This window comes from Humulus lupulus, chromosome 3 (genome assembly GCF_963169125.1).
Source record: "Humulus lupulus chromosome 3, drHumLupu1.1, whole genome shotgun sequence".
NCBI lineage: Eukaryota > Viridiplantae > Streptophyta > Magnoliopsida > Rosales > Cannabaceae > Humulus > Humulus lupulus.
Window position 1 is genome coordinate 109,157,136 of NC_084795.1, and position 72,089 is coordinate 109,229,224.

Genomic DNA, 72,089 nt, shown 5'->3' on the forward strand with positions numbered 1-72,089 from the left:
CATCACCCGCTCTTTTGCTAACTGAGATACGCCATAATTGATTCAGTCCACTCATCACGTATCTCGTTGATTTCGTGAGCCGAATATGGTGTCGTATTCGTAAACTAATTAGAAAATATTTAAAATAATAAGTTAGAAATCATCCAAATAAATCATTAATGATAGTTTAAATTAAAATTAAAAGGTAAAACAATACCTCATTTTTCAAGTAGGTCTTTAGTCTAGGCTGTGAAATCCACTCTCTAGCAAACTTTATAATGTAAAAGCCACACTCGGTTGGCCCAGTTTGGTTTCGACACTATTACAACATAGTTATCCAAATTTAAGTATTATATTTAGCAAGTTATTATAATAAAAATATGTCAAAAACTTTAATATGATAAGTAATATATTTTACTTACCTTAGGAACACAAACTTTTAGATTGATTGACTCTTTTTGTCTTCGGTGTGTATCATATTGATCAAATGCCCTGCACAAAATATTAATATTTACCCAGATATGAGTTTGAAATGAAATCATAAATTAATTAAGTAATATGTATAACTTACATGACAATTATCTCCTTGATTTCTGGACGAAAATGTGAGTTTACAGGATCCAAAAAAGTTACCGAATGTCTGTGTGACTAAATTAATACTAACATCCAATAATAGCTACAATAAAAAAAACTTGTGTAAGATATTTATCAATAAACAAAATATATGAATATAAAATCAAATTGACTTACTTGTTGTTCCAAGGACAAATTAGAAACTGTGTCTCTAGCTCCATCTGTAGAAACCGATTGAAGAGATTTTTAGCACGTATTTCCTTGGTTCCTGCATTAATGGACACTAAAGCGGGATGCATGAAAGTGTACATGTCGTTCAACCCCTTCATTTGAACTAAATCATCGTGAAAGCTACATATAATTAAAAAAACTCAATAAACTATTAAATTTCAAGTTACACTAAATAAACTAAAAGATTATAAACACCATTGTACCTCATATATAATGCTAGCTTAGTCTATCTGATCATCTCATAGTGGCAAAAGTGGAGGATATCATCTTTCCCTGACAGAGCGATAGTTTGGAATCCAAATACCCTTTCTACAATTAGAATTTCTACCACACGTTCAACTTTCCATTTATTAATAAACTTCACCAAATACTTCAACATTCTTTTCATAGGCACTTCTGTAGGCTCCTGTGTCAATGTCTCTATTCTTTTCTTTGATTGTCTTGGTTGTTGAGGAAAGGGCGCAAGTAACTCTTTTGTTTGTTGATTAGTAAGGACCCAATGTTGTGGCCATCCAACATCGTACTCGACTGTTTGTCCAACCAATGTATAACTTTCCATTATAAGCGGATATGGTAAACTAGCATTCTCTTGAATGGCTACCTCAACTCTCACACGATAATTTCCAGGAGGCAGTTGAACGCTATGTATTTCTGTGCAACAAGTACTTAAAAGTTTCCCCTCTGCAATTATATTTTGTGTCGAACCAAGACAAAACTTACAATTAATCTGTTAGATTTTTCGATAAACTAGTTTATTCTTACTTTATCAAATATATGTAATAATGAGTTAAAAAGAAACTATTACCTCATCAGGAAAATTTGACTGTGGTGGTGGGGGAGCACATGGTGCCTATGTCGGTGGTGGAGGAGCATATGGTACCTGTGAGGGTGGTCGATGAGCATATGATGTCCATGTCGGTGGTGGAGGAGCATATGGTGCCTGTGTCGGTGGTGGAGGGGCATATGGTGCGTGTGGTGTGTTTGAGGCTCCTCCTACACGCTAACCAGATGCATTTGATGGTCCAAATGCATCACTCTGTTGAGATGCAATATGCGCCATCAACTGGTTTAACTTTTCCTCCTGTTGACGTGCCATTTCTTCATATTGACGCCATTTCTCTTCAAGGTTTTTACAATGAGCATCTTCCACACCTTTTTGTTTATGATTAAATATTCTTGGCGGCTAACATGAAAAAATTGATGGGGAGCGACATGTACATCGATCCCCCTAACACGTCCCCCATGCTCTGGAGTGCCTAATGCCATTGTTAGTATATCATTTGAACCTTCCTCTACCAACTTTCCTTCTGCTACTTCTTGCATGTATTCAGCCTATATACATAGTTAGTAAATCAATTAGAATTTAACACACACATTAATCATTAAAATTATTTTAAAAAATCGAAAAATACTTACAATCTTTTTCACCACCTCTCGAGCTTCTTCATCAATAACTTCTCCTTTCTTGTTCATTCATGCCCATGTCCACATCTCAGCTCTATCATATTCGGTCAACTCATGACCCAATTCATGTTCCATTTGTTGCTCTAGCAGTGCATAACCACCACGCCCTGAGTGATGTGGATACTTGTTCTGAGTCCGAGTATCTTGTTTTTTTATTCCTCATCTCTTCCCAATATGAGGTTAGTCTTTTCGCAATAAATTTTTTCCAATCTACTATATCATAATACTCGATGTAGTCTGATGGCGGCTTGGCAAGAAGCTCAGGAGCTACATTCTTATATACGTAAATAAGATCTTTTGTTAGTCTTATTTTCCAGTTTCTCCCTGTTGTCCTACTTCTTTAAGGATGTCTGTTTTAGAAGAATTTGGAAGTTTGAACGTAGTTTGCACAAACGAACCCAAAAATATTAAACTTTTTCAATAGATTAATTTGTTAGGATAAATTTAATAGTTAATGTTATAGCTTACATGTATTTGACCCCATAAAGTCTCATTTTTATCCTTTGGCATTTGCTTCAAATTGTCGACATTTAAAGGAAGGATTGTGTGTGATAGAAGACCAATGGTGTTGTTCATCTTGATCCCCCCTTTCCCATTGCTCGACCAAAACGATTGTACTCGACCTCATAATTGCGACCCTCACTTCTTGCTTTGAATACATCACTACAAGTCAATTTGCCCCTATACTTCTTATCTTGTGTATTTTTTGGTGCGGTAGGATTAATCCCCTCTAGACAATTACCATCATCATCAACAAAAAAATTGCCCTCATCATCATATGATGGATCCATAATCAATAAATCTGTAATTAAATAAACAAAAATATTATCTGGTATAAAATTCACAAAATACATAAAAACAAAATCACAAAATTAATATATACCTAAATTTATCTACCCACAACCCTTCACTATTCTCGCGTATATAGTCATCATCATTATCAATAGTGATATCAATAGGCGGTGAAGCAATTGTAAATGTTTTTTGTTCAAGTATATTATCATCGCTCCCAGACTCTTTGATCAGATAATCTTTCGGTTGACTTGTTAGGACAACTGACCATCGAGCATCTACTGGATCACTCACATAAAATACGTGCTTGGCTTGTGACACCATTATAAAGCATTCAGATTTATGTCTCATTCGGTTTAAGTACACCCTATAAAATATCATATCACATTGTATGAGATTTTTATCTTTGGAACTAGATATTTGAAAAGTCTGGGCGATAATAGTAACACCACTATTTTGTGTCTTTCTAATATTATCACGTTCAATGGTGTTGAATTGAGTATCGTGAATATAATAGTATTGATACTTAATTACACTCATTGAAGGACCTTGTGCTATCCATTTTAGTGTTTCAGACATTTTGTTTGGGGTGTTATTCAGAACCTAGAATACAATAAAATAGAGCAAAGTATATTAAATCCTAACAAGCTAAAATGCAATAACACTCAAACAAGAACAACACAAATATTTTACCTCATTCTCGAACCAAGTACTGAAATTTCAATAATGTTCATCTTGTATCAATTTTTTATTCCGAGACTTATTAGGATAAGTGGTCTTGATCCAATTAAAATGTTATCTTCAAGAAAAATCATTTATATCAACAAACTACATTCATTGCCAATATAATGAAAGAGAAAAATAAGATTGACCATGCATATGTATAGAAACTTACTCGATGTATGGTTGAACATCATCAATATTTAGTAAGACTAGGCGATGTGTTTCATCTCTATCAAATGTATTTACTTCAGAAACAAAACCACCTCTAACGCCTTTACTTATTTCAAAATCACTTTTAGAAAAACATAGTCCAATGCTCACAACACCTGATAAGTATTATGAGCAGAACTCCCTTGCTTCTTCAACGATGTAGGATTCAATTATGCAACCCTCATGTCTACTTCTATTTCTAACATAATCTTTTAAAACCTTCATATAAGGTTCAAATGGGTACATCCATCTCAAGTATACTGGTCCACACAAATTTACCTATCTCACCAAATGAACTATTAAATGAACCATTATGTCAAAAAATGAAGGTGGGACATACTGCTCCAACTCACACATAGTTATCACGAGATTTGTTTGAAGATTGTCCAAACTTTACAACAAATAGATTTAAAGAAGAAGCATAGTTTGGTAATTGCATATCGAACTTTTTTGGGTAACACAGAACGGATAGCTACCGATAGAAGATGTTCAAGTAGTGTCTGATGGTCATGAGACTTCATTCCAACTAAATTCAAAATTTTCATATCTACCAGAGAAGAAATATTTGAAGAATAACCTTCTGGTTCTTTCACATTCGACAAAGAATGACATACAATTTGTTTTTCTTCTTTAGATAGTGTATAACATGCAGGTGGTAAATAGATTCGTCTCTCACCAACCTCTGGTTGTAACTTACTGCATATGCACATTACTTTTAAATCCAATCGAGCTTTAATTCCATCCTTAATCCGACCAGGAATATTCAACAATTTACTAATTAAGTTACCCGACATGTTTTTCTCAATGTGCATCGCATCCAAGTTATGCCACAAAACCAAATGCTCCCAGTATTCAAGCAAAAAAAAAAAAGATTTCTTCTTCCAACAACTTGTCGCACCATCTACAACCTCCTTTGTTTTTTCACGTCTAACATTTTTTCTCTTATTTGTATAATTTCTAGACTTGCAGAACTTACATTGGACTTTGTTCAACTTTATTAACAATTGTCCTCCAAGTAAAGGTGGTGGAGCCTTTCCAAATTCAGGTTTACCATTGAAGGCATCTGTCCAACTTTGAAACTTATGTTCTTCGGATAAGAACTTTCGGTGTCCCATATAACAAATTTTTCTAGAATGTTTTAAATATTCAGAATGAGTCCCTTCTTCACAAATGAGACATGCCTTGTACCATTTCACACTAAATCGAGAAAGATTACCTAAGGCTGGAAAATCATTAATAGTCCACAACAACACTGCTTTAAGATTAAAATTTTTGTTCTTATAAGAATCATAAGCATTAACCCCCTCATACCACAATGTGCTCAAATCATCAATTAAAAGAGCTAGGTATACATCAATATTATTTCCAGGTTGTTTAGGACCAGATATCAACAAGGTCAACATGGTAAACTTCATCTTCATACACAACCATGGCGGTAGATTATAGATGACTAGCATTACAGGCCAACAAATATATTTACTACTAAGGGAAGTGTGTGGATTAATTCAGTTAGCAGAAAGACTCAAACGAATATTCCTCGGTTCATTGTCAAATTCAGGTCATTTAACATCTACTGTTTTCCAAGCTGACAAGTCAATTGGATGTCTTAGCTTACCATCCTTTACTCTATCTTTGGCATGCCAAATTAAATTTTTAGCATGATCATAATTTCGGTACAACCGAACCAAACGAGGTATCGGTGGTAGATACCATAATACATTTGCAGGGACACCTTTTCTAACTGCATCTGAATTTTTTTTCTTTTGCCATCTAGACTCGCCACACATCTAACATGAAATTGTATCAACAAATCTCTTTCGATATAAGATGCAATAGTTAGGACAAGCATGTATTTTTTTCATATTGCATGCCTAACGAAGGCAATGTCTTCTTTGCTTCATAAAATGAAGAAGACATTTCATTACCTTCTAGTAATAATTCTCCTAAAAATGTTAACAACTCTGTCATTCTCTTATCACTCCACCCATGTTTGGCTTTTAAGTTATACAACCGATAATTTAGGGAAAATAAGTTTCTCAGCATCTTCTAAGATTGACTGAAATTTAATTGGATCCACATGTGATTCATATTGTGCATCATCAATCATTTCTGCAATATCATCAACTTCATAATCCACGTCAAAATATTTATTATTCTTAGATGTTCCCTATCATTGACTTTCATTCTTTCTCCGTGCAAAAACCATACTTTATAACTTTTGTATATTCCATTCTTAAATAAGTGATCTTTTATTTTAAAAATTGGTATCCTGACAACGTTACCACACTTAACACAAAGACAATGAATACTATTAGGAGATTGAGTATTTCTTGCACAAAATTGCAAGAAAAACTCAATTCCATTCTTTTATTTCACAGATAACCTATCCGCTGACATCCAATCTTTATCCATTGTCAAACTTCACAGAAAAAAAAATAAACAAAGCAACAAACATTAACAATTAGGTTCATGGATTACCTAACTGACAAGTAAATAAAGGAAACAATATGTCTAAAAACAATTGGGCAGCATTTCCCCTGTTTCTATCACTACATTTCCCAAATTTAGAATGTGCACGTATACAACACATGGTATACACATAAATATTCAACAAAACAATCAAACATACATAATTCTCATATTACTAAATCTTAAAAAAAAATTGGGCAGCATTTCCTCTATTTTTATCACATTTCCCAAAATTTAAATGAGCATATATTCATCACATAAACACAACAAACCAATTAATCAATCAAACATGCATAATTACAGCTTTATATCACCGAAGCACAGAGTCCCAGAATTTATCTCCACTATTTTATATTTCATACATTCCACTAAGTTCAATATCTTAATTATACTTTAAGGTTTAAAATATTACCTCTAATATAAAATCCTCCAAAGCTTGATCACACCAACAAAGTTGTCAACAAAATACCTATTCAAATACAACAATAAACAAAAAAATAATTAAAAAATTGACAAAATATATTAAAGTTATATTGTAACTAAATAAACAATAAAGTGCTTAAAGAAAACAAACAATTTATTATATGTACTCATTTAAATACTTAAACCCGAAATGAAATATATATATTTTTTTAAAAGTTAAGAAATCACATAAAGAAAAATCTACTATAAATACCATAAGTAAATCAATAATAAAATATAACTTAAAGAAAACAAACAATTTAATATATACATATTTAAACAATTAAACCCAAAATTTAAAAATAAATTTAAAAAGTTAATAAAATATAAACAAAAATTTACTCAAAATATTCAAACTAAATAATTAATATATACATTAATATATATACTCATTTACATAAGTAAATTCAAAATTAAATTAAATTTTTTTAAAAAAAATTGAAAAGGTTAACAAAAAATAAAAAAATTATAATAAAAAACTTCTACAAAATAAAATATTAAAATGAAAAGTTTAAACCTAAACACAACTACATAATCATTAATATAAAACTATCCAAAAATGAAAAAAAATCCAAAATATAGTCAATTTATAAAAAAAAAATATCAGAAAAATTAAATTTACATCATAAAAATTAATAAAATTGCACTTACTTGTGGCAATTGAGCAATGTGAGTTCTTGAAGTAGAAATCCCCAAAAAACTAAGAAATTTTATGGGTTTTCAAACAATAATCTTTAAAAATACAAAATCTATACAAATTTTTTTTTAAAAAAAAAACTATGTCATATATATATCATCATTTTTACATTAAAATTGAAAAAAAAAAAGATAAAAACTTACCAAAATGAGGGAACACGCAAAGGGGCGCCACTGGAATTTCTTCAGTTTTTTTCTGACATTTAGGTCAATGTGGTTGATCTCGGGGACGAAAGGGGGCTTAATTCAGTTAACCGGTTGTTTGCGTCAGTGGCCCACTGATGGTAACGACCCTTTTGTGTCAGTGGGGCACTGATGCAAACGATCCCGTTCAATGCCGTCAGTGTACGTACTGACACAAATGCTCTCGCATTTGTGGCAGTGTTCAACTGCCACAAATGTTAATTCTTGGTCAGTTGACTGACGCGTTTGACTAACACAATTGTATTTTTTTGTAGTAGTGGTAGATTATAGTTTATATGTGTTTGAGCACGTGTTTTATAGATGTATTGAAAAAACTTTAATATTTTTGTATTGTTTTTTAGCATGTGTTTATAGAATCTTAGTATACATTTTTATAATTTTAGTGTTTTTTTTAAACAAAAAGTGTGTTTGATTGTGTAAAATTGTATATTGTTAGTTTTAGATAAAGTTATAAATTAATTGTAAATGTGATTTGTTAATTGGAAATATTTGTCATATGTTTATTATTTATTTTAATTTATGTATGTATATTAGTATATTTATGTTATTTAATAATATTTTACTTGTGTTGCTCCAAGTTTGATGTCAATAGATTTAATGCATTCATATGCTAGAAAGGATCATCGTGGAATTGTTAATGCATGTTAAGGTATTTTCTCTTTTCTACATAACTATTTTACTTGTTTATAAATTTATATAAATTTAGCATAGATAGTGTACTTTGTTTTTATTGTTGATTAGATTGTAATTTATATGAAAGATTATACGTATGTGTGGTATATGATTGATATTGAATATATGTTGGTTAAATGTGTTTGTTTTGTTTTCAAATAAGTGTGGATTTATATATGTGATGGTATGTAATATGTCTTTTAATGTTAGTTTTAAAATTTTATTTGGATTTATATATGTGTTGGTGTATATGGTTTACTTTGTTTGATGTTAGAAATTAATATATATTTTTTCTAATTATTTATGAGTGTTGAAAATATTAAGCTAATAAGTATGTGTTAATATAATATGATTTGGTTAGATTTATAATTTCATTTAGAAAATAAAAAAATTTGCTGATTTTTTTTTTAATTTCGAAAAAGACCTACAGAGACGACATGTCATCGCTGTAGGTCCCAAAATTCAATTATTTTTTTAATTCTAAAAAAACCTACACGTCGTATGTCGTCTCTGTAGGTCCAAAATTCAAAAAAAAAAATTTGGAAAATTACCTACAAAGACAACATGTCGTCACAATAGGGTCCAATTTTTTTAAAAAAAATAAGAAAAGAGTTTTGTGAGTGTCCTACTGCGATGTCGTGGTCGTCGCAGTAAATAAACTTTACTGTCGTCGTTGTAGGTCCCTACACATACGAAGCTACTACGACGACATTTTTGCAACGACATGATGTCCTTAAAACCCTACAGCAAAGACTTTGTGACCTACAACAACGACTTCTTGTTTTTTTGTAGTGTTTTCAAACTATTGTATGCTGAAAAAATTTCCAAAAAATGAATTTTATGTTAAAATGATGACTTTTATGTGATTTTTACGATTTAAGGTTTTTATGTTCAGACAAAGTTCGGACATGATTCAGACCTAGTTCGGACCAAATTCGGACTAAGTTTGGATCATGTCAGAACAAGGTCCGAACTAGGTTTGAATTTGATCTAAACCATGTCCGAACTAGGTTTGAACCATGTTTGAACAAGGTCTGAATTAGGTTCGAACTATGTTTGAACGAGGTCCAATCCATGTCTGAATCATGTCTGAAAAAGGTCTGAACCATGTCCGAACTAGGTGCGAACAAAAAAAACCCTAAATTGCGGATTTCAAACAAAAATTCACAATCACAACATAAAATTAATTTTTTTTGGTTGGTTTCTAAGCCCAGAATAGTGTGAAAAACACACATAATTTATTTTATAACACCCTCATAACTTATAAATAACAAAAAAACTTACTAATTATCAATTGCTTCAAATAATTATTTATCCTTCATCTTTGGGAATTTTTCTAAAGAATGATGTTAAAACTCTCTCTTTGATCTTTTGTGATTTAGATTTTTTTATGATGATTTATAGAAGAGATGAGTAGAAGAAGATATAGTTGCTGCAATATACTTCTTATCTTGATCGTGGGAGGCTTAATGTTAGTTAAGGGCATTTAAGTCATTTTAAGTGGGTATAAGGTTATTTTTGTTAAAAAAACATTATGAGGGGTATGTGGTTATAATACTGGGATACAAAAAGGTTATTTAGTGGAGTTTCCCTATATATGTAGTGAACAAAAATAAGTATACTAACATCTATATAATAACATATATTGGTATGCTATTGTATAACTAATTAAGACACGAGTATATATATAGTGAAGAAAAATAAGTATCAACATCTATAATAACATATGTTTTTCCTTCAAAGGAAAAATGATATCATATATGCTTTCTAATTTCAGATTTGATGGAACTAAAACAGTAGCTCTTCCTTAGACCAATTTATTTCCATCTTGGTATAAGTTATAAGTTCTCATATTAATTGTTGTGCGTGTAGTCTTGTTTTTTTGGCTTGAAAAATGTATTAATGTGGGTTGATTTATTATAGAGATGGGTGATTTAGGTCGTTTTCAGAAGCGCAAGTCAAGGTTTCTCTGAATTTGTGGGCCTTGGAATTCCCTGGTGTATAGGAGTCCTCAATTTCTTGCTTTTAGGAAAACCAAAAAGGGATACAAAGAACGAAACTAGAAGTAAAAAGTTTGAACTCCTTCAAAATTTAAGTAATTAATTAACTTGACATTATAATTATATATATAGTCAAAATTGTTGTACTTTGAGTTTGGTAATTAAACATGTTTATGGGAAGTATATCAAAGTAAGTAGAGTGTATTAAATGGAGAAGTGACACTGAGTCAAATGGCAAAGTTGGGACTCCAAATTCAGTGAAACTCCCCAAATCTAGCCCTCGGTTGGGACCCTCCTTGTCTGTTCCTTGACCTAGGGTTTGCTTCCCAAGCGTGCAATCAAATTTTTAAAATATAAGGATCGATTGTGGAGTCAAACTCTTCCAAGCCCAAGCATCTATTCCTCTTTCTATGTGAACATTAACCCTCTTTTTATTCATACTTCATCACAATAATAATCAATCACGTCCACTCCACTACACCACTCACACTGCTTCTTAATTTACTAGTACGCACAGCAGCAGAAGCATCTTTAGTCAATACCATTCATGGTTTATTTTATTTTTAGACTGAACCAGTTTTTTCCTATTCGTTTGAACTCAAATTTTTCTTTCTTACACTTTGTACTACCCATAAATTTTATACGCACTACTTTATTAAAAAAAAAAAAAAAAGTCACTACCATATATTTAAATTTTTTATAAAACTAGAAACTTAGGGGACGAAATTATTGAATGGACTAAAAAATAGACCATAGATCCGCTGAAATATTATTATAGTGCAAGAATCTAAGTGCATACTAGAGTTTTAATTAGACTCACACAGTTCATGAAACAATGATAAGTTAACTTTAACGTAATAGTGACACTGGATTGCATGTTTTGCTTTCTTTCTTTTTTTTTTCTTTTTCATTATGTCTTCTAAAATCATGCCGCGTTATAATAGTTTGTCCATTAGAAGAAAAGTTGTACATTCATCTCAATTTAGAAGAAAGAACAAGAAAGCAAAAAGCAGTAAAATCTTTGCCACAGAAAGAGGCTTAAAAAGCGGTAATAATATCATGTATTAATCTTCAACATTGCTTTCGAAATACAAGAAGAAAATATGTATATTTATATAATATATATCTCTTCTATATAAAAGTGTGTAAATAGTGAAATTTTTTTATTTTATAAGTATAAAATATTTTAATTATTTAACAGAATATACTTTTAAAACCAAATAAAAATACAAATTTATTAATTATATTAATATAAATTTAAATATTATCAAATATCATTTGATATTTATTAATTACATTAATATAAATTCAAATGTTATAAAATATTACTAATAATTCAAATATTATAAAATATCATTAATTATAAATTCAAATGTTATAAAATATTATTATTATTATAATAATATTTAATACTATATTAGATATTTTATTAATTACTAGGTAGATTCTACTACAAGAAAAAACAGTTTTAGAGGCGGAAAAATTAGAGGCGAACTTGGTCTGCTGGTAATGTATGGGTTATTACCGGCGGACTTCTAGGTCCGCCGCTAATAATGTGGAAATTAATTAAAAATATTAATTTTTTTATTAGCGGTGGACTTACCAATTATTAGCGGCGGGTAGTCTGCCGCTAATACAATGCGTGGGAAACGAAGAGGTGCGCAGTTTCAAATTTATTAGCGACGGGTATTTTCCCTAATTACTGGTGGACTATCCGTCGCTAATAATATTAGCAAAGGGTATATATCTGCCGGTAATAAGACTATTACCGGCGGGTTATATTAATAGCAGCGGGTCCCGCCGCTAATAGTTTATTACCGGCGGGGTAATATTAATAGCGGCGGGTACTCGCCGGTAATAACGTTACATATTGAAATTTTGGGACATTGTTTCATCCGTCCCTATCATTTCTCCTCTCCTTCTCTGTCCGAGCACCACCGCCCTTCTCTCAGTCCGCCCCTCTATCCGAGCACCACCACTGCCCCCACGCCGGACTATATATGATTTCTAGGCTCACTCAGTTCGGCTCTCCATTTCAAATAAATCTGAGTATTATTCTCAGTGCTCTGTTCATACAAGGTATATATATATACATTGTGTTTATCTAATATATGTTTTGATTTTCTAATATACAATACATTTATGTAAACCGAAAGGAGTATATGTATATATTTATGCATATGTTTAATTTTTTTCTGCTTTATTTTATATATAGACATATAATCATCTCTGAAGAAAGCCTCCTAAAACATATTTCTCTCCCAAGGTAACTAGTTTTGATTCATATTTGAATACAAAATTTTACAATGTAGGGTCTTGATAGGTTGGTTTTGGAAAAGAACAAAGTAATATACTTTTTTTTTAAAAAAGTATATATTTATTTAGGCTGATAAGGAATTGGGCTCAAGTGGAAAATCTGTTGAGAAATTGAGGGCAGCTGGTTCTTTCTTTATGAAAGTCTTTAGTGTCCTTGCTGTATGTTTATCTTGTGATAATGTTGATTCTAAAACTAATCAAAACCAAGAATTAAGTAAATACATGAAATTTTTTGTCTATGATAATGATGAAGTAAATTAATCATTATATGGAAACTAACATTGTATTCTTAAAATGCTATTGCTATTGAGTCAATATGGTGTTGTTTTGCAGCTCTTTACGTGTTGGAGCATTATACGTGACTTGCCAGCAAGTTTACTTCAAGGTAAAATTTTCAATAAAAATTATACATCTTATACTAATTTTTTTTGGATTTTCTGAGTACAGGATTTTAAAATTTTTGAAATGATCATATTAAACTGTTATGCTGTCAATTTTTTTGTGAAATTTTATTAACTAAAGTAGTTTTAATTTATTTTTTTGTTATATGTTATGTCAACATAATAAGAATTGTAATGAATTTTATTTAATTTAGTTAATTAGTATTATTATAATTATTGAAAATTATTAAAAAAATTAATTAGTATTTAATTAGAAGTTAATTTATTTTTTCTGTTCTGGTATGCTTGTGATTGATGGTTGTTGACTACAACCATCAATTACAGGGATATCGGCACAAAAATGATAAGTTTAAAATATTAATAATAAAGTAATGAATGAAAATTATTAATAAAATTTATCTAATTATTTAAAAAAAAAATTAAATTAGTGTAAAAGTTAAATAATAATTCATTTGTAAATTTATTATTAAATAAATAATAAAAGTTTGAAAATTTAGTAATAAATAATAAACTATTTTAAGAAAAATTATTAATTTGTTTATTAAATAGTACTATCTAATATTAACTAGTATTAAATTATTTGAATATAGAAATTGATAATTTTATTTATTAAAAATTTTAAAAATTAATAATGATTAATTAAATAAATAATAAATTTTTTTAATTTGTTTATTAAATATTATTAACTAATATTAACTAGTATTAAATTATTTTAATATAGAAATTGATAATTTTATTTAATAAAAGCTTTTAAAATTAATAATGAATAATTAAAAAAACTATACACCTTATAATAATTATTTAATTATTTTCAATTAATTTAATTAATTAAATAATAAAAGTTTGATATAACATTATCTAATTAAATAATTTAATTTAATATTTTTATTAAATAACTATATATCTTAAATCATTTAATTTAATTTAATACAAGTTTGAAAAATTAGTAATAAATAATAAATTATTTTAACAAAAATTATTAATTTGTTTATTAAATATTATTATCTAATATTAACTAGTATTAAATTATTTGAATATAGAAATTGATAATTTTATTTAATAAAAGTTTACAAAATTAATAATGATTAATTTAATAAGAATTGTAATGAATATTATTTAATTTAGTTAATTAGTATTATTATAATTAATTGAAACTTATTAAAAAAATTAATTAGTATCTAATTAGAAGTTAATTTATTTTTTCTGTCCCGGTATGCTTGTGATTGATGGTTGTTGACTACAACATCAATTACAGGGATATCGACACAGAAATGATAAGTTTAAAATGTTAATAATAAAATAATGAATGAAATTTTTTTAATTAGAATAATACTATTTAATAAAACATCATAAAATAAAATAAGATATTATAATATTGCATAAGATTTCAAAAATGATAACAAAATTTTTTTGTTATCCATTCCTATTGACATTACTAAAACTCATAGACTCTTATAACACTTTAGATGGCGATTAACAAGACTTACACAACATTGAGAAATCGTGCTTGTCAAGAATATTGGAATGGTTTACAATCTTTTTTGACGATGGCCTCGGAACATAAGGATTCTGATGAAAGAATTAGGTGTCTGTGTGTCAAATGCATAAATAATAGGCTGGAAATTTTACCTATTGTCGAAGCACATGTATTCGATAAGGGTTTTTATCAAGGTTATGAGAGGTGGATTTATCATGGGGAAGCGGAACTAGATGTTGTTGATGAAGTGGTTGATGAGGATGAAGTTGACGAGATGATTCCCATAGTGGAGGATTTCCTCTTACTGACAACTAAGCAAGTAGACAATAATTACGGCGCGAGTCAGTATTACGACGAGTTGTTTGAGGAGATTGAAGCTGAGTTGTATCCTGGATGTGATTGGATTTCTTCCCTTAACTTTTTAGCTAAGCTAATACATTTGAAAGTTAGATGGAAGATTCCTAACAACATATTCGATGAATTATTGAAGTTGTTAAAGCTTTCCTTTCCGAAGGGAAATAAAATTCCATCAACGTACTACGAGGCTAAAAAGAGATTGAAGAAATTAGGGTTGGGATATGATTAGATTCATGTGTGCCAATATGATTGCTGCTTATTTTACAAAGAGCATGCAAATAAAGAGGAATGTCCAGTTTGGGGAAGTAGTTGATGGGTTACTTTTGAAAAAACTAAAGGAAAAAAGGTGCCACATAAGGTGATGCGTTATTTTTCATTGACACCCCGGTTGAAAAGACTATACATCTTAAGGCTTACAGCGAAGGACATGCTATGGCACCACACTGGGAAATCGAAAGATGATGGGGTGATGCGACACCCGGTGGATGGGACGGCATGGAAGAACTTTGATGTCAATCATCCTGCTTTTGCAGCTTGAAGTAGTTTGTCTGGATGGAGTGGTCAGGGATACAAAGTTGTTCCCACGTGTAATGAAGACACATCTTCCATTCGAGTGATCGGTAAGACATCTTATGTTGGTCATAGAAGGTTCTTGCCCAGTACACATCGAATGAGAAGGGACGCTGAGTTCAACGGCCAAATTGAGGGAAGACGTCCTCCGAGACGATTTAGGGTGGATCGATATTTATGAAGTGGATGTATCCTTTTGAAAGGTACATGAAAAAATTGAAGAATTACGTGGGAAATAAAGCTCGTCCTTAAGGGTCGATAGCTTAAGGCTATGTTGCTGATGAGGCTTTGACATTTTTGTTCGATGTATTTCAAAGGGGTTGAAACAAAATTTAACCGTCTTGATCGCAATGAAGATGAGGTGTATGTCCCACGACACATTTCTGTGTTTCAATCTCAATGTTGTCCCCTGACAAAGGGAACTCTCAAGCCTCTCGGCCTTGCGACTCGTGAAATGGCTGAATGGTTCATACTTGACAATTCTCCCGAAATTCAGGATTACTTAGAGTAAGTTTGTTCCCTTTAAAGTAAAATTTAGGTACATTCCAAATTTTTTTATCTAATATAGTCAAATCATTCAAATTTATAGCGAACACCTAGAAGAGATCAAACTGAAATACCCAGATGGTGATCATAATTTTTTACACAAGAAAAATTTTCGCCCGTGGTTTTATAAGAAGGTAAAAGTGAGATTATTTTTAAACCTTCATTGTTGTAATGATATTTTTGTCATTTTAATATAGGTTTATTAATTTATTTAGATATATGACTTGCACAAGCTTGGATCTTTAGAGAATGGTGATGAGTTGCTAGCTTTAGCATCTGGGTCAGATCACTTAGCAACCTACTACGATGGTTGTATGGTGAACGGTGTTTGATTTATCGCTTACGACCGGAATCAAAAGCGCACCACACAAAATAGTGGAGTGTTTGTTGCGAGAACTGAAGGTTTTAACTATTATGGCACGCTTCAAGAAATACTGGTGTTATCTTTCACTGGTGCATATTAAGTTGCATTATTTCGGTGCAAATGGTTTAACATTGATCCAAGGAAGAAGAAACACAATCACTGAAAATAATATCACCAGTATAAACACCAGTAGCGAATGGTACAAAGATGAGCCGTATATACTTGCTAGCCAAGCTAAGCAAGTATTCTATCTCGATGATCTACTTAGAGGTCGACACTGGAAAATTGTTGAGGATGTCAATCATCGTCAAATTTGGGACATCGAGGACGATGAAGCTGATGCTGATGTTGATGTTGTACTTGACACAAGCTCATCAAATTTTGTGTTGACAGTGGATCTCGATCAGTTGGTTATGGAATCTCATCAACCTGCAACATATATTAGCACTATACAAAATTCACCTGCTGATCAATTGGATGATAATTTCATAAATGACGAGTTAGGCGAAGAAGAAGTCGATGAAGAAGATGAATTGCTAGTTGATATTTGTGAAGATGATGTTAATTATGTGTCTCCGATTGATGTTAATTTAATTAATGATGAAAGTGATAGTGATTATTCTACATAGTTTTTATATTTTTGTAATAAAGACAATCATTTAAAATATAATAGATGAGACTTGTAATCATTTTTTTAATTTCCATTGGTGATATTTGATACTAACTAATAACTTTTGTTCCTAAGTACAATGTCAGCTGATATAGCCACCTCTCACGGAGGAGATGGTGGCGGTCTAGACCCGCCAGATCCTAGTAGAGTACCCTCTTCCTGCGAGACAGGTTAATAATAATTTTCAAATTTTTTTCATAGCTTGAAAGTCAAGCTCAACAAATGTTTAATATATATTAATATTTCAATTTTTGGTGATTGTTGAAAATGTGGATAGCTGAGCTGCCGAGAAGAAAGGGTTGTGGCCTAGCTAATAACATACCAGTTGAAATTCGAAGGCGGAATGCCGGGAAACCACTAGATCTTCAACTTGATCCTAGGACGGACAAAGTGGTTGGCTTGGAGGACCAAGCTTTTGTCCGCGAGATAGGCCTCCAAGTCACCTTGTTGTTGCCAGGACATTACTTGGATTTTGCTGATGTACCTCAACAATTTAAGGAGCAAGTCGTACAAAAGATGAAGGTAAAAAATTAGAACAAGTCTTATGGTATAATTTTTTTTATTAAAATCATTTACAAACTAAACTAACGTGTTATTTTTCTAATGTAGCATTTTTATAATGTTGATGGTCATCCAGAACCTGAGAGAGTTATTAAAACTATCTACATAGAGATGCGCAAAAGATATTCTAAGAGAAATAACATCAGACATACTTCAAAAAATATTACTCTAAGCCGGAATATTTGGAGAGTGTTCTCATTGCCCCACCTGACCATTGCACCAAGGAGAATTGGAAAGATATTATTCAGTAGTTTTTTAGCCCAAAATTTATTGCATGATCCAACCAAAACAAGAAAAATATAAAAGAAATGAAGTATACATCGATGCAATGCACAAAATCGTTGGCAGCTAAACGTCACCAATTTGTAAGTAAAAATATTAATTTAATTTAACAAAATTATACGTTCTAACATACTATCTCTACATTTGTATAGGCAAACCCTGATGAACATGTTATTGATACTTGGAAAGATTGCCATTTAAGAAAATCGACAAAAAAATTTGTCAACGACGCAGCTCGAGAAACTTTTGTAAGTTTAAACTTTTGTGTTATTATTTTCATTAAACTATGTTACTATTGTGTTTCTAACACTTTTTTATGAACTGGAAAAAATGACGGAAGAGCTTGAGAGGGCACGACTTCAAAGCCAGTCTCAAGGACCGACAGAGGGATCTGAAACTGGATCTACTGTTGATTCCTCGTTGATCGATCAGTACGAGATTATGAGTAAAGTACTTGGGGAGAGGTCTGACTTTCAAAGAGGAGTGGGCTACAGCACAGGGAAAGGGAAAAAATCAGCTTCCAGCTCCACAAGTCAAAGTCAGTCACAAGCCCAACCTATTCATACGTCTCAAGAAGACATGGCTACTATGGCGGAGATGATGAAGTCAATGCGTGAAGAGATCCGGATGTTGAGATCTCAACAAGGTCCATCTGGTAATCATCAGCATACCAGTTCAGAAACTGAGTCGCGGTTTGACAGCCTTCTGCAACGGTATTTACCATCACAACCTAAAGGTGGTATATCTTCTCAAAGTCCACCTCCTTGGTCGATGCCACAACAACAACAACACTTTCATCCACCTCAACATAATTCTCCTAACATGTATGGAGGTACATCACAACAATTTCAGTACATGTATGGACACTCCTCCCAGTCCCCTCCCTTTTATTACCTTGACGTCCCTGCAGGATCTCAGACGTCACATCCTAGGCATCGTGACTTTGGGGATTCATCGCAGCAGCAGCAACCGTAGCAGAGGTATGGTCAGTTTGAGAGTTTATTGCATCAGTCTCCCTCGGCGCGACCACATACTCAACAATTTGGATCATCTTCGCAGCAGCAGTCTCCACAAGCTTATTACCCTTCATAACCAACACTATAGTTTCCTTCACCACCATTGTCGCGCCCTAACATTGGTATTCAAGATATTGACCTGAATGTTAATGAATATTTTACACCTAGTTGGCCCGATCCTAACAATAATAATTAGTTTACGTTTTTTAATTAAATTAAGACAATTGATATTTTATTATGTTTATTTTATAATTAGTTTATATGTAATTAACTTAAGACAATTGATATTTTTATTATGTTAATTTTATGATTAATAATAATGCTAAATTTTTTTATGAATATTAATTGTGTTATTAATTTTAATTTATGTTAAATATTATTATCTTTAAATAAGTATTATATGTATATTTATTATTAAATCAAATGAAACGAATTATTATATTTTAATATTATTAATTTATTACCGGCGGATTAATAGAGGCGGGACCCGCTAGTATTAAATGAGTCAAATGAGGTTGACTATTCTTTTACACCGACGAAGTCCCGCCCCTATTAATCCGTCGGTATTAATAGAATACCAACGAAGTGTCAGTCCACCGGTAATACCACTAATTACCGACCGAGTATTACCGGCGGACCCCCGCCGGTATTATACATTACCGGCGGAATAGCCTATTATTATTGGCAGAAGCCTCCGCCGATAATACTACCTTTTGTTGTAGTGTGCAATGTGCAATGCACGTTTGCTTAATTTTAAAGTTGTAAACATGCTTATTCAAACATGTATTTATTTTTATTAAATTTTTAAATTATCATATAAATTTTAAATAAATAAGCAATATCATACAAATAAATAAAAGATGTTTAATATAAAGTATAAATGTATAAAAAAAATTAGGGTAAAATATTGTCTATAATTTTAATAAAAATTGGTTCACTTTTAAAAAAAAAAATATATATATATATATAGTTCTATAGATATTTATATCAATAATCTCTATATGACATCTAAATACAATATTGATATATATTTATATGGCTATATAACACATATATAAATTACAATAATATTTTTAAAAAAATTAATAATAGAATAAAATAAGAATAGAAAAAGTCATAGTGTAGAGTAGTACATGCATAAACTATTTTTAGCTTCTAATGTATCTTGCAACATCATTTGGTGAATTTGATGAAGAAAAAAAGTTTCAATCACTTGATAAAATACAGACTATCATACAAATTTATAAGATAAAAAAAATGATACAACCACACTTGGTTCCACTAAATTTTTCAAACCCTCGAAACCAAAAAAAGAAGGCGTAGTAGTAGTAGCTAGAAGAAGAAAGATGCATATTTTCGTTCAAACCCTCACTGTTAGTAAGATCATCACTCTCGAGGTCGAGAGTAGTGACACCATCGACAATGTCGAGGCCAAGATCCAGGTACCATTTTGCTTCATTTTTATAATTATATACATATTTATATATGTTTATGTAGAATAGGGTATTTCGATTGATGGATATTTCTTGTTTTTGCGTTTTATATATTAGAGAAAGTTGAGTGATTTATGTAATTTGTCGTATTGAGTTGGCTTTATTATTTTTAAACAAATATTATTTAATTATTTAAATTATCATAAAATATCTTAAAATATCATATTTTAATTAATTAATTTTTGTTTAAATTTATGTTTGTTATAGTTTTTGAATTTTGCAGTGGCAACAAGATATTATATATTATATGTTTAATATAATATTAATATTATAAGTAGATTTTAAATTTAAGGTATTTGCTAGTTGATAGTAGATTATATATGTGATAATGTTTAATATGATATTATTCTAATAAGTGAAATTTAAGTTTAACTAAATTTTATTTAAGTTATAAAACGTATGGTTTTATTATTTTTAAGTAATTATTATAGTAAAATATTTTAAAAATACCTTATTTTAATTTGTTTAATTATTTATTTATTTAAGGTTTATGTCATGTTTATTTATTTATAAGAATATTCATTTAAATATAAGAATATTCCGTTAAAGCTAACGGAAAAAAAATAAAAAACCGTTAAAACCAAGAATTTTCGTTATCTACACATTTTTTTTATATAGAAGAGATATCCATATAAATTCAAATGTTATAAATTATTATTATTATTATTATAATAATATATAACATATAATATATAGTCTTAATTTTTATAAAATTTTGCTAGAGTAATTATATTAATATAAATTAAAATATTATCAAATATTGTTATTATAATAATATTTAATACAAAACTAAATATTTAATAATTATATTAATATAAATTCACATGTTATAAAACTAGATATTTGTTATTACAATAATATATAATACATAATAAATACATTATATATAAGTGTCATGTATATATAAATAATATGACTGTGTAATTAAATAAAAAATTATAACAACATTTATCTTCTATAAAAAATAAATAAGTTTTTTTCTCCAATTATTAAGGTGTGATTTGAATAATATTATCATTAATATTCGTACCTTAAATAGGATAGTTTGTGATCTAAAATGTTATTGTATTATTTTTTATTAAAAAAAATCATAAATAATATTTTAGTTTAATTTTTCTTTTAATATGTTTATGTCATTCTTTTATATATAATATTATTTATTTATTTAAATTTTATATTATGACAATCATACAAACTTACTAAAAATAATTAATAAATTTTCTAAATAAAATGAAACTAACGTTAATTGCACATCATAAAAATGCCTCCAATACAATTGTTTTTTCGCCGTTGTAATAAGTGAAAACTTGGATTGTGCATATTATGTATAGTACACGCAATTGTCAATGGATTTGGGTTACGTTTTTCAAACCAACCCCCTTCATACACCCTCTACTCTCGAGTCTCGACTCCCTTAATATAGATACCCCTTTTCAGTAATTATTACGTTTAAGGCACTATAACCCTTTCTCTAAAATAATACTAAAACACATCATGTATGGACACTTCATTGGAAGACAGCTGCTAACCCAACATCCACTTTAACTTCAAACCACTAGTACGCACTCGTCAATTATTATGCTTAATCCACACTTAACCCATTTAATAACCAGCTCAACTTAACTAATACTGGTTATCTCAACGTTATAAATATAGACTATATGCCCACATGGCAGCATCCCATGTATTATATATAGGACCTACACCCTTGTTTGGCTCTTCTTTATTATTGTTTAAAAACAAAAAGAGATTTTCATCCCTAATTAGAATGGCTCACGTGGAGATCAGATAGATATTTATATATCTAAGGAAAGGTGAAATCACAAGAACTTAAATTATTTAAACAATAATGCCCGGAACCAGGTCAGTTGTAATAAAAGACAAAGCAAAGAAAAATTGTCATTGACGATCATAAATAGTATAAAACCATAGTCCAATCAATATATAAATAGTTTAATACAATTGGCTAGTTGTCACGGTGAACAGACTAAATAGTAATGCAATCATGTTTCAAAACTTCATTAGTTTTGTTAATTTTTACATTGAATAGCTCCAACCTATATTCACTCGATCTAAACATCTTATCCAAGAAATAAATTATCCAGGTCTGTAATAACTAATCCAATGAAACATATGCTCTGCTTTATAATATTAAAAGATCATCAGGTAGCCTGCAACAATTCCTTGATATCATATCCTTGAAGCTACATAAACAATCAACAAGAAAAAGAGGTCTAAGCACTTGATACAAAACCCGGAAATGAAAAGCAATCAAGTTCATTGAGCACAAAAGTAGGTGGGCTCCCTGGTGGGACAAAGTTATAGAACAGAAATTAGGCTTATACCTGGAGAAAGGTGAGAACCAATATTACTCCTGAGTTCCAGAAAGCATGTATGGTGATAGGAGTCAGAAGATTGCGAGTTTGAGCATATGAAAATCCCATAGCAGCGCCTGCAAAGATGATGAATGTAGAAGATCAATACAGCTTTAAGTAATCCAGGAAACCAACAAACAATAATGTGATAAGGAACGTTTTTGTTACCAGCTTTCCAGAAAAATCTAGTTGACAATGTACAAAAAATTGGTGTTCAGATTAAACTTAATTACCAAGCACAAAAAGCTGTGGAAACTCTCCAGGAGTTAGATGCGCCAGCGCAAAAACAGCTGCACTAATAACAACAGCAACAGGTGTAGGTAACCTGTGGGGAAAAAAACTAATGGATATTAGTTAATGGGTGGCAATAATTGAAAAATATAAGCCAGTTTAACCAAGTGGTTGAAGGCTTTTCTAGTGAGATTACAAAGCAACTGGTACAGGTAAATAATTTATGGGAATGATGTGTTAGCGAGTGTTAAACAGTAATTAATTAAGTGATATAATTGTATCTCTTTTACTTATTTTGTGCTGATGAGTCACCTATTATTAGTAAAGGTGACCTCTATTGTATGGCTATATAGCCTTTGTACCGTGTACTGTTTTGCTTAAGGAAAAGGAATACGACTTTTGCTTTCCTTCTGTCATGGTATCACAGCCATAACGGCTCCCCATGGACTCAGCTGTCAGTACGGCCTCAACACCTCACATGGAGGGTGCTCTGTCCTCCTCAGTTTGCCGATTCAAACTCCTCCCAAATCAATCCAATGTTCACGGCATGGCACCGATACAACAGGCTTCTCATGAGTTGGCTTTATGCCTCAATCTCCGATTCTATGCTGGGACAGATTGTGACCTTCTCCACTGCCTCAGAGATCTGGGTCTCTCTGGAACGTACCTACACTGCTGCCTCTTTTGCTCGGAGCTCAGACATTCGCACTACCTTGCAGTCTCTCAAAAAGGTCTCAAAAAGGACGGTCTCACAGCCTCTGCTTACATTCAAAAACTGAAGTCCCTCTGCAATACTCTTGCTTCTGTGGGTGAACCCATTTCTCATCAAGATCATTTGGTCTATCTCCTAAATGGTTTGGGTCCGGAGTATAACGCATTTGTCACCCCGATTTTAGCTCGTCCTGTCAAGCCAACTATTGAGGAAGTTCATGCTCTTCTTCTTAGTTATGAAGCTCGGCTAGATCGTCAAACAGCAGCCGCCTCTATCAGCTCCCTTCAAGCCAACTTTGCCAACTTACCTTTTCCTAGACAGCGCCCCAAAGCTCCACTTCCACCATCTCAGTCTTCTCCCCGACATCCCAATGCCAACCATGCTTCCTCTCATTCACCTCGCCCATCTCTTCCTTCCTTCCAACACCCTCGCCCACCATATACTCATTCCCATCACTCTCGCTCCTTTGCCCCTTGGATTCCCTCTGCCTCTCGTCCACAGTCTAGACCACCCAAATGTCAAATTTGCTTCAAAATGGGTCATACAGCTTCCTCATGTTACCATCGCACTAACCTTCAGTATCACCCATCTTCACCACCTCCCCGTCCGTTTCATGCTTATTTCACTCAACAACTACCATCCTCCAACCCTCCTCTGCTACCCACTCCTTCATCCTCCAATGTTGTTACTGACCCAGCTTGGTATATGGACTCCGGAGCTTCTCATCACTTCACTCCGGACTTGAATCTCTTGGACTCAGCCACCCCATATCATGGTTCTGATCAAATTTTAATGGGCAATGGTAAGTTGGCTTCTATCTCTCATGTGGGCTCTGCCTCTTTACCATCTTCTACTTCCCCCACCATCAAACTTTGTCAGGTTTATCATTCACCTACATTATCTAAAAATTTGCTCAGTGTTTCTCAATTATGTCTGGATAATAATGTCTATGTTGAATTTCATCCAACTCATTTCTTTGTCAAACATCAGGACAACCACAGAATCCTCCTCAAAGGCCTGCTTGACCACGGCATTTATCGGGTCTCGCCGTCTTCCCCTGTTTCTGCCTCTTCCTCACCTCACCTGTTGTTGTCATCCAAGTCTTCTGTTGATGTCTGGCACTCTCGCTTGGGTCATCCGTCTCAAGATGTTGTTTCTCGTGTTTCCTCTGTTTGTAATTTTTCTTTTCCAAAAAGAGATAGCCTAACTTTTTGTACTGCTTGTCAATTAGGCAAATCTCACAGACTTGTTTTTCCTAATTCTGTATCCCGGGCTTCCAAGCCTTTTGAATTAATACATTCTGATATTTGGGGTCCGGCTCCTGTCACAGCTATCACTGGTGTTAAATATTTTCTTTTGTTTATTGATGATTTTACACGTTTTTCTTGGTTCTATTTGCTTACCACCAAAGATGAAGCCTTCCAAACTTTTGTCAACTTTAAAAATTTGGTCTCTACTCAATTTCAAAGTAACATTCAAGCTGTTCGCACTGATTGGGGTGGTGAATTCCGTACTCTGTCCACATTTTTCACGCAACATGGCATTCGTCATGATCTCTCCTGCCCTTACACTTCCCAACAGAATGGTCGTGTTGAACGCAAAAATCGTCATGTTGTTGAGACTGGTCTCACTCTTTTAGCTCATGCCCAAATGCCTCTTCCTTTTTGGCCCTACGCCTTCTCTACTGCCATCTATTTAATTAATCGTCTCCCTACTCGCATTCTTAGCTATTCCAGCCCCTATCAACTACTCTATCACAAGTCTCCCAACTATTCTTTACTTCGGGTGTTTGGCTGCCAATGTTTTCCTTTCCTTCGACCTTACAATAGTCACAAACTTGAATTTCGTTCTTCTCCTTGTACTTTCATCGGTTACAGCAGTAAACACAAGGGTTATCTCTGTCTTCATTCTTCCTCTGGTCGCATTTTTGTTACTCGCCATGTCATTTTCAATGAGTCTTGCTTTCCTTTCTCCCTCCCTCCTGCGATTTCCCCTCCACCAACCAAACCTCACTGTGTTCTTACTGCCTTACCCTTCTCTTTTCCTCCTCCTCTTCCCACCACTCGTGTTCCTCCTATCTTAACTCCCTCTCCTTCCCCTAGTCATACTCCTTCTCCAGTACATATCTCTCCTTCTACTGCTACCTCTCGGCTTCCCTCTTCCCCTAGTCTCCCTACACCATCCACCCCTCATACCACTCCTTCTAGTCCTTCATCTACTTCCTTCCCCACCACCACTCCTTTGATGTTAATTTGCACGGTCCACATGAACCTACCCCTGCCCATTTTAATTTGCATCCGATGATTACGAGAGCTAAATTGGGCATTCACAAGCCCCGTTTGTTTTATAGTGTGGCTACAGGTACTCCAGTTGAACCAACCAATTTTAAAGAAGCTAGTACCGATCCCCAATGGACCGCTGCCATGAATACTGAGATTACTGCCTTGTCCAAGCAACAGACTTGGGTTCTTGTTCCGCCTCCTTCTAACTGTAAGGTGATTGGTTGCAAATGGGTCTACCGTATCAAACTTACAGGCCGTGGTACCGTTGACCGCTACAAGGCTCGTCTTGTTGCTAAGGGCTTTCACCAAACTCCCGGTCTGGATTATCATGAGACTTTCAGCCCCGTCATTAAACCCAACTCTATTCGTTTGGTTCTCTCTTTGGCTGTATCTTATGACTGGCATATCAAGCAACTTGACATCCAAAATGCCTTCCTTCATGGTGATCTCACTGAAACTGTCTACATGACTCAACCAGAAGGCTTTGTTGATCCATCTCATCCCCATCATGTGTGTAAGTTAACAAAATCTCTTTATGGTTTAAAGCAATCCCCTCGGGCTTGGTTCCTTAAGTTAAGTAGTGCTCTTCTGGATTGGGGTTTTGTTGGTTCCAAAGCGGATACTTCTCTCTTCATATATCGGTCTTCTACAGCTGTTATCTTTTTGCTTATATATGTGGATGATATCATCGTCACCGGATCTTCATCTTCATCCATTAATTCTCTGCTCACCTATCTCAACACAAAGTTTGCCGTCAAAGATCTCGGTCCTCTACACTTCTTTCTTGGAATCCAAGTTCATCGGTCATCCTCTGGTCTTCATTTGTCACAAACCAAATATATCAGAGATTTGCTTACCAAGACCGCCCTCCTGGACTCCAAACCCGTATCCACACCAATCTCTCTTACACCATTGTCACTTTATGATGGGGATCCTCTTGAGGATGTCACTGCCTACCGAAGCCTCGTTGGAGCTTTACAATATTGCACCCTTACTCGGCCAGACATTGCTTTTACAGTGAATAAACTTTGCCAATTTCTTCATTCACCCACCACGGTTCACCATCAGGCTGCTAAGCGTGTTCTTCGCTACCTCAAAGGCACTGCCAATCTCGGTATTCTTCTCCAACCCGATCCCAATCTTGTTCTCCATTGCTTTACTGATGCCGACTGGGCCGCATGTCCTGATGATCGTCGCAGCACTAGTGCCTATTGTGTTTTCTTGGGTCTGAATCTTATCTCGTGGTCATCCTCCAAACAAAAAGTGGTCTCCCGCTCCAGCACTGAATCGGAATATCGAGCCATGGCGAATGGAGCCTCTGAAGTATCCTGGCTTCTTTCTCTCCTTTGGGAACTTGGTTTTTCTCTCACTGCTCCTCCAACACTTCACTGTGATAACATGAGCACCATTCACTTGGCTTCAAACCCGGTCCTACACGCTCGCACTAAACATGTTGAGATTGACTATCACTTTGTTCGGGAACGCGTGAACCGTGGCACTCTCTCTCTCTCATTCACTCCTTCGACGGACCAGGTTGCTGATTGTTTAACTAAGCCTCTTGTGGCATCTCGTTTTCAGGAATTACGGAACAAACTCACGGTGCTTCCTAGCCCCCTGAGTTTGAGGGGGGATGTTAAACAGTAATTAATTAAGTGATATAATTGTATCTCTTTTACTTATTTTGTGCTGATGAGTCACCTATTATTAGTAAAGGTGACCTCTATTGTATGGCTATATAGCCTTTGTACCGTGTACTGTTTTGCTTAAGGAAAAGGAATACGACTTTTGCTTTCCTTCTGTCAGCGAGGACTTATTATACTTCCTAGTTGAATACAGTACAATAATGTAAAATTAACTTTCTGTAATTCCTTTTTCATTCTATAAAAGTGTCTCCTATAAAAAAAATAATAAATAGAATAATGGAGAACTAACAAATTAGAGATGGGAAACAACTATACCACTTAGTCAGGGACACCATAAAAAACCCTCGAAACACGTTCTCCTCAAGAATTGGAGCAAGAACTCCTGTGATGCCTACCAAGCAAGCAGTGCTACAATAAAAATCAATAGACTTAAATCAATTTCTTAATCCTAAAGCTTCATATGTGATAATGTTTAACTCATTGAATCAACATGATTCTGCCTTAAGATGGGAATGTCTCACTGTTGACCTCCCTCACGAAGTACCTGATACTCGAAGAACCAATCAACGGAAGCAAGCGAACTAAGGCATCAGTCTGAAACAAGATTAAAGGGTTTAGCATAGAAAGAGGCCCTGCACATTTTTCTCAAAAACTTGTTTCATCATATTAGAATAGATAGTTCCACAAATAGTCAATCAAATCTTTAACTATTACTGTGTCAGCACCTAAAGTGAAATAAAGAAACTAAAAACTAAGCTTCAGAAGCTCCTAACCTCTCGTTGTGGGCTATCGCCACTAAAAAAAGATACAGCAACACCTGTTAATGAAATAGCAGCTATAGCACCAGCAAGACCAATCCCTGCCCACAAAAGCCACCCTTTCTGTAGATTGAAAGGATTCCTCCAATCTGAATCAATAAGGTACTTGATATCAGTTTAATGGAATAATTTACACTGCTGGACCACATGATATGTGGCAACATGAGCTACATGCATAAACACATCAAATGTTTCTGCATGAAGTTGTAAAGGGAAACTTAATAAAACATGCACACATTTTCAGGTGAAAATCATGTAATTAAAACAAATAGAAAAATGACAGCAGAAAAGGGAAAAAAAATCACCAACAAATAAAAACAATTCAGAAAACCTGTACGCTGAATAAAAAGAATGAAAGTGCTTGCAAAGATCAATACCATAGCGGTACATGTCCTCAGGTAGTGGTTGGAAGGAGTTAGCAACGCCATATAAAACTGCAAGTACAACTGCAGTAGTAATGCTGCCAAAACAGCAAGTCAATCAGCTCACACTCTTTAATTTAATGGGCTTCTGGAGCAATAATTCAAGCATAGCATATTCAATACCGCCAATTATCTGGGGAGTTTTTTTAAGCGATAGTAACATATGACCATGACCTCAAATATAAGAAGCAGTTCATAATTGGCAGGTACGCTTTCTTGAACTCTACCAAAATCTTAGAAGAAAGAGACTGAAAATTCACACTGAATCAAAGCAAAAGTATGCATACCCTTGATCGAGAAACAAAATCTCTGCCTTCTCATCTAAACTCAACTCATCACTACGAAGTCCTAGGTAGGCTATAGCTGCTGCCTCTACTAATCCTGTCAAAACAAAACTGCCTGGGAAAATATAAATTTCATTCTACATCGAAAACTAGAACCAACTAATAACACTGCTTTTTTTTTTCTTTCAAAAAAGATGGAAAAGAAGCCGAAAAAAACATGGCACCTTAGTCCACACGCCAAGGAGGTCAAGGACGCTGTTTGCCAACCCCAAGGCACCTCCCACCGCTCCAGAATAGGCCAGTCTAATCCAGTTTCCTGACAATTTTGTCAAGGTAAGCGTTATTGCCAAAATCTTTAATGCTTAACAATTTACATTCAGAAAAACCATAGCATATAAGACCCCCAAGAGACCATGACCAACTTCCTTAACATATATACAAATGTAACTCATGTAAAATGTCAAGTTGCAAACTTGCAAATGTCCCAGAACCCAATATCGAATTTAACTCGATAAAACGTTACCTTCACTTGGAGACCATCTTTGGATTTATCTCCATCATTAAAGAAGCGAATAGAACTTAACCGTTTGAGCTTGGGTTCAGGGAGCCATGGAACTCGATTGGGGCGTTTAATGGTAAAACCGAAGCTCCTGTGGTCGGTGGAGAAAAGGGCATGAGTCTGTTTGCCGGATATTTTGGACGAACTTAGCTTGGGCGAATCAGAGAAGCAGTAAAGGGCAGACTGAGCTGCAAACGCAAATGTCCTCGAAACCATTTTTGGTCACAAAGTCGTAATGGGTTTTCGTAACTCAATTGAATTGATCGAACTCTCAAAACGGAGGGAGAGCGAGTGACAAGGAGTAGTAGTGGATAAGGCACTGCAGTGCAGCCTATATGAGGAAATGCGATTATACTAAGCACACAAATCCAATATAACGACAAGTCGTTGGAGTGAAAAATATAGTAATAATAATAAAAAACTGTTATAAATATTATAATATATAAATGGATGTCCATACTAATAGATAATCTTCTTAGAAAATCTTCTTAGTTATCATAAATTCTTGATTGTATTTATATTTATTTCAGTGATTTTCCCAGATTTAGATTATCATAGTGAAATCATATTTTTTTTTGTATGTAAGGTTCATCCCACTGAAATAACACTACTACAAAACTATGCTATCCCGACTTGACTGTCGTAAATGCTTAGTGGGACTCTACGGCGACAGTTAAAAACTGTAGGCATAGAGACCAATACCGACAGTTAATAACTGTCACCGTTGCTTTTGACTGTCGCTATTGACCCCAACGCCAACAGTTAATTCGAGACCAATACCGACAGTTAAAAGGTGTCACTATTGACCCCAACGCCGATAGTTAATTCGAGACCAATGCTGACAGTTAAAAAGTGTCGCTATTGACCCCAACGTCGACATTCATAAAATGTTGCCAAAATTCAAATAAAAAATCTAAAATTATAATTAATGAATAGTCTAATTTTAAAAATATACTAAATTATGTAAATATATATTTATAAAAATGATGTATTTATTAAAAGCTTTTAAAACTATATGTTTTTTGTTTCTAAATTTTTCATATTATTAACTTTTGTATTTATAATAATTTTTATATCAAAATTTAAATTTATTATTCTTTAACATATTGATAAAATTAACTATATTATTAACTATATTATTCTTTAACATATTTATAAAATTTGTACATTATAATTTTAAAAATAAAATAAATTATGTAAATATATATTTATAAAAATTATGTATTTATTACAAACTTTTAAAACTAGATTTTTTTGTTTCTAAATTTTTCATATTATTAATTTTTGTATTTATAATAATTTTTATAATTTTTATATAAAAATTTAAATTTATTATTCTTTAACATATTTATAAAATTTGTATTAGTTAAAAAAGAGTTGTTTTATTAATTGGAAAAATATTGCAAAAAGATTAATGAATAGTATAATTTTAAAAATAAACTAAATTATATAAATATATATTTATAAAAATTATCTATTTATTAAAAACTTTTAAAACTAGATTTTTTTTTCTTTCTAAAATTTTGATATTATTTGTTGACCGCGTTTTTGGCCAACGACGTGAGAACGTTAAAAACGACAAACCTTCAAGAGAATTCAAACGACACAGACAGTTTAATAAAGAAAATAAAGAACACACAATTTTTATAGTGGTTCAGCCCCAATATCTTGGTAATAGCCTAATCCACTTAGAGATTTGATTATTTTATCTACACTCAAGATCAGATGAACCTTAGTCAACTGAGTTTCTTCAGTGTAAATTCTCAGAATACAAAAGAGTTCTCTCTCAAGAAAAAGCACTTTCTCTCTCTAGAAAACTCAGACCAAAACTTCAAATTGCAAAAAGTCCTCTTATGATCTCATCAGCCATCTATTTATAGGCTTAGGATCATACATTGATATCCCCTAGGATCGGGATATTTTATTATTCGTATTATATTTAAATTACAAAAAATATTCAAAATGCAACTGAATCCCTAATTTGTGTGAAGAATGAGAGATTCCCGCGTATGCCCAGACCGATTCTTGTTGAAGCCGTTTATGGGAATCTTGACGTAGTCTGCTCTATCTGGTTGATGAATATCACCTTCGGGTTGGCCATAGCACTCTGGTCTAGCATGCCACTTCTCTATTTGGATAGTCATGCACTTGCTGGACATATGCATAAGGACCATGCCTTTGTCTCTCCTCGAACATGCGTCCGACCAGGCCTTTTGTCTCTCCTCGATCATGCGTCCAACCAGACCTTTTATCTCTCCTCGGACATGCGTTCGACCAGGCACACCCCTAGCCCAAGTACACGCCTACTTGGATGCATGCGGCTGGCCATCATCTCTTCGGGCCTAAGGTGTCCGGCCGGACACGCTCAACCTGCACCATGCCAAACATGGTCCGTTCGGACCAACCCATGCCTCATCGCGGACACAAGGCATGCACTCTCCTCGGATGAGTGTCCGACCGGATGCCTCTCCTCTAGCATAGAGTGTCTGACCGGACACTTGGGTTGCTTCTCGGACGCATGGTGTCTGACCAGACACGCATCGGGCTCCTCGGGTGCACTTGGCTCGGACATGCCAGTGCTGGACAACAAAGTCACTCCTAGTCGGATGCAACTTACCCGGTCGGTCATGACACCTCTCAAGCAGTCAAAACTCTTCATTGATGTACTGGGCTGCTGCTAAGCCAGATCACCCAACCATTCCTTGACACTTGTCATTCCTATTGCCACATCATCATTTTCAAATTTTGGGGATAACATTTGCCCCCCAAGTTTATTATATGATACTTCACATAATAAACTTTTTTCCTCCACAATTGACGGCATTATAAGAAATAACTGTTCATCTTCCCGCCATGCAGCAGACCACAACTTACAGACCACGATCATTGCAAATAACTGTCTAAGATCGTGGGGAGAAAAAATAGCCTAAGAATTCCAAGGGTCCAAAAATAAGTGGTAACTCCCACTTTTTTTTCCTTTAAATAACCCCTACACTTACACATTCTTTCTTACACAAGAAAATCACATTTTAAAAACCCTTCTCCTTCTTTCTTCTCTCTTGGCCGAAACCCTAAAGCTTCTCCTTCTCTTGGCCGAAACTCCAAGGAACTCCAAGAAGAAGTTCTTCATTCCTTCAAGCAATCTCCAAGCAACTCAAGGGTTCTCCAAAGTTGGGTAAGTCTCCTCTTTTATGCTTTCATATTGTTGTTATTTTTTTTTCAAAAATTTTCATGAAAAAAGCATGTTGTGGCCGAAACCCCATTGAGAGTTTTTTCTTGAATTTTCTCATGAATCACATAGATATAATGTGTTGGGTGACTATTTTGATGATGTTTGTGCTATGGGTAACCCAACATTATCCTCAATTTCATAAGAATCTCAAGAAAATAAGTCAATTTAGCATAAACTATGATTGTGGGTTTTGGGGTTTTTGATGGCATAGAGGGTTTCAAGAACATTGATGAACTTTTCAACTTCTCTATTTTGATCTTGTGTTTGTGTGTTTGGATGAGGAAACATGTTTATGCTAGGGAGTTTAAGCTTTTATTTTCGGCTCAAGGAATATAGGGGTTTTTTGGTGAAGTTCGGGTATGAAAAATGGGGTAGTTTTAGAGATATGGCCGATCGGCCACTATTTTTTCTGGGCAAACATGTGGTCCGATCGGACCACATGTGCACTCCTCAGATTGCATAGGCACTCTTCAGACCATGTGGAACCCATCTCCTCGGATCCTTGATGTCCGATCGGAGTCCTCGGGTTGTTGGCGCTGGCTCCTCGGAGGTGCATGGCTTGGACACAGGCCTGGCACGGTCTTTCGACACTCCTCGGACAGGAGCATGGCAGCGCAGCTGCTCGGATGGACAGACCCAGATGCGTGGCTACTCGGACGCCACTCCGCTAGGACACGAACCTTGCTGTTCGGACATCTCAGCCCTTCGCATGCCTGGAGCTGCTGCTGGTCGGATGCTTCGGCGCCAGCACTCGGACATTCATGCGCACCCGCTCGGACTCACACGCCCAAGGCATTAGACGCACCACTTGGATGTTAGGCACCCCTTGGCTCCTCGGAAGCATCTCCTAGGGTGTCTAGGCACCCGACCGGACCAAGCATGGCATTCTTCATGCCATATTTTTTAAACATTTCTTAGGCACCTTTAAGCACAAAAAATCTTTTTTCCATGCATGCTATATTTTTACCACTTAGATAAATTTTTCTAACTATAAAAATAAATTTTGTTCTTGTTGAATTTTATCTGTATGGTTACTCACCTCCCCATTTTTATTTACTTTTGTAGATGAATCGCTTCGAATATAGGGGAGGTGACAACCATACGGACTCCGATACATCTATCCCGCAGTCAATCGAGACTCCTCAAAACAGCGATTCCTCATCAAAATCTTCCACCAGTCGTACTCCCGAGGATCGCCTTCGTCGCTTCAAGCGGATCCTTCCCCGTTCAGCCCTGTATTTCCTCCACGAGGAACAGTTTCTTCAACAAGCTGCACAGTCGACGATGAGGGTGAAGAAATCTAATAGACTCCCCCAGGACCAAGATCCACAAGTTGCCCGTAGAGCGGTGCAAAAGGTGGTGGAACGCGGCGAGGCCCGCACTGCAACTTCTTTAGGATCACCTTCTCAGGAGTTTTCCACCGAGGTCCAGAACTTGGCCATTCAAAAGCCATGGAAGGGGAGAGAAGAAGTACCTTCCTGGTTCACTGCCCAGCCTTCAAAACTCAATCCCAAGACGTTCCACAAACACATCCAAGCTTTGGGTTTGAGTGGGGTGAACGTGACATGCCCGGGCCCTCATCAGAGAGCCAATAGGCCCGGCGGAGCATACTGTGCCTGGTCCAGGCACCATATCCACGCAGGAGCGACACTCCCACTACACCCCTATTTCCGGTCTATAGCGGATTATTTCAACGTCTCCCTATTCCAGATCGCACCGAATGGGATCCAGGCACTGTCCGCGCTGTATATTCTCTACTTTCTGCGAAGTTAGGACGAGCCCACTCCTCATGAGGTACACTATTTGTTCGACTTCAGGACTAACCCCAGCCACAAGAACACGAGCTTCTTTCACCTCTATCACAGGCAAAAGGGGATTACATACCTTAGCGGTATCGCACACAAGTCGAACCCCGGGAAATATTACAGAGAATATTTCCTCACATCAGACATCAAGGCCAACAACTTGGCTTTTACACATGTGGGTCCGTTCCAGCGACCCTTGCCTACTCAAGGGATGTTCAATCGAGCGGAGGCGTTGGCTAACATGAGTACCGAGGAGAAAGACGTGAAAAGTTTGGTCACTGTAGATTACCTTCAGATGGTGGGCCTGATACCGTGTGACAAAAATATGACAGTGGAAAGTACCACTGGGGAGAACAACACGACTGATCAGTCCAATGCGGGCACGGAGGTAGTGACTGACCAGTTTTCTCCTGGGCCATCTCCGCTTTCTCATAGACCTGGCGACCTTGTCATTAGGGAGCCTCAGTCTGAGCCTCAGCACAGATCTGCTATTCCCGCTCGATCCGGGAAAGGAAATGCCATCCAGATTGAGCGAGAACTTAGCTCATCTTCGGACGACGAGGATGACTTCATTGATCAGATTCTCAACTCAGGTCTAGTAGTCATAGGAATATGTTTAATAACTTGGTGATTCGAGACTAATCAAATTGTAGTAATAATATACTTATCTACATTTTATTATATATATTTTTTTTTCTAACGAATCTCATGTTTTCCTCTTTTGCAGAATCAGAGATGTTCAGGCACTGCATCGTTCCTCCTGCTCCAAAGAGGAAATCTGGCGAAGGAAGTGGTCTCACTCCCCCGAGGAAGGTCCCGAGGGCAATGCCACCGAGCCAAGGGAGACAACCTGAGGGGTCAGTCACAATCCCGCAGTTGACACCTTCCTCACTTCCTCCATCAACGAGCCTAACTCCCCCAGGCCCGTCCGGCCCGAGCGAGGCACTCCGAGCTGCTGACACCAAACTTAGGGGGGCAGCTGATCAGACCCTCCATGATGCATCAATGATTCAAGGCTTTGAATCTTTTCCTTGACTCAGTGTTGATGTTGTCTTAGATAAAGGGATTGCTCAGCTGACAAATGTAAGTGCTCGACCACAAGATAGATTGTTACTTACGTTAATGCTTTGTAGTAACTTTTTGTTTTTCATGCAGACGCTTATGACCTTCTGTCACGCCTAGCAGCGATTAGTCGATTACAAGGAGTTGATCAAGGTCCTAAATGATCAACTCGTGGAGGCTCGAGCGAAAACGAACGCTCTTCAGTCCAAGCTGGAACAAGCGGAGAAGACTGTAACTGAGCAAAAGGAGTCTCTCAAGGGGTTGGCTGATGGGAATGATCAGCTAACCCAAGCCAAAAAGTCCTTGACTGGTCGCCTGGACCGACTGACTCGTGAGAACGAGGGATTAGCTCGCTAGAATGAGGGATTAATTAGCGAGAATGAAGAGCTGAAGCAAGAGAAGGAGGCCGATCTAACCCGCTACCAGGAGACTTGCTTCAACTGCTTCTACTAGGTGTGGAAGCTAAATAAACCCCTCAAGCTCAACTTTCTCACCGATGAGATCAAGGCAGAGGAGCTCGCCAGATGTGAGGCCAGGGCTACTGAGGAAGCTGCTAATCCTACCGGCCCTACACCCGCCTCCTCTACACTATCATTCCGAGCAAGAGGAGCAGTTGATGCCGAGGAGGGGGTTGATCAGCCTACCAGAGCAGCACACCAGTGACTCCTCATCCTATCAGAGAGCTCCTGCACGACCAGTTGTAGTCCTACGAGTCTTTTATCATAGTATTTTTTTTTTATACTTTTGCTCGTATGATTGAGCTGTTTGGCACTTGCACTTTACTTTTTTTTTTTGCTAGCTTGAAACTTTTAAGTCTTTTTACACTTAAGACATTACAAGTTTATTGTGAATAGTAAAGTTTCTATATGCCTTAAACTTTCACATGAGTATTTAGTTTTCTAACTTAGAAATTCTAAACATTTCATAAGTCCATACTAAATATACTTCCTCATGCTCTTATTGCTCTAACATTTTATGAGCATAACTTTTATTATCACACGAATATCTATTTCTAACTTAAAATTTTAAAAATTCCAAGTTACTTAAGCTTTGTCAAACAAGTTAGCTTAATGGCCTTTTTAGACTTCCAAATTTACAAGTCAGCCCAAAAACAGATATCTTTGCTCATGCTCTTATTGCCTGTGTTGAAGTGCACGCCAGTATTCCTTATGTGCATGCCAGTATACTCTATGTGCCCCCTAAGTGATTGAGGGTTAAAAAATCCTTGATCACTTGCTACTTGACCGAATTTGTCCGAGCAGTTATTACTCGTGAAACACATAGAATATACAAACATATTTCAGCAGTTAACCACTACAAAACACATGCAACTATTTAAACGTTGGTCATTCATCTCCTGATACCGACCAGTTGAACACTGTCCGGTATATATGTATATTTAGTCTTAGAAGACCTGTTTTGTTTAAATCATAATGACAGTTGAACACTGCCAAGCAAGAATAATCAACACATATGCAAAATTTGTAGCAAGATTTGACCACGCTGCGCATGATCTCTTTTATTACTTGTAATAATAAATGACAAAACATGTCTAACAACGAGTTTGAAACAAAATAATATTGTTCAAAATAACATGACTGGTTAGCAAATAGCCAGTTCACAAACAAAAAACTTAAATAACAAGTTAAGCACTTGATACAAAGCTACTACTCTGTAAGCAGTATTTATTGATAATATTTCCTCAAGTGATCGCCATTCCAGTAATTCCTGATCAACTCTCCATTTAACCAAGCAAGCTTGTAGGTGCCGGGTGGCAAGACTTGCTCAATTTGATATGGTCCTTCTCAGTTTGGTCCTAGCACACCAGCTGCTGGGTCTCTGACAAACACCTTTCTGAGGACCAAATCTCCGACCTGGAACTTTTGATCTCGGACTTTGGAATTGAGGTAGCGCGCCACTTTTTGCTGGTGAGCAGCAACTCTCAGGTTTGCCTCCTCTCTTCTCTCCTCGAGGAAGTCCAAGGATTCTGCTAGCAATTGATGATTCTCCTCTTGGTTGTACATGGTCCTTCTATGAGATGGTGGGTCTATCTCCACAGGTAACATGGCTTCATACCCATATGCCAAAGAAAATGGGGTATGTCCAGTTGCTGTCCGGGCAGTAGTCCTGTATGACCAAAGGACTTCTGGTAATTCTTCTGCCCAAGCACCCTTAGCTCGCTCCAGGCGCTTTTTCAGAATGTCCTTCAGTGTCTTATTTACCGCTTCAACCTGCCCATTGGCTTGTGGATGGGCTACCGAGGAGAAACTTTTTGTGATGCCATGCCGAGTGCAAAAATCGGTAAATATGTCGCTGTCAAATTGGGTGCCGTTGTCAGACACTGTCTTCTTAGGCAGACCATAGCGACATATTATGTTCTTAACCACAAAGTCCAACACTTTCTTCGATGTGATCGTGGCTAATGGTTCGGCCTCAGTCCACTTAGTGAAATAATCTACTGCAACCACTGCAAATTGCACTCCTCCTTTCCCTTTGGGCAATTTCCCGATTAGATCAATACCCCACACTGCAAAAGGCCATGGACTTTGCATTTGCTTCAAGACATTTGGGGGCGCTCTGGGCACTTTAGAAAATCTTTGGCATTTGTCACACCTCTTCACATATTCCATAGAGTCCTCGTTCATGGTAGGCCAGAAAAATCCTTGTCGCAAGATCTTTTTAGATAGACTCTGCCCCCCAGCATGATCTCCACAGAACCCTTCATGCACTTCAGCTAATAAATTCTTTGACTAGTCGGGTGTTATGCACCTGAGTAGAGGTAGGGAATACCCTCTTCTATACAACACCCCATCCATCATGGTGTACCTAGCAGCTTGCCTCATAATCTTCCTTGCTTCATTACGATCATCTGGGAGGGTCCCTTGCTCAAGATAAGCAATGATGGGAGTCATTCAGGTGTCAGCTATCGTGATCGGCATGGCCTCTTGTTCATCAATGCTCGGCTCCGCCAAGTATTCTACCGGTACTATATTCAAAGTTTCGGCATCTTTTGCACTAGCTAGCTTTGCTAGAGCATCTGCATTAGAGTTCTGCTCTCGTGGTACTAGCTTGATGGTATACTCCTCGAACTGTGCTAGCAGATCTTTGGTCTTATTTAAGTATGCCACCATGCGTAGACCCCTTGCCTGGTATTCCCCCAAGACTTGGTAGACCACCAATTGGGAATCGCTATTTACTTCCACCGACCGGGCACGTACATCTCTGGCCAGTCGCAAGCCTGCTAGGAGGGCTTCATACTCCGCCTCATTGTTAGAAGCATTGAATCCGAATCTCAGTGCACAATGAATTCGGTGCTTCTCTGGTGTGACTAATATAATTCCAGCTCCTGAATGATGCTCATTTGACGACCCATCAACAAAAAGTTGCCAAGCAGGAAGTTCATCTTTCTGCCCAGTGACATTCTCTTGCTGGTCGGGAACATCAGCGATCCCGGCACATTCAGCGATGAAATCTGCCAAAGCTTGACCCTTAATAGCAGTCCTCGACTGGTACTTGATTTCGAATTGGCCTAACTCAACTGCCCATTTAAGTAGCCGACCAGATGACTCCGGCTTCTGTAAGACTTGGCGTAGAGGCTGGTCATTAAGGACCTTAATGGGGTGTGCTTGGAAGTACGGCCACAATTTTTGTGATGCGAGTACCAAGCAGTAAGCCAACTTTTTGATCACGAGATACCGGGATTCTGCTCCTATCAATCGCGTGCTAACATAGTACACCGAGTGCTGCACTCTATCTTCCTCTCGTACTAAGGCAGCACTAACAGCATGCTCCGTGACTGCTAGGTACAAAAATAGGTCTTCTCCATCAACTGGCTTAGAAAGAATAGGAGGTTGGGCCAAATGCTCCTTTATGGCCTGGAAAGCTTGTTCACATTCTGCCGTCCACTCAACCTTCTTGCCTCCTCTAAGCAGGTTAAAAAACGGGACGCACTTGTTCGTTGATTTTGAAACGAACCTGCTTAGAGCTGCAATCCGCCCAGTCAAGCTTTGTACATCCTTTATTCTAGCTGGAGACTTCATTTCTATGAGAGCCTTTATCTTTTCTGGGTTTGCCTCTATTCCTCGGGAGTTCACAATAAACCCAAGAAATTTTCCAGAACCCACTCCAAATGATCACTTGAGGGGGTTTAACTTCATGCTGTACTTTCTCAGTATTGCGAAGCACTCCTCTAAGTCTCGCACATGCCCTTCAGCTTCCTTTGACTTCACCAACATATCGTCTACATACACCTCCATGCTCTTGCCGATTAAGTCGAGAAACATACCATTCACCAAACGCTGATAGGTAGCTCCTGCATTCTTCAGTCCGAAGGGCATGAACCTATAGTAGTATAGCCCTATATCTGTTCGGAAGCTGGTATGCTCTTCATCAGGAGGATGCATGCTGATCTGGTTGTACCCCGAATATGCATCCATGAAGGACAATGTCTCATGACCAGAGGTTGCATCTACCAACTGGTCTATTCTTGGTAAAGGAAAGCAATCCTTTGGGCATGCTTTGTTTAGATCAGTAAAGTCTACACAAGTCCTCCACTTTCCATTGGGTTTGGGCACCAACACTGGGTTTGAAACCCAGGCAGGGTAGTATGCTTCCCTGATAAACCCATTCTCCTTTAACCGCTCTACCTCCTCCTTAAGAGCTTTTGCTCGATCCTTGTCAAGCAATCTCCTCTTCTGCTGCACGTGGCTGATCACAGTTGGTGAGATACCCACCATATCTTTGTGAGACCAGGCAAAGACATCTTGATTCCTTCGCAAGAATTCTATCAGCTGTGCTCTCACCTCCGCTTTCAACTTTTTTCCAATTTTGACCCCTCTCGTCGAGTCATTCTTATCTATAAGGGCCTCCTCTAACTCCTCGGACGGTCCCACATCACTTTCATAATCCCCAAAGCGAGGATCAAAGTCCCTTCCCTCACTTTGGGTAACGCCCTATTTGGTGACTTCATCACCGGATGGGGTCTTTGGCTCTTTTAAACCAAGAGTGCTCTCTTGGCCAAACTCCTCTAACATCTCTTTCGATTACAACTGCAAGACTTCGGTCGATGTCCATCTCGTCCACCTCCTCTCTCTCAACACATACAATCATGTTGCTCTCCTTGGCCACCTTCCTTGCCTTAGCTACTGAGGCATTATAGCACTCCCTAGCCTCCCTCTGGTCTCCTTGGACACATCCTATGCCAGCACTGGTCGGGAACTTCATGGAAAGGTGCCAGATTGAAATTACCGCATGTAAGTTTGTGAGCCGTGGTCGTCCAATAACCACATTGTAGGCGGACGGGCAGTCAACAATCAAAAACTCGGTCATTACGGTTTCATGTTTGGGAGCTTCCCCTGTCGTGACTGGCAACTTGATTGTCCCAGCTGGTGACAATCCTTCTCCAGTAAACCCATAAATGACTTGAGAGCACGGCTTCAAGTCACTGATAGATAGCTTCATCTTCTCAAAGGATGACTTATAAATAATGTTCACAGAGCTCCCTGTATCGACCAGACATCTCTTCACTTTCATATTAGCAATTTGGACTGTCACAACAAGAGGTTCATTGTGAGGGTACCTCACGTGTCGAGCATCTTCTTCAGTGAAAGTGAGGGACTCACTTTCATATCTTGGGTTCTTTAGCGGTCGCTCCTCCACTGTCATAATTTCGGAGGTGGATGCCACACCCAATTCGTGACGAAGGGTGCGAGCATACCTCTCCCTCGCCTTGTTGCTATCTCCAGCAAGATGTGGCCCTCCACATATAGTATCTAGTGTGAAGTCCACAGGTTCAGGTTGCAAAGATGGGGATCGTTGCCGCTTGAACCCAGGATTGTTGTTGCTCCCCTCTCCTTAGGCCTTCTCTGCTCGATACTTTTTTAGCTTCCCCGATCGGAGGAGAAACTCTATCTCATCTTTGAGATGATTACACTCATTCGTGTCGTGACCATAGTCTCCATGGAAGTGATAGAACTTGTTCATATCTCTCTTACTCATATCCTTCTTGATTGGTGGGGGTTTCCGGTAAGAGACCTCTTGATGACTGGCCAAATAGATCTCCGCTCAGCTCGCCGAAAGAGTGGTGTAGTTGGTGAATTGAGGTTCATACTTAGTTGGCTTGTCGTTTGGTCCCGACTTAGCCTTCTTCTCATTGTGGCGGTCAGACCCGTTATTCCCACGTTTCTTACCACCACCTTGATCATGTCCGCCATTTTTGGGAGAATCAGTCGATCCACTTGGTTTGTTCAACCCATTCTCTCCCTTCTCAATTGCATCATCCAACTTCATGTATTTGTCCGCCCGGTCTAAAAAATGTTGTAGTGTTGAAATTGGATGGCGATGGATGCTGTCCCACAAAGGAATTCGGTAGATAATGCCGGAAGAAATTGCCACCATCTTCCCCTCATCTCCAACCGCATTAGCTCGGTTAGCTTCTCTCATGAACCTTTGTATGTAATTCTTGAGAGACTCATCTTTCCCTTGCTTTATATCTGCCAAGTGATTGGCATAAACAGGAGGGGTTCGAGCAGCACTAAACTGCCTGCAAAACTCCTTTCTAAAACTTTCCCAAGAAGTGATGGAGTTAGGCTTGAACTTCCAATACCACTCTTGGGCAGTGTCAGACAATGTGGTGGGGAAGACTCTGCAGCGATAGTCATCACTCACCTCGAGTAGCTCCATCTGATCTTCGAACTTCCCAACATGCCTAATCGGGTCTGCCTTTTCTGTATAAACTGGTAGCACAGGTGCTTTGAATTTTGCTGGTGGTTGAGCTGCTCGAATTCGAGCACAAAAAGGGCTGCCACTCCTGTGGTCCACTGGATCAATCGCTGGTTGTTTTGACAGACTCTGGACTGCTGCCATTAAAGCATCAAGCTGGGCTTGGATGCCTGGGGCCACTACTGGGGACTCACTTTCGGGACCGCCCGGTCAGGTGTTCCTATCCGGAAAACCATCATCGAGTATTTCTACTTGACTGGTAGGACGGATTGGCTCTTGCCCTTCGACCGGGACGGTCCTCCTTCTATCATCAATGACGTCCCTCAAGTCCTTCTGAGCAGTGTGCTTTCCCAACCTATCGAACACCGTACTCCGAGTCTTCTCGGAAGGTTTGCTGGGTGGAATGTGCTCCTCGCCACTACGCTGGTTGGGATGCCATGGTGGCCTTCCTGTCTGAGCTGGTCGATCCTCTCCTCCTCGATGGTTATTATTATTCTTCTCCTTTGAATGGTTAGTGTGATGAGTGTCAGCTTCATCACGCCCATGCCCATCTTTGAAGTGGGAAGTCTCATTGCCACGAGGAGCTCTATTGCGCTCCTGCTCAGGAGGTGTTTTCTTGCTGCCTAACTTGTGACTCCCTGATCTGGAAGTCTCTGATCGGTGGCTCCTTGAGGGGGTTTTGGAGTTCCCCCTTTGAGTTGAGGCAGTGCGCGATCAGACTCCATCCTCCTCATGACCAGGTGGGTTACTACCACCCCTGCCTGGTCTATCAGTTTTCTTGTGACCAGCTTCTGTGGTCCTTGCCCCTGGGGTGGCTGCCACTCCAGGTGCAGCCTGGGCATTGGCTCGGGTCAACTGCGTAGCTGCCTCCAGAGCGAGTGCAGCTTCGCGATGTCGCCTGTCGGCCTCCTCCTGCTGTCGACGGATCTCCTCACTCCTGGCGTCCATTTCCCGTTTCTGCTGCTCGAATGCAGCATTCTACCTAGCCATTTCCTCAGTGAACGCCTCCTGCCTGGCATTGAACTGAGCCATCTCCTCCTGGAAGGCGCTCATGGCTTCCGGGAGCTCTTCAACTTCTGGAGCTACGTCCTCGAGCACGACTCTAGGCTCAGTTTCACGATCTTGAACGCTAGGACCCTCTAATCTAGCATGCTCTTTAAAGGAGCCCGTCTTCTTGGAGGCTGCATTGGTGTTCTTAGGCGCCATATTGCTCTAGGGACCGTCTGTTTTTCTCTTCAGGCTCTCAATGAAAGCACCAAAATGTTGACCGCATTTTTGGCCAATGACGTGAGAACGTCAAAAACGACAAACCTTCAAGAGAATTCAAACGACACAGACGGTTTAATAAAGAAAATAAAGAACACACGCAATTTTTATAGTGGTTCAGCCCCAATATCTTGGTAATAGCCTAATCCACTTAGAGATTTGATTATTTTATCTACACTCAAGATCAGATGAACCTTAGTGAACTGAGTTTCTTCAGTGTAAATTCTCAGAATACAAAAGAGTTCTCTCTCAAGAAAAAGCACTTTCTCTCTCTAGAAAACTCAGACCAAAACTTCAAATTGCAAAAAGTCCTCTTCTGATCTCATCAGCCATCTATTTATAGGCTTAGGATCATACATTGATATCCCCTAGGATCGGGATATTTTATTATTCGTATTATATTTAAATTATAAAAAATATTCAAAATTCAACTGAATCCCTAATTTGTGTGAAGAATGAGAGATTCTCGCGTATGCCAAGACCGGTTCTTGTTGAAGCCGTTTCTGGGAATCTTGACGTAGTCTGCTCTATCTGGTTGATGAATATCACCTTCGGGTTGGCCATAGCACTCTGGTCTAGCATGCCACTTCTCTATTTGGACAGTTATGCACTTGCTGGACATATGCATAAGGACCAGGCCTTTGTCTCTCCTCGGACATGCGTCCGACCAGGCACACCCCTAGCCCAAGTACACGCCTACTTGGATGCATGCGGCTGGCCATCATCTCTTCGGGCCTAAGGTGTCCGACCGGACATGCTCAACCTGCACCATGCCAAACATGGTCCGTTCGGACCAACCCATGCCTCATCGCGGACACAAGGCATGAACTCTCCTCGGATGAGTGTCCGACCGGATGCCTCTCCTCTAGCATAGAGTGTTCGACTGGACACTTGGGTTGCTTCTCGGATGCATGGTGTCCAACCGGACACGCATCGGGCTCCTCGGGTGCACTTGGCTCGGACATGCCAGTGCTAGACAGCAAAGTCACTCCTGGTCGGATGCAACTTACCCGGTCGGTCATGACACCTCTCAAGCAGTCAAAACTCTTCATTGATGTACTGGGCTGCTGCTAAGCCAGATCACCCAACCATTCCTTGACACTTGTCATTCCTATTGCCACATCATCATTTTCAAATTTTGGGGATAACATTATTAATTAACTTTTGTATTTATAATAATTTTTATATCTAAATTTAAATTTATTATTCTTTAACATATTTATAAAGTTAACTATATTATTCTTAACACATTTATAAAATTTGTATTAGTTAAAAAAGAGTTATTTTATTAATTGAAAAAATATTGTAAAAAAATTTAATACATAAATTTATTAGTTATGATTTTTTTTATTAATATATATATGTTTAAATAATTTTTTTTATAAAAACGCATTACAGCAATGCCGACAATTAAAATATGTTGCTATTGGGAAATTATAGATTTTAAATTTTTCTAATGAGGCAATGCCAACAGCTATAAGCTGTCGTTATTGGAGGCAATAGCGACAGCTTATACCTGTCTGCATTGCCTCATTAAAAAATTTCAGCCTCTAAATATTTTCTGTCTCTTTTTTTCTTTTTCCCTCTTCTCTTTTCCTATCAGTGTCCTCCGCCCTCCCTCTCTCTCTCTGACCAGCCCTCTCTCTGCGACTCACTCTCTCTCCTCTCTCCCCTTTCACCAATCCTTACTTCATGCTCGTCGTCATTGAAGCTGGTAGACTCCTACGCGACTTTATCCTCCTCCTCTCTCTCCCTCTGGTCATCTTCGCCTATCTTTTAGTCTCAGAAGCCTTGGGAATCCAAATCCTTATCTTCATCTCTTTTGCCGGCCTCAAGATCGGAGTCATTGAGCTCGTCTCACGCGCTGTCTTGTCGAGGTTCCCCTTCAATTATTTTTGCTATTTTACCCTTTCTTTGTCTATTTTTGTCTATATATCAACACAATTATCTAATTATCATTGTTTGTATAATCAAAATTGATCATGAGTCTCCAGCCATCATCTTTCATTGAAATTTGAGCTTGATAATTTTGTTTTCAACCATCTTCTTGTGTTGATATCAAAATGCATCATCAAGTCTCTAGTTATCATAATTTATAGAGGTAAAAAAAATGTTTATTACGTCACGAATGTATGTTTATATAGTAACTATACTATATGTTTGATACTAAAAGTTGTACATGTGTCAGTTATTATTTCACCATTGTAATAGATTGAGATGGCTTATGATAAATATGAATATATGTGTGTTCTTACTATCTCGCATAATTAATTTTGATTTCACTATATTATTACAAACTTGGAGTGAGTTATATGTTATATTTACTTATTTGAATTCTTATAGTTGAGTTTGATTATTTACTTATGCAAATTTTTACAGTTATCTATTTATTAAGTATATATTATTGAATTTGACATTATGTGATGCATGGTGTGCCTTATTCATTTTTTCATGGCAAATATTATTTTGGATTTTATCTTGTGCCAAAGTTATCGATCTAACCCTATGTTTTGTAAAATATAATAAAATGATATCTACACCCAATTTTGGTGGAATAATTAATAAATATGACAAAAATACTCTTGAATTAAAATAATTAAAAATTAAAAATATTTTTTAATATATTGTCAAATATAAACTAAATAAAAAAAAAATTAATTAAGTATTATATTAGATCGATGGTCTTTCTCTCTCTCTTCTCACCATCATCATCTTCATCCTTCTCTCTCTCTTCTCATCATCTTTGTCTTCTTGCTTTTCATCTTCATCTCTCCTAATAAAAGAATAAAAAAACCAGAATTCGTTTTTAGCGTTTTGCTGCAGTGTGTCAATGGATTTTTATCTTCAAGTCCACACTGAGGTTGGGGAAGACAGCCACGAGCGATGAAGCTTTGCGACATACAGGGGCGAGTATTAAAAAATGGTAACCATTGCAAACAGACTGGCTGGAAGTTGTGGCTAAGATCAAGATCTTTGCAATAGCGCTGAAGTCGAGTTGGTGGTGAGCGAACGTCAAAATGGATTTGTTGGAAAAAAATTGAGTGAATGAGAAATTGATGCCTAAAATAGTAATGATTCAGCAAATCACTTTGGTTAAAGATGAGATTATCTTAATATTGTGTGATTTATTTTGATTAATTTTGACAAATCACTTTGGTCAAAATTGAGATATTAGAATTATGTGTGATTAGTTCTGATTGATTGTCAAAAAATCACTTTGGGTAACAACTGATATTACCATAATAAGTGTAATTAATTCCGATTGATTTTTCAGAAAATCACTTTCGGTAACTGCTAATATTACCAGAATAATTGTGATTAATTATGATTGATTTTTAGAAATTAAGATTATAGATTTATTGGATATTTGGGCATTAATGCACTTGATTATCACACATTTTCAATTCTCCATGAAGCCTATAAAAGGAGGCTTATCCTCCCATTCTAGGACACACAGATTCAGAGTAGCACACACTTAGTCTCTTTCTCTCTTCAGTCTTTGTAGTATTTTCTGGTGATAGATGGAAGGTTTGTTTCGAGTTCGCCTAAGCAGATGCAGTGGTGCTTTCATTCTACTTGATAGTTGTTGTATCCTGGGAAGTTGTTACCCACGAATCCTCTAGCACCGCTTAGGTAGAGAGGGCGAATCTGCTTTAAGGAAAGCGTGTTTTGTGTGCCTCGGCTTTGGTTTAGTCTTTGTATTGTATTTTTGTATTTTCATTCTTCAATTAAATATATTAATATATGTTTTGTTCTTCTCCACTATATTATTTCTAACAATCTTAAAGCAGATTTCGACTCCTTCGGAGAAGACGAATAGGTGGAAAGGCGGAAGAAACCAGATTGGGTTTTCTTTATTTTATATTTAATTGGTGCCAGTAACTTTATACTTATATTTGCACTGATCTAATTCTTAAAAAATTTCAGTATTGTTTACCCAAAAATGGACTACCTGATGACATGGCAGGATTGACCTACACATGGGATACACGTGGCAGTTTAAGTAAGTATGGTCTGTTCGACCATCGACCAGAAGAGAATTGGCTCATCAGACAACATAATTATGGGCAACCAGTGTTGTTGCATATTTTCATTTATTTCCTTCAGATATGTAATCCTGTAATTACGTATTGATTGTAATTTCCATTATTATTTAAATACGTCTGTATTAAATATAATTAAGGCCCATTGGCCCATGTAGAACTCCTTGAGCCTATAAATAAGAACTAAAGGGCTCAAGAGAGAGGACTTTTCTTTTGGGATTTTTACTTTTTGGAACTTCAGAATTCCAAGAGAGAAATACAGTGTTTTTATCCACCATATTTGCATTCATCCTGAAACTAGTGAAACTCGTGAGCCCTGAGTTCATTGATCACAATTCTTGGGATTTACATTAATAAGAACACTAAGTGGACGTAGGTCATTACCATCTTATTGGGGCTGAACCACTATAAATCTTTTGTGTCGTTTATCTAGTTGTCTTGATTTCATCTCATTTTCTATCGTTTTACTTGACTCCATGTCGTTGACCAATTCGAGGGTCAACATTTTGGTGCTTTCATTGAGAGTTGAACTCAAGACTTTCAAAAAGATAAAATGGCAAAAATGGCTAGAAAGACTGGACAAACCTTCGGTACTGTACCAACCCAGCCTCCTCTACAAAATGTGGCTGAGGATGAGCCACAAATAGATTTCGAAGAGGAGGAAATAGATTCTGAGACCTTGAGGACAACACTGATTGTGTTACAGGAAGAGTTAGCCAATCTGAGGGCTAATCAGGAAAATGTGGCTAAAACGATGGCATTGCAGCAGAGAGAAATTGATAGGCAATGCCAAGAACTGAATGAGAGGCAGGCCGATATGGATCACCATTAAAGGGGCGCCATTGCCGCCCTAGAGGCAGCCATTCAGTTGGCTCGAGGATAGCCTGCGCCAGTTTCTCAACCAGATCAGCCACCTAGTGTACTGCCACAACAAGATCCACATTCAAATTGTCCACAACATCACCACACTCCGCCTCCACCAGCAAGCCCTCAGAGGCCGGAGCAGCCTCCTGCTGCTCAATTGGATATTCCATTTTAGCATCCTGAGCAACAGCCTCCTTCTCGCGCTGGTCGAGATAATCCCCAGCAACAAAGGCAAAATAGGGTAGGGGCAGCCTCCCCGAAGCCCTAGATGCCAGACTACTGAAGAACTGAATCCATCGAGCAGGGGACAATGTCCTTCTACTGGCAGGAGACAGGTCAAGTCAGGCTCTGCGATCAGGGCCCCCCCACGACATAATAATGCCCGAGGACCCATCGACAAGCGCAGGCCTCCACCTGACAGACGAGATGTGCCAGCGAGGGGAGGGGGAAATAGTGCGATCAACAAGTCGCACCATATTCGGTCACATTTTAGGGATGGCCATGACTATAATGAGGCAGATTCCGACAGAGGAAATGCTGGTCATGGCAAGGAGATAGGGGTGGGGAACGTAATCCCCCACCAAGAGAGAATCGACCAACTGGCCATAATGCTGGGGGGCAGCCTAGGCAACCTGACGTCTTTGATCGATTGGGCGCTACCAAGCAAAGGTGTAGGGATGATGATTTGAGAGATGTACTCAATGACAGGTGGGAAAGGCACGACGAGTATGCCCCTCTAGCACCGGTTGCCCCAATAGTACCAGATGTTGTACAGGCCCAGCTTGATTTGCTGAATCAGGTCGTCCAGCAGTTAGTGGGGAGCCGAACATCCCACATTGAATATGATCGGAGAAGAGGCACTTCGTTCATACAAAGAATAGCAATGGACGAAACCCCAAGCAAATTTAAGATGCCGGTCTTACCCAACTTCAATGGATTTGGAGACCTAGTATCTCATGTGAATAAATTCGAGATACAAATGGACATCCAGAAGGTGTCAGATGACGCTCGATGCAGAATCTTTCTGGCCACCTTATCCGATACTGCTCAGGAGTGGTTTTTCAAATTCCCTCCTGCTAGCACAGTGTCTTGGGAAATGTTCGTGATAGAGTTTTACGGGCAGTTTTACGCTGGCGAGTACATCCGACCAAAGCCAACCAACTGGTCAAGATACGCCAGAAGGAGGGCGAATCCTTGAAGGAATATGTTCATCATTTTATGCGAGCCGCTGTTGGGGCTAAGACAGTTGGTGATGAGGGGAAGATGATGGCACTTACTGCTGGAGTATGGCGCCATTCGTCCCTCTGGAACAGTCTGAGGAAGAACGGGTTAAATAGCACCCAAGAGTTTCTGGACTGAGCGGATCAGTACATCAAACTCGAAGAGGCCGTCGCCAATGAAGGGAAGGCGCCTGCAGACGACCAGGGTCCGAAGGAAGATCCCATCAAAGCCGCCAATGGGTCTGGGAAACCCAATGGCAACGACAAAAATAATGGGAAAACGGAGGAAAAAGGGCGAACCACGAGCCGTCAACGTCTGAGAATAAGTGCCCTAAAAGTAATAGATACGAGCTGAGGTTTACTAATTACACGACCCTAGTCAAAAGCAGAGCAGAAGTGTACCAAGCTACCAACACCACTGTCCCTTACAAGCGACCATGCCCCGATCAGGAAAGATATCTCCAAGAGAGATACAACCAAGTTTTGTCATTTTCACAATGACTATGGTCAATACACCAACGAGTGCAACCAGCTTAAAGATGAGATCGAGTTCCTTATCAGACAAGGACACCTGAGAAGATATGTACAAACTACTGGAGGTTTTCAGCGAGAGGCTCAAGGAGGCAACGAGCAGACACCTGTACGCCAACGCTCGCCCCCTTTACACCTAGCTTCAGTTGCAAGTACATTGCTGACCATCTGTGGCAGCCTACACCTGGCAGGGGATAGTGGGAAGGCAAGGGAGCGATACGCCCGAAACTTATGCCACAACTAGAACATTGAAATGATGAACGTAGAGGAGAGAACTCCCAAAAAAGCTCGAACAGAAGAGAAACTGATAACTTTCTCTGATCTTGACGCCCAGCATGTCCGGTTCCCCCATTCGGATCCTCTGGTCGTGGATGTCCAGATCGCCAATATGATGGTTAAGCGGGTGTTAGTGGATACACAAAGCTCAGTAAACATTCTGTACAAGTCTTCGTTGGAGAGGATGAGGTTGTCAGTGAAGGATTTGGAGCCATGCAACCAAACCATTTATGGTTTTTCTGGCGAGAGGCTCGTGCTAACGGGGTCGATCAGGCTTTCAGTCATAGCGGGAACTGCACCTGCGAACATGACATTACTCACTACTTTTATGTTAGTTAATTGTCCTTCTGCATATAATGCTGTGATTGGAAGACCTATTCTAGTCGACCTACGAGCCGTGACCTCGGTCTGACACCTAGCCATGAAGTTTCTGACTGACGCAAGGGTAGGATGTGTGTTGGGAAACCAATGAGAAGCGCGAGAATGCTATAATTCCTTGATTACCAAGGCGAAAAGGGGTGGATCGAGAGAAAGAGCCGAGAAAGGGTTGCTATTGGCCAATGAGGTACAAACCCAATCAGGTGAGCAGGTCACCAAATAGGGTGTTACCCAAAGTGAGGATAGACATTTAGATCCTCGCTTGGGGGTTTTGAAGAAGACGTAGGACCATTCGAGGACCTCGAGGAGGTCCAACTTGATGAGGCAGATCCGACCAGGGTTGTGAAAGTTGGTAAAAACTTAGAGACAACAACAAAGCAAAAACTGGTGGAATTTTTAAAGGAGAACCAAGTGGTGTTTGCCTGGTCGCATAAGGATATAGTTGGGATTGATCCAACAGTTATCAACCATGTCTTAAGCATAGATAAAAGTTTTCCACCAGTACAATGAAAAAGGAGGCTGCTCGACAAAGATAGATCAAAAGTGTCAAAAAAAGAGGTCGAGAAGCTAAAGGAGAACGGATTCATCAGGGTAGCGTTTTATCCATCTTGGGTCTCTAATCCCGTGCTGGTTCCCAAGCTGAATGGAAAGTGGAGGACGTGCATGGATTTCACAAACCTCAATAAAGCCTGCCCAAAGGATTGTTTTCCACTCCCAAGGATCGACCAACTGGTCGATGCCACTTCAGGGCATGGGATCCTATCATTCATGGATACATACTTTGGGTACAATCAAATCAGTATGCACCCACCTAATGAGGATTTTCGAACTGATACATGGCTTTACTGTTACAAAGTAATGCCCTTCGGTTTGAAAAATGCTGGTGTGACTTACCAGCGACTAGTCAATCACATGTTCAAAGAGCTGATCGGTGTTAATATGAAGGTATATGTTGATGACATGCTGGTTAAGTCAAAGAAGGCAGAAGAACACATTGGGGACATGCAAGAGTGCTTCAACATCTTGAACAAATATCAGATGAAGCTGAATCTCCTTAAGTGTTCCTTTGGAGTTGGATTGGGGAAATTTTTTGGGATTCATAGTGAACTCGCAAGGTATCGAAGCTAATCCCAAAAAGATCAAGGCCCTGATCTAAATGAAGTCGCTATCTAAAATTAAAGATGTTAAAAGTCTATCCGGGAGGATTGCCGCTTTGAGTAGATTCATTTACAAATCAACGGACAAATGTGTTCCATTTTTTAATGTGCTTAGGGGCAATAAGAAATCTGAGTGACGAAAGAGTGCGAGCAGGCTTTCCAGGCTCTAAAGTCTCATATGTCACAACCACCGATTTTGTCCAAATCGATTGAGAAAGAAACTTTTTTCATCTATTTGGTAGTCACCGAGTATGCTGCTAGCGCTGTCCTGATGAGAGAGGAGGAACATGTTCAAAAAGTTGTGTATTATATAAGTAAGAGGCTAATAGGAGTAGAACTGCGATATCCACCCATTGAGAAATTAGCCTATTGCTTGATTTTAGCCTCCAGAAAGCTGCGACCATACTTCCAAGCTCACCCCATCATAGTACTCTCCGACTGGCCACTACGGCAAGTCCTACAAAAACCAGAAGTCGCCGGTCGATTGTTAAAATGAGCAGTTGAACTTGGACAATTCGATATTTCTTACTAATCACGAACAGTTGTGAAGGGACAAGCTCTAGCCGATTTTGTCACATAATTTACTGGGCTTGTAACGCCCTACTTCCTTAGAGCCGTTACTAAGTGAGTTTTAAACGTGCATTTAACTCGCTGATCGAGGTTTTAAGACAAACGTGTAATTAAACCATAAACAAAGACATAAACTTTGAAAATAATTCTACCTACTAAAAATCATAAAGCGTTTAACATTTGGGATCCCAAAATACTGTTTAGAAATATTTACAACTCAAAAATATAATAAGAGTCGACTAAACGACAAAATTCAGGTTTGGTACAATCATCTCCCAAAAATACCCCTGGCCGTGGCAACCAGGCAGGCCAAACATGTACGCGCCGCTTCACGGTCTCCGTACTCATGGTTGGTCGACTTTCCCCTTGCACTTACTTGCACCATAGAGCACCCGTGAGCTGAGGACCAGCAAGAAAACCCTCACAAGCAGATAACATATGCATATCAAACACTTAACATATAAACAAGCCATCCTCAGGCTATATACGTACAACTATGCCGTCCCAGGTGCTTTACCAGGCCCTGGGTTCGCGATCCACACCGTGAGGATATCCCAGGTATCCTTTAGGGTCTCGCCCTGGCAACTCGCACTCCGCATGCTAAACGCTGCTCCCGGCCCTTAGCCGTTCTTGGCCTTTACCGTTCCTGGCCGTCGCCGTTCCCGACTCTTGCCGCTCATTCATTTATATGTACACATAGTATAATTAAAAAGATACTTAAACACATATAAATTCAATCAAAGGGCTACGCCTTGCAACACAGTCATATAGGGCCGAGCCTTGCAACACAATCATATAGGGTCGTACCCTGCAACACAAGCTCTATGGGAACAGTAGTTTCCTTACTTGTGTCCCGAGCTTTTCAGGCACCGATGTTCCGAGCACAGTCCCCTAGTCCAAGCGTCGCTGAAACCCTAGTCACAATGTACAAACAATATCCATCCATCCAGTTCTAATCCATTAAATAACTTTGGGTCATAATTCTAGTCTCCGGGACCTTGAATTCTATCACCCGGGTGATAAAATCCGTCTTGAGCCTTAACAATTAAGTTCCCAAGTCAAAACCCACAAGACACCCTGCATCTTGAACTAGGGTCGCAACCCAACCCCTTAAGGGCCACGGATTTCCTTAAAACAGAGGCCAAGCACCTCCCTGGAAAAACACAAGAGCCGCGGCATGCTTGGCCAAGCGCCACGGCGCGCCTCGAGTTCAATGGCCTACCCAGGCCTCGCATGCACACGGTCTGTGACATGCCCCTCCTAGGGCCATAACTCTACCTGCAAGCCCAGAAAAACCCAGCCTTTCCTTCAAGTTTTCCCCGAGCTTAACCCCACATATCTCATCCAAAATTACCCCCAACCTCAGGATTAAGCCCAAAATTCATACTCATGCAACCTAAACATACCAAAAATCTCAAGAACTAATTCCTACACCCATCAAGCAATCAAAACCAATCCTAGAAACCAAACCATGCATGTCTAAGTCCTAACACCCAACATCAGCAAAATTCAACTTGTTTAACAAGTTTAACACTTACCTTTGAGCTTGATTAGATCCATGAGTTAGTCCTCAAAAGCCCAGCTTTAAGTTCCTCCTTTGCTTCCAAGAATATCAGCTTTCTTTCTCCTCTTCTTCTCTTGGCTCTTGCTTTCCTGTAGAGCTCCCAAGAAAATTCCAGCATATACCAAAGTGAAGAAAACGTGAAGCACTTTACCCCTACCAATTCTAACTTATCCCTTAAGAAAATTTCCCTTTTTGCCCTTAAATCTATCATTAACCCTCAAGTAATCCCAAGGGAAATTTGGTCATTTCCCAAATCACGTTAGGTCCTCGAGGAAAAATAATAAATTTTCCCTACTGTTCCCTCCTAGACATTCTATCCTCAAATATATCTCCAAATATTTATTTCCACAAACCGATAACCCCATAAAATGTCTAATACCCGAATTACCCCTCGACTCGCCCCGAGTCGGATTTTCAACCCCGTTGTGACTTTCAAGCTAACCGCTCCCTAGGACTGTCTTGAATCATGCAACACAGATATATCACAATTATTACAATTATCACATTTATGCCCTCAACGGGCTAAAATTACAAACATGCCCCTAATAACCAAACGGGGCCCACATGCATATTTAATCCACCTAAACACGCATCACTAATCACATATTCACACAAATTCACATATTATAACAATAAATCACTTATTTCCCTCTAGGCACGCTAATCAAGGCCCTAAGCCTTATTAACGAATTTTGGTCATTACAACTATCCCCTCCTTGTAGAAAATTTGTCCTCGAAATTACCTGAACAACTCGGGATACCGCTCCCGCATTTCTGACTCAAGTTCCCACGTTGCCTCCTCAACCTTGGAATTCCTCCACAACACTTTCACCATGGCGATGGTCTTGCTCCGCAAGACTTTGTCCTTCCGGTCAAGAATCTGAACTGGCTTATCTTCTTATGACAAATTCTCATAACTCAGAAAAAGCGTCGAATCAGACACATACTTCCGGAGCATGGACACGTGAAACACATTATGAACCCCTGATAAGGCTGGAGGCATCGCCAATCTGTAAGCTACCTCTCTAACCCGTTCCAGAATCTCGAAGGGGCCAACAAATCTAGGGCTCAGCTTGCCTCGAACACCAAATCGTTTCACTCCCCTCAAAGGTGAAACCTTAAGGAACACATGGTCACCAACTTGAAATTCCACGCTCCTGTGTTTCAGGTCTGAGTAACTCTTCTGTCGACTCTGGGAGGCGAGCATTCGAGCTCTAATCTTCTCAACCACCTCATTGGTCCTCTGAACCATCTCAGGACCTAAGTACCTCCTCTCACCCGTCTCATCCCAATGGATAGGTGATCTGCACTTCCTCCCATATAGCATCTCATACAGAGCCACTCCGATAGTCGCTTGATAACTGTTGTTGTACAAGAACCCAATCAAAGGGAGATACTTACTCCAAGATCCCCCAAAATCCACCACACGGGCTCGTAACATGTCCTCCAGTATCTAAATCGTCCTCTCAGTCTAACCATCTGTTTAAGGATGATAAGCGGTACTAAACCCTAACTGCGTGCCCATAGCCTTCTGCAGACTCTCCCAAAACTTGGAGGTGAAGGTGGGAACTCTGTCGGAAACTATCGACCTCGGAGCTCCATGAAGTCGAACAATTTCCTTCACATATAACTCGGCATACTGTTCCACAGTGTAAGTCATCCTGACAGGTAAAAAGTGGGTGGACTTGGTATACCTATCCAAAATCACCCACACTGAGTCATGCTGTCCCATGGTCCTCGGCAAACCAACCACGAAGTCCATGGTGATATCTTCCCACTTCCACTCTGGAATCCCTAGAGGCTACAACAACCTTACTGGCCTCTGATGTTCAGCCTTGACCTACTGACAAGTTAAGCACTTGGCCACATAATCCACCACATCCCTTTTCATGCCCGACCACCAATACAAAGCTCTCAGATCTTGGTACATCTTCGTCGTACCTGGATGTAAGGAATTGGGAGTGGTATGCAGTTTATCTAATATCTCCCGCCGGATATCAGAATCCATCAAAACATAGATCTGACCCTTGTACTTCAGCAACCCCATCTCCAAGATAGAGAAGTCCTTAGTCGCTCCGACTAAGACGTTCTCCCTGTGACCCTTCAAATGGAAATCTTTCCTCTGCGCCTCCTTGATCCTCTCAAGGAGCGTAGACTGAAGAGTGATGTTGGATAACCGACCAACCACCAACTCTATACCTGCTCTAGTCATCTCCTCCGCTAGCTTATCATATATCTGTCTCGAACTGAACAGCTGCCTTGGGCCTTTCCGACTCAATGCATCAGCAACTACATTAGCCTTCCCAGGATGGTATAGGATATCACAATCGTAATCCTTAACCAACTCCAGCCACCGTCTCTGGCGCATATTTAGATCCTTCTGGGTAAAGAAGTACTTCAAACTCTTATGGTCAGTGTATATCTCGCACTTCTCACCATACAGATAATGTCTCCAAATCTTAAGTGTGAATACCACCGCTGCCAATTCTAGATCATGCGCGGGATATCTCTGCTCAAACTCCTTTAACTGTCTTGATGTGTAGGCTATCACCTTCCCAGCTTGCATTAGCACACACCCTAAACCCTGTCTGGAAGCATCACAATAAACCACGAACTTCTCATTATCTGTCGGCAAACTCAACACTAGCACGGTGATAAGTCGCTGCTTCAATTCTTTGAAGCTGTTCTCACATTTGTCTGTCCAAACATACTTTGTCTTCTTCTTTGTCAATTCTGTCAATGGCTTAGCTATCCTGTAGAACCTCTCAACAAACCGCCGATAATACCCTGCCAATCCCAGAAAACTCCTCACTTTAGGAACACTGCTCGGTCTAGGCCAATCTCTCACTACCTCAATCTTACTTGGGTCTACCAGAATCCCTTCCTTACTGACGATATGGCCCAAAAATGTAACTTGTGGTAACCAGAACTCACACTTACTGAATTTAGCATATAACCTATGCTCCCTCAACTGTTGAAACACCGAACGTAGATGCTGCTCATGCTCTATCTCTGACTGAGAGTACACCAGAATGTCGTCGATGAACACAATCACGAACTTGTCTAAATTGTCCTTGAAAACCCTATTCATCACATCCATAAAAGCTGCTGGGGCATTAGTTAATCCAAAGGAAATAACCAGGAATTCATAGTGTCCATACCTCGTACGAAAAGCAGTCTTTGGTATGTCCTCCTCTTTGATCCTTAACTGATGGTAACCTGACTGGAGATCAATCTTGGAAAACACTGTCCTTCCCTGTAGCTGGTCAAATAAATCGTTGATCCTAGGCAGTGGATACTTATTCTTAATAGTCAACTTGTTCAACTCTCTGTAGTCAATACACATACTAAGAGATCCATCCTTTTTCCTGACAAACAACACTGGAGCACCCCATGGCGAGAAACTCGGTCTGATAAACCACAAATCCAATAACTCCTGCAACTGAATCTTCAACTCCTTCAACTTTTCCGAAGCCATTTTGTACAGTGTCCTAGATACTGGCTCCGCCCCTGGTACCAACTCTATAACAAAATCAATCTCCCGCTGTGGCGGCGGCCCTGGTAGATCTGCTGGAAATAAATCCGGAAACTCACATACCAATCTGGTCTCCCCCAGTCCAACCGACACAACCTTAGAGGTATCCACAACATTCGTTAGGAATCCTATGCAACCTCCCTGCATTAGGTCTCTAGCCTTCAATGCTGAGATCATAGGTACTCACGGTCCACTAGCTGTTCCCACAAATACAAAGGGTATCTCCCTTTCTGGTTCAAAAGTCACCATCCTGCGCTTGCAGTCAATCGTCGCCCCATACTTCGATAGCCAATCCATCCCTAGGATCATATCAAAGTCATCCATTGCAAGCTCAATCAAATCAGCAAAAAACTCTTTACCATCTACCTTTACTGGTAAAACTCTAATCCATCTCCTAGAGACTACCAATTCCCCAGTTTACAACAAAGTCTGAAAACCCCTAGCATACAAAACACTAGGTCTACACAGCTGATCTATCACTCTAGCAGATACAAACGAATGAGTAGCTCCCGAATCAAACAATGCAGTATAAGAAGAACCAGCACTAGAAATCTGACTTGTCACAACCGAGGGGCTAGCCTCCGCCTCAGTCTGAGTCAAAGTGAACACCCTGGCAGGAGCGAGACTGTCGCCCTGCTTCGGCTCCTCCTTCCTAACTTATGGGCAGTCCTTCTTCAGATGATTAGCACTCCCACAAACAAAGCAGGCCCTAATCCTGCACTTACCCTAATGTCATCATCTGCACCGAGGACACACCGAAAAACTCCTCCAGTTGTCACCTCCGCCCTGACGGCCACCAAAAGCACCCCGTGCCCTCCTATCCGGGCTAGGAGGAACAAAAGAATCTGGGCCCTTCCTCTTCTGTTCACTGGAGCCACTACCCCGACTGGACCCAATAAAAGGAGGCACCATTCTCCTGGCATCACGCCTAACAACACTCTCTCTCCAAATTTGATCCTCGACCCCCTCAGCTGTAAGGGCCTTGTCTACAACTTGAGCATAAGTAGTAGTCTCTGGATCCAAAGTGATCTTCACATCACGGGCGATCATAACGTTCAATCCCTGTACAAATCTGTCTCTTCTTGCTACATCCGCCGGCACTAAATCTGGCGCAAACTTCGCCAATCAGTCAAATTTCAGAGCATACTCTGTACGGTCAACCGATTCTGTGCCAAGTTGATGAACTCGTCAACCTTCGCAGCTCGAACTGCAACACTGTAGTATTTCTCGTTAAAGATGTTCCTGAACTCTTCCCAAGTCATAACTGTCACATTCCTCCTCTGGACTACTACATCCCACCAGATGCGGGCATCCTCTCTGAACATGTACCTAGCACAAGCTACCCTATCATTCCCCTTAACCCTCATAAAATCAAGAATAGAAGAAATCATGTTCATCCACTGCTCTGCCCGTAGTGGGTCTGGCCCATCCTCAAAGGTGGGAGGATGCTGCTTTCTGAACCTTTCATATAAAGGTTCCCACCTGTTCTCCACAATAGATTGAACCGGCACTGGTGCCACAACCTGCTGAACTGGCAACCCAGTGAACTGCGGAGGGGTCTGCTGTCTCAACTGTCAAAGTTCTTCCTCTGTTTGTTGTAATCTTTCTTCCATTTCGGCAAACATCTATTGCCAATTCTGTGGGACAGGTGGAGGGTCCTGACTGTGGTTATCATCCTCGGATCTATTGCCGCGGAGTCTAGATGATTGTTGAGGCATCTCAACCAATATGCCTGCAATCAACGACACCACTCATCAGGCATGATAATAACATCCAAAACCACCTCCCAATCAAATAACATACAGGTAGCATATAACACTCAACGGGCCATGCCCTGACATCATGCATATGTTAACTCATTCATCATGCTCTATATGAAATAAACAGGCAAACATGGCATTTAAGCACATATGCAAACATATAAGTCAATTATTACCAACCAACCATGAGTCGAGCTTGTCACTGACAGCGAGCGTACATGTTCAGTCATTCTCCAGAAAACATAAACCTTGGTTCGTTCTGATACCAAGTTGTAACGCCCTACTTCCTTAGAGCCGTTACTAAGTGAGTTTTAAACGTGCATTTAACTCGCTGATCGAGGTCGGTTTCGGGTACAGGTACCATAAACAAAGATATAAATTTTGAAAATAATTCTACCTACTGAAAATCATAAAGCGTCTAACATTTGGGATCCCAAAATACTGTTTAGAAATATTTACAACTCAAAAATATAATCAGAGTTGACTAAACGACAAAATTCAGATTTGGTACAATCATCTCCCAAAAATACCCCTGGCCATGGCAGCCAGGCAGGCCAAACATGTACGCCCCGCTTCATGGTCTCCGTACTCATTGTTGGTCGACTTTCCCCTTGCCTTTACCTGCACCATAGAGCACCCGTGAGCCGAGGCCCAGCAAGAAAACCCTCACAAGAAGATAACATATGCATATCAAATACTTAACATATAAACAAGCCATCCTCACGCTATACACGTACGACCATGCCGTCCCAGGCGCTTTACCAGGCCCTGGGTTCGCGGTCCACACCGTGAGTATATCCCAGGTATCATTTAGGGTCTCACCCTGGCAACTCGCACTCCGTGTGCTAAACGCTGCTCCCGGCCCTTAGCCGTTCTCGGCCGTCGCCGTTCCCGGCCGTTGCTATTCCCGGCTCTTGCCGCTCATTCAATTATATGTACATATAGTATAATTAAACAGATACTTAAACACATATAAATTCAATCAAAGGGCTACGCCCTGCAACACAATCATATAGGGCCGAGCCCTGCAACACAATCATATAGGGTCGTACCCTGCAACACAAGCTCTACGGGAACAGTAGTTTCCTTACCTGTGTCCCGAGCTTTCCAGGCACCGATGTCCCGAGCACAGTCCCCTAGTCGAAGCCTCACTGAAACCTTAGTCACAACGTACCAACAATATCCATCTATCCAGTTCTAATCCATTAAATAACTTTGGGTCATAATTCTAGTCTCCGGGACCTTGAATTCTATCAACCCGGGTGATAAAATCCATCCCGAGCCTTAACAATTAAGTTCCCAAGTCAAAACCCACAAGACACCTTGCATCTTGAACTAGGGTCGTGGCCCAACCCCTTAAGGGCCACGACTTTCCTCAAAACAAAGGCCAAGCACCTCCTTGGAAAAACACATGAGTCGCGGCATGCTTGGCCAAGCGCCGCGGCACGCCTCGAGTTCAATGGCCTCGCCAGGCCTCACATGCCCGTCCTAGGGCCACAACTCTACCTGCAAGCCCAGAAAAACCCAGCCTTTCCTTCAAGTTTTCCCCGAGCTTAACCCCACATATCTCATCCAAAATTACCCCCAACCTTAGGATTAAGCCCAGAATTCATACTCATGCAACCTAAACATACAAACAAACTAAGAACTAATTGCTACACCCATCAAGCAATCAAAACCAATCCTAGAAACCAAACCATGCATGTCTAAGTCCTAACACCCAACATCATCAGAATTCAGCTTGTTTTACAAGTTTAGCACTTACCTTTGAGCTTGATTAGATCCCTGAGTTAGTCCTCTAAAGCCCAGCTTTAAGTTCCTCCTTTGCTTCCAAGAATATCAGCTTTCTTTCTCCTCTTCTTCTCTTGGCTCTTGCTTTCCTGTAGAGCTTCCATGAAAATTCCAGCATAAACCAAAGTGAAGAAAACGTGAAGCACTTTACCCCTGCCAATTCTAACTTATCCCTTAAGCAAATTTCCCTTTTTGCCCTTAAATCTATTATTAACCCTCAAGTAATCCCAAGGGCAATTTGGTCATTTCCCAAATCCCGTTAAGTCCCCGAGGCAAAATAATAAATTTTCCCCAATGTTCCCTCCTAGACACTCTATCCTCAAATATATCTCCAAATATTTATTTCCACAACCCGAGAATCCCATAAAACCTCTAATACCCGAATTACCCCTCGACTCGCCCCGAGTCAGATTTTCGACCCCATTGTGACTTTCCAGCTAACCGCTCCTTAGGACTGTCTCGGATCGTGCAACACAGATATATCACAATTATTACAATTATCACATTTATGCCCTCAATGGTCTAAAATTACAAACATGCCCCTAATAACCAAACGGGGCCCACATGTATGTTTAATCCACCTAAACATGCATCACTAATCACATATTCACACAAATTCACATATTATAACAATAAATCACTTATTTCCCTCCAGGCACGCTAATCAAGGCCCTAAGCCTTATTAGCGAATTTGGGTCATTATAGGGCTCCAGGATACCGAGCCGATAGAAGAGCCTGAACTCCAAAGCCAAACTCCTTTATAGAAGTTGTTCATAGATGGCTCTTCCAACGAGCACAATACTGGAGCAGGTTTGATCTTAGTTACTCCCAAAGGACATTGATTCCACTGTGTAATTAGAATCGACTTCACAACATCCAATAACGAAGTCGAATACAAAGCTCTGCTCGCAGGATTAAGATTAGCATAGGACATGGATATAAAGTCACTTGAAATCTGCAGTGACTTCCAATTAGTGGTTAATCAAATTATTGGAGAATATCATGCTCGGGGTCTAAAAATGGTTGCTTATTTGAACAAAGAAAAGGACTTATTGGCACAGATTGAAAAATATACTCTCCAGCAAGTACCTCGCGACCAGAACTCAAACGCTGATGCTTTGGCCAAGTTAGAAAGTGCGAAGGATGCTGACACCTTGAATATAGTACCTGTTGAACATTTGTCCACGCCAAGCATTCAAGCAGAAGAGTCTTCCCTGGTAATTCAAGCAGCGGACACATGGATGGCGCCCTTCATTGAATACTTAGAACATGGAGTGCTGCCAACAGACAAAAACAAAGCAAGAACCCTCCAGAGGCAGTCGGCTCATTTTATTCTGGTCGATGGAAATTTATACAAGATAAGGTACTCGATGCCACTTCTAAGGTGTGTTTCTAAGGAAAAGGCCAAAGAGTTAATGCGAGAAGTCCATGAAGGTTTCTGCGGAGATCATGCTGGGGGGCAGAGTTTATAAAAAAAGATCCTAAGGCAAGGATACTTCTGGCCAAAGATGAACGAGGACTTTGTGGATTTTGTTCAGAAGTGTGACAATTGCCAAAGGTTCTCCAAGACACTGCGAGCAGCCCCTAATGAGCTAAAGCAGATGCAAAGCTCATGGCCATTCGTAGTGTGGGGAATAGATTTGATTGGGTCTTTACCCACGGGAAAAGGCAACATCAAATACGCTGTAGTTGCTGTTGACTACTTCACAAAATGGGCCGAAGCTGAGCCACTTGCAACAATAACAACCAAGAAGGTGCTGGATTTTGTGGTCAAGAACATCATGTGTCGCTATGGGTTGCTAAGAAAGATTGTCTAAGATAATGGCACCCAATTTGACAGTGATCTGTTCACAGATTTTTGCGAAAGGCACGAGATTATCAAGAGCTTTTCTTCCATAGCTCATCCGCAGGCAAACAAACAGGTTGAAGCTGTCAATAAGACACTGAAGGATACCCTGAAGAAAAGGCTTGAAGAAGCGAAGGGGGCATGGCAAGAAAAATTACCTGAAGTCCTTTGGTCATATAGAACGTCCCATCGAACAACAACATGCCATACTCAATTTTCCTTGGCCTATGGATTTGAAGCCATGTTGCCTGTTGAATTAGATTCACCATCGCATAGAAGGTTGGCATACAATCATAGTGTGAATAGTCAGTTGTTGATGGAATCTTTGAATTTGGTCGATGAAAGGCGCGAGCAAGCTCAACTCCGAGTAGCAGCTTACCAACAAAAGGTCACTCGGTATTTCAACTATAAAGTATGCGAAAGAAAATTTAACGTTGGAGATTTGGTACTTAGAAGATTTTTTCTAAACACCCGCGATCAAGCTGCTGGAGTGCTTGGACCTAACTGAGAAGGTCCGTATCAAATTGAAGAAGTCCTCCAACCAGGCACCTAAAAACTTGCTCACTCAGATGGAGATCTCATTCCTCGCTATTGGAATGGAGAACACCTGCGCAATTATTATCAATAAAACAGTTCTTTTTAAAGAATTCACTTGTATTAATTTCACTTTTTACAAGTTTATGAACAAGGGTTAGTCAATCATATGACTAGTCGCTTATAAGTGTAAGATCACTTTTTTGATCACTCGTACAAACACGATTGTCCATTTACTATGAGAAATAAAAGGAACTGTGCGCAGCCAGTTATTCTTGCCAATTATTGTATTTATTACAAGTATTTGCTCATTATGTGTGTTGTTTTGCTAAATAATCACTTTTTATAAGTATTTCTACGAGCAGTAATGTTCAAACAGGTCTTGGTCTTGGCAAGTGACCGAGGACCTTAAGCTCCTCAATCACTTGGGGGGCATATAAGGTACTAAGCAAGCAAAGCATATCAACATGCATATGTAAAGACACGAGAAAAATAAGGGAAAGCATAGTACAATACTTAGAGTATTTTTCAAAATTTTGTTTAAATTTTGTTAAATCAAAGTAAAGTGCTATGCTAAGTTCGGTCATGCGAATAGATGTTATAATAAAATATTATAATATTAAAACAGAAATGTTTTACACTGCGAGCAATTGCTTCTCGGATGTAATTGTTAATTAAAAGGAAAGCTGCCTACGCAGCAAAAAATTGTCTTGACATCACGAACCGTGGTTCGTGTGTCCTAGTTACAAATTAAAATAAAATAAAGTTATGAAGCAGCAGGAGAAGCTGGAGGATCTTGCTGAGGCTGCTGGTCGATTGTAGTATCAGCACCCTCATTAATGCCTTTGATACCTGTGGCCAAAGAAATCTCGGGGGATCCCTGAGCTGTTTCCTCTTCAAGGCGAGCAACGCATTTTGCCAGCTCAGCTTGCTTCATACGCTCTGGTAAATAGTCAAAGTTCACCTCGCGGTTGTTTTTCCAAAACATATAAAAGCAGTTGAAGGTTGCTCCCCTGAACCTCTCCAAGTCACTAGCGTTAGTCTCTTTGAGCAATTTAACTCACTCCTCCAACTCAGCAGTCTTGTTCCTACTAATCACCAGTTCATCTTGGATTTTGGAGGCCTATTTGTAGTTCAACACTGAAGACTCCTTGTACCTCTCTTTGGACTCAGTGACTTTAGCCAAGGCCTCCTTATGTTGCTTCAGCTCCCCGACCAGTTTGGTAATCTTCTCCTCAGTAGCTCTTAGTTGTTCAACATTTCTTTCCTCAGCCTCCTTGAGTTTCTCGGTGTGTTTGGCCTTGGCCACTTTGAGCTACTCGCCAAGTCTCTCCTCAACAACTTTAGTCTCTTTAGCATATTCGGCAGCCATCTCTTACGAGCGACGCCAGCCAGTACTCAAGGTTAGAACTCCTTGCGATCAGAGAAAAAATAAAGCTGTTAGTAGAAATAAAGGACAAGGTAAACAATTAAAGCACAAAAAAAATGGCAACTTACAATGAGTACTTCGTTCAGCCCACGACTGAAAATTTGGTCGACTTTCATGGAGCCAGTGTTGCTGATGGCTTCTTAGCTACGCCGATCCCTTGATAGATTTTTCAGCTTATTGTTGGCTGAGTTGAAGGCTATGTTCATGAAAGCCTCTCCTTGAGTATTTCCTGACTGATCAGGAGGAGTCTGTTCGATGGGAGCTGGTGGAGTCAGGTCAGCGGGAGCTGGTGGAGGATTCTGGTCGATGGGAGCTAGAGGAGGAGTAGTTTCCTTGGAAGGTACAGGTACAGGAGGATCCTCAATCCGAGCCCTTTTCTTTGAGGGATCGCTACTGCTTTCCCCAGGATGTCACTTGCTTTCCTTTTTCCTGCTCGCAGAAGCAGTGGTTTTGCGTTGGCTGTACAGGTCAAACGTGTCATTGGAAGGCATGAGTGCATGATATAAAAAAACGATCAGGCAATATAAATTGAGATATTTACTAAATCAAGGAAATAAGAGTAAGAAAAATTATAAGTAGTATACCCGAGCTACTATTACTGGTCGATACATTATTTATGGTACTACTGCTACACTCACTCTCTGCCTTGAAGAAATCTGAATTTAAACTAGTCACATATTTAAAGTTGCCGTCCTCGTCAAATAAATGACAGGGAATGGGAAAACTGTCTAAGAGTGAGAAGTCAGTATCGTTCTCATCAGATGACTTAAGTATGGGCTTGGGGTGTTCTGGAAGTTTCTGCTTGCTCTTCCCTTGTTGGGTCGGAACAGCAGGAGCTCGAGGAATATTGGAGGGTTCCCTGATGGTCAGTCCTATAGCTTGCCTTCTCGAGGGCTATGACACATCCTGATGCTGCTTGGGGAGGTCTCCTCCAGTTGCACTCCCTACTGTGGACTCCCTCACATCTTGGTGAGGCGCCAGAAGGCCGACCAGCCTTAAGTTTCTCTCCGTGACCAGCTCTTTGACGCTTTTTTCGATGTCTGTCATGCTGGCCAAGGAAGCTGCCCTTATTCCCATCTATGGAGTAGGGACTGGTCGGTACCATGGATCTAAACAACACTAAAAATTCTAAAGATGGTATAGAGAAGCTAGAAAAACACAAGCGACTAGTGAGCAAAAGATTTACCTCCTCGGGTGAAGACCAGGTTATCGGCGACAAGGTCTATTGTAAGAAAGTATTCCTAGAAATACTTCCCTACATTGGACTTGTGGGTGATGTCACTCAGGAAGGTGCGAGCAGAATCCTGGTGGTAGAAGTGAAAGAATCCCCTGTTGTTGTGGTTGGGGTTAGACTTGAGATCGAACAGGTAGTTGATCTCATGCGGCATTAGTACTGGCCACTTCTTATGGTTATAAAGGATATAGAGTGCATATAATAATCTATATCCATTGAGGGTGATTTGGAAGGGGGCGACCTCAAAATAATTGGCCACCCCTTGAAAGAATTCGTGCAGAGGCAAGATTTCCCTTGCCTCGATATGATACCTCGACCAGGCACTGAAGGCGCCCCCAGGCACGTTTGCCCGCTGGTCAGGTGAAGGTTTGATGAGGGTTATCCCAGGAAGACCGTACTTCTTGAGATAGTTGTTTACCATCCTAGCTGAAATGTGCTAGGAGGAGCTACATACCATTCGACCTTTGGCCTAAGGCCGTCGCGAGGTCGGGCTTTAGTTTGGATTTTGGGTTGAACAATATTTACAGGTTTTGGATTTGTAGAAGGGTCCTTAGTGTAAGGGGAAGGTTGGTTAGAAGAAGGGTTGGTTGTTTTCTTCTTTCTTTGAGCAATAGATTTTACGCGACTCATATTTGTTGAATTGGTCGGAGGTCTATTTGCTGAGTTATGTTGAGAAAAAGGAATTTTTGAAAATGGCAGTCATGACTGTTCTTGATCCTCGAACAGTAGCGCGAGCAAGTCGTCGTCAATCGGCCTCTCACCTCCCCGAGGATCGTGCATGAAAACCTGGGAACAAAAAAGGGGAGATGAGAATCTACGGCCAACAGACAGAAGCAGTGGAAACGTTGGGATAACGTTGCTCGTGTATAAAAGATAAGCTTTTATACGACCAGCAGCATTCTAACGTAAACACTAAAAACATTCGAATAGTTTGAAAAAACAGATTAAAAATCAGAAGTGAAAAGATTTTTCAGGGAAACTTTTCGACTTCGAAAATAGACGGGAAAAACCCAGATTTTCCGAGTGCATCAAAATCAAATTTTACTTTGATTTTGCGCCCTAACTCAGTAATCCTACTTCCCAAGCCAATTCCTAAGCCTCATTTAGTGTTTTTTCAAATTTAAACTCCTGTCCTATCATGCTACTACCTACAAGCCTGATTACCCCAAAATAATTTTTTCTCAAGAACATTCAAAAACTCAAAGCACCGAATATCAGAAAACTAGAGAAATGAAAGTTTCATGGCATGTCAAAAACAAAGAAGATTTGGAAAATTACTTGAATAAAAGATTGAAGTGGGGTTGCGAGCGTTGATACAAGCGGTTGGCCAGACACACCTCGGATCGCCAAGTTTTTTATGATTTGTTCTTGCTTTGTTCTTCAGAGTCTTGAGGAAAAGAAGAGTGGTAAAAGGTAAAAAGTGAGGAGGGCGAGTTATTTATATTGATCATGGCACTGTAAAAGAGGTAATGATGGGAGTGAATTTTCAAGACGTGGGGAAACGTGTTAGCCATCAAAATGGTTTTGGGAAACTGCAACAGCCATAATTAGCTACTTTTTCGAAAAGGTACTGATAGATGTGATAGGTCATACAAAGGGTCGGTCGGTTAAGTTTACTTTATGTTGGTCGCAGTAAAATAAACTTGGGGGACAAATGTTTACCAAAAAATGGACTACCTGATGATGTGGCAGGATTGGCCTACACGTGGGATACCCATGGCAGTTTAAGTAAGTATGGTCTGTTCGACCATCGACCAGAAGAGAATTGGCTCATCAGACAACATAATTATGGGCGACCAGTCTGGTCGCAAATTTTCATTTATTTCCTTCAGATATGTAATTTTGTAATTATGTATTGATTGTAATTTCCATTATTATTTAGATACGCCTGTGTTAAATAAAATTAAGGCCAATTGGCCCATGTAGAACTCCTTGAGCCTATAAATAAGAACCAAATGGCTCAAGAGAGGGGACATTTTTTTGGGATTTTTACTATTTGGAACTTTAGAATTCTAAGACAGAAATAGAGTGTTTTTATCCACCATATTTGTATTCATCCTGAAACTAGTGAAACTCATGTGCCCTGAGTTTATTGATCACAGTACTTGGGATTTACATCAATAAGAACACTAAGTGAACGTAGGTCATTACCATCTTATTGGGATCGAACCACTATAAATATTTTGTGCTGTTTATCTAGTTGTCTTGATTTCATCTCATTTTCTATCGTTTTACTTGACTCCGTGTCGTTGACCAATTCGAGGGTCAACAGGTACCTATTTTTTTTCTTCATGTTCTACTCAATATATATATATGTGCATGAAAATTATATAGATTTGCATAAAATTTTCTTTGTAGGTTTCAATTATCTTATCTATCTCATATTAAATTTAATGTTTTATATATATGTTTCATATATAATTATCTCGTATTAAATTTCATATTCTATATATATGTTTCATATATAATTATCTCGTATTAAATTTCATGTTTTATATATATGTTTCATATATAATTGTCTCATATTAAATTTTATGCTATATATATATTTCATATATAATTGTATCATAATTAAGAGATATTCATATATAATTATTTCTATATCTTAATTTCTTTCTGTTTCATATCCATGTATTGAAATTATAAAGAAAGAAAAAAAATTGGTAAATATATTTCAATTGATGGGAATTTATATTTCGTCTGGTACATGTATATATATATTTTTCTTTTATTGTCTTTTATATATATACTAATATTATTTATGCATAATTATATATATATATACATATATATAGAAAAAAGGGAGAGTGTTACGTTTTTTTCCCATTATATGTTTTTTTTTGAGTTTTTGCATATTTAAATTATGTATAAAGTTAAAATTACTTTTAAATATATATATATATAGAAAATTATATATGTATTTAAATGTCTCATTATAAATGGTTTCTTCACTGCCTATCACATGTGTATACTCACCATTCAAGTATGATGTAATTGTTAGTTTTCAATTTTGATCTTAAAACGTAATTTCTAAAAGTGCAATTTTTTTTATTTCACCATTTAGACATGGTTGAAAACATGGATGTTATTCCTACTGAAAGCACTGGTGGATCTCCCCGAACTCCGGCTTCGACCACAAAGAACCAGTCGTCAAGGGACCAACTTGTGCAAGTTTCGGTTCCAATAATTCCTGTGAGCCATAATGAGAAACCGAAAAAATTCACTGGTGTGAATTTTAAGACCTGGCAGCAGAAAATCCTAGTCTACTTAACAACATTGAGTCTTGTGAGATTCTTGAAAGAGGATCCTCCAACGGTTGGAGATGACGAAGTAGATGTGCAAACTCAACATGCATTTGAGGCATGGAAGCACGCTGCATTCCTTTGTAGGAATTATATTCTGAATGGCTTGTCTGATTCGTTGTATAGTGTGAAGAAAACAGCTAAATAATTGTGGGATTTTTTGGACCACAAGTACAAAGCCGAATATGTTGGAGCCAAGAAATTCTTAGTTGGCCAATTCTTGAAATTCAAGAGGTAGGATTCCAAAAATGTGATAAGCCAAGTGCAAGATCTTCAGTTGATCATCCATGGAATACATTTTGAAGGGATGGTCTTGAGTGAGTCTTTCCAAGTAGCTGCTATTATAGAGAAGCTACCCCTGCATGGCTAGACTTAAAAAATTATCTGAAGCACAAGCGAAAGGAAATGAGGGTTGAAGATCTCATTCGCAGACTTCACATTTAAGAGGATAACAAATGTAACGTCCTCCTAATCCAGGACCGTTACACTGCGTACTTTAAATTGTGTCAGACTTGCTAATCAAGTCATTTGGCTTAAAACGTGTAACTATGGTTAATGTCAAGGGATAGGGTTAAAAAATTTGGTCAAAGGAACCATTGACTTTTATTTAAAAAGTTTCATACAATCATGGGATCCCAAAATATTACAACTAAACTTTTAAAAAGGTGTATATACATAAAAAATTACATATAGCTGACCTAAGCGGCAAAAATAAGGCTACAACCCTAGTTCATTTGAAATATCCTCGGTCGTGGTGGTCAAGCAGCCACATATGTACACGCCACCACCGAAGCTCTCCAACTCATGGCTGGTCAAGCTTTCCCTTCCCCTTACCTGCACCATAAAGCACCCGTGAGCCAAGGCTCAGCAAGAAAACTCAACATGTGCATAAACAGAAATACATATTTCAAGAAGCTTATCTAGTATATCCAACAATAATAACCTACACATATAGTCATTCAGCTACAAAATAATAGTCATTGGACCAATTTGGGGCCGCTGCCCTGAATAGTTGACCATAGAGCCAACCCTGGGGACTATGCCCTAGCTATGTGACCATATAGTCACCTGGGGCCGTCGCCCTTAGCTCTGAATAACCAGCCATAGAGCTAGCCCAACACCTTTGGTTTTCCAACGACCATAGGGTTGGCCAACGTAATAGTACATTGCTAATTTAGGCCTAAGCCTTTCCACCAACGCGCATCGCGCTTTTGCTGTCCTTGACTAATAAGTTAAGCCCTGATCCAGGTATTCAAACTTCAATACAGAAACATATATGAATAGGCATATCCCAACAAAACGAGCACGCATGTATGTTAATCACATAACACCATTGAGTAACTGTACTCATAATACTAATCATACCTATCTAACAGGGCCTCAGGCCCTAACCACGGAATCCATGCAACGAACATGAAACACTTAAGCAGTTATAGAATATTCATGTAGGATCAATCAACAGTTGAAACAATAGCATAAACATAAATGTTCTCAGGGGCCCAAGCCCTAAACATAATTATGGATAATAGTCGGGCCAAGCCCTGATCACATATAACACGTATTGGGTGAATTGTTTTTACCTCAGGTCCGAGTATAGCGTAAAATAAGGACGACATTCGAGCACGATCCCGATCCCAAGCCCCTAGCGATAACCTAGTCACAACCATAATATAGGATTCCATCAATCACGAGCAAATAAAGGCTTCCAGACTGGGTCCTAGCCTCCGGGACCTCGAGTTCCACTAAACCGGGTAGCAGAATCGATCCCGAGCCCTAAGGAAAAGGTTCCTATCATTAAAAAATCCCCAAGGCCAAAATTGCAAAGGCAAGTTGTGACCTGCCCTTAAGGGTCACGGCGCGTCCCCTCTAATTTGAGGCCCTCTCCCTCTGCCAAAGGGATGCGAGCTACAACCTAACCAAGAGGGTCGCGGCGCACCTCCCAGATAGAGGCCTCCCAGGGCCCTGCGTTCAGCTGAGTTGAGGCCCCTCAAGAACAGAGTCACGACTTGGCCCTGTGAACCTAGATTTTCCTTATTTTCCAACAGCCAAATTCAACCCAAACTATCCCAATTTCACCCCAAAACCATAATTCAATTACCACAACAGTTTTAACATC

The 72,089-nt window shown here is 38.8% G+C and overlaps 1 protein-coding gene across 1 annotated transcript; it reads right to left on the bottom strand.

Moving 5' to 3' along the window:
- Positions 1-22,402: 22,402 nt before the first annotated feature.
- On the bottom strand, positions 22,403-30,176 carry LOC133823054 (uncharacterized). Its single transcript, XM_062255630.1, has 10 exons — positions 29,819-30,176; positions 29,520-29,611; positions 29,299-29,406; positions 28,967-29,049; positions 28,545-28,678; positions 28,316-28,365; positions 28,087-28,179; positions 23,137-23,228; positions 22,874-22,980; positions 22,403-22,732 (listed from the first exon to the last, which is right to left on the bottom strand). Exons 1-10 carry the CDS (start codon positions 30,068-30,070, stop codon positions 22,691-22,693), a joined length of 1,053 nt encoding a protein of 350 aa, XP_062111614.1. The 5' UTR covers positions 30,071-30,176; the 3' UTR covers positions 22,403-22,690.
- Between the last annotated feature and the right edge of the window lie 41,913 nt (positions 30,177-72,089).

Excerpts from the sequence above, each read along its gene's own strand:
- LOC133823054 (XM_062255630.1), bottom strand. The coding sequence starts at position 30,070 with ATGGTTTCGAGGACATTTGCGTTTGCAGCTCAGTCTGCCCTTTACTGC. Across the intron at positions 29,407-29,519 it reads TCCTTGGCGTGTGGACTAAG|TTTTGTTTTGACAGGATTAG; the intron begins GTGCCATGTTTT and ends TTTCCCAGGCAG. Across the intron at positions 28,679-28,966 it reads TGAGGACATGTACCGCTATG|ATTGGAGGAATCCTTTCAAT; the intron begins GTATTGATCTTT and ends TTATTGATTCAG.